The sequence below is a fragment of the Arachis hypogaea genome, chromosome 9 (genome assembly GCF_003086295.3).
Source record: "Arachis hypogaea cultivar Tifrunner chromosome 9, arahy.Tifrunner.gnm2.J5K5, whole genome shotgun sequence".
In the NCBI taxonomy this organism is placed as follows: Eukaryota; Viridiplantae; Streptophyta; class Magnoliopsida; order Fabales; family Fabaceae; genus Arachis; species Arachis hypogaea.
In genome coordinates, this window is record NC_092044.1 from 34906191 (window position 1) to 34978279 (window position 72089).

General features: G+C 36.2%; 2 protein-coding genes, 1 long non-coding RNA gene and 1 other non-coding gene across 4 annotated transcripts; 2 read left to right on the forward strand and 2 right to left on the reverse strand.

Moving 5' to 3' along the window:
- The first annotated feature begins 5576 nt into the window (after positions 1–5576).
- LOC112710857 (disease resistance protein RML1A) lies at positions 5577–12766 on the forward strand. Its single transcript, XM_072202895.1, has 5 exons — positions 5577–6188; positions 6466–7552; positions 7648–7953; positions 8038–9832; positions 12540–12766. The coding sequence occupies exons 1-4, from the start codon at positions 5596–5598 to the stop codon at positions 9697–9699; spliced, it is 3648 nt and encodes a 1215-aa protein (XP_072058996.1). The 5' UTR covers positions 5577–5595; the 3' UTR covers positions 9700–9832; positions 12540–12766.
- Positions 12767–14922: 2156 nt separating this feature from the next.
- On the forward strand, positions 14923–16109 carry LOC114924442 (disease resistance protein RPV1-like). The gene is made up of 3 exons (XM_072202032.1): positions 14923–14945; positions 15064–15976; positions 16065–16109. Exons 1-3 carry the CDS (start codon positions 14923–14925, stop codon positions 16107–16109), a joined length of 981 nt encoding a protein of 326 aa, XP_072058133.1.
- Positions 16110–19884: 3775 nt separating this feature from the next.
- On the reverse strand, positions 19885–21856 carry LOC140175314 (uncharacterized). Its single transcript, XR_011865658.1, has 4 exons — positions 20944–21856; positions 20644–20804; positions 20162–20245; positions 19885–20074 (listed from the first exon to the last, which is right to left on the reverse strand). It is a non-coding gene; the product is annotated as an uncharacterized lncRNA (long non-coding RNA).
- A 12154-nt stretch (positions 21857–34010) lies between these two features.
- Positions 34011–34114, reverse strand: LOC112714212 (small nucleolar RNA R71). The gene has a single exon (XR_003159166.1). It is a non-coding gene; the product is annotated as a small nucleolar RNA R71 (small nucleolar RNA).
- Positions 34115–72089: the final 37975 nt, after the last annotated feature.

Below are 72089 nucleotides of genomic sequence, written 5' to 3' on the forward strand. Positions count from 1 at the left end.
GTAACTCATACTGTACATGGAATAATGAAAACGTAAAAGTGGGCAAGAGTTTTTAACAAGGGTAAACTCTTGTCTATATATACTAATCTACTAACTAAAAATTACAGAAATAAGATAAACTAGTCTAGTAGTGCAAAAATCCACTTTTCGGACCCACTTGGTGAGTTCTTGGGCTGAGCTAAGGGTGTCTCCACGTCCTAGGACTCCTTAGGGGCATTGAACACTGGCTTGGGACTCCCTTTTGGGCATTGGACACCAGTTACTCCCTTTTGGGCATCCAATGCCAGGAATATGGTAGGTGGCTGGCGTTGAACGCTAGTTTCGGACCTTTATTTCCATAGCAAAGTATGAACTATTATATATTTCTGGAAATCCCTGGATGTTAGATTTTTATAGCCATTGATAGCGCGCCATTTGGACTTCTGTAGCTCCAGAAAAGCTCATTCTAGTGCACGGAGGTCAGATCCTGACAGCATCTGTAGTCCTTTTTCTGTCTTTAAATTAGACTTTTGCTCAAGCTCCTCAATTTCAGCCAGAAAATAGCTGAAATCATCATAAAACACACAAAATCAAAGTAGAATCCAAAAATATAAATTTTGCACTAAAATCTATGAAAATATAATAAAACTTAAACAAAACATAACAAAAACACAACACCACAATCCTCAACAAAAGAAAGCCCGTTCCGATTAGTCTATGGTACAGACTGCATGATACATATTGAAATTAGTCAAGGGTCTACTTGGACCGAGTATTTTGATGAATAGAGCAACACGGAGGCTAGGTCGGCCGAGCTTGATATGATAAGTGAGGAGCAAAGTCCAAACCAACTAAGGCAAAGGGCCATGCAGGTAGCAATGAGATAGTAATAAAATAAAAGGTACGACCAAGAACCTTAAAAGAAGGAGACTTAGTACTGAGGCAAATTGAAGAAGTTTGGAAGCCACCGGGACATGGGAAACTAGCTACTAATTGGGAAGGCCCCTTCCGCGTCTCTAAAGTCATCGGAAAAGGGGCATATTCTCTTGAAACACTGGAAGGAACAACTCTCCCCAACACTTGGAACATCTCATCTTTAAAGATCTATTACAGTTGAATCTCCATTGTAAAAGGGAAGTGGCCAGGTACTCTTTTTCCTGATCACGAGGTTTTATCCTTAAGGAGGGTTTTACTCGAACAAGTTTTAACGAGACCAACCACTTCGCACCTAAACGAAAAGATCATTTTTTCTTATACAAATAAATCTATCACTTTCTATCTGATTATCTCATACATTGCCGAAAACATCAAACCAACGAAACAAAAGTTGGAAATAGCACTTGTATCCTGGCAACAACTATTCAAAATACTATGAATACAAAAACCGAAACCATACTTCGGGCAAAGAGATAAAAAATAGAATCGATTCGGAAATCGGCATCCAGACGAAAAGGATTCCTTTTTCGAATACGAATAAACCTAACTCTATGCCTCTATCTAATTTTCACAAAATTATCTAATTGGAATCAACTTTCATCCATGTGCAACTCATAAAACATACGTCAAAACCGACACCAAAATGTTGGGCAAGACAAGTTCAAAATACTCCGAACAGATCGAAGAGCAAAAAACAGTTCCAAATAACTACAGTCAGAGAAAAACAAATAACCAAATATTCTTTAAGAGGGAGGAAGAATGTTTTCAGCGTGCTCTTCGCTTGCCTCGACTTCCACGAGCTCTCCGTTGACCACTATCTTTGTCACATGTAGCTTCCCCACATCAAAATTGGGAGAAAATAACATGACCTGGCTAACTGCACAGTTGAACCCCGCCACAAACATTTCAAGCACTTCATCTTCTAGCTCATGAATACATGATGTCATCTCGCCCTTAGTCTTATCACTTTCCTTGATCTCGACTTGCAAAAGGCGAATCTGATCCTGCAACTTCAGAATTTCCTCCCCTCCATTTTTCATTTTTGCAGTTACGTCAACAATGACGTCGTCCCTCTCCTTCAGTAAACTCTTAGTTGTCCTGTCCACAGCAACCTGCTGCTCCGCATCTAGCAGCTCGGTCGAGCGACCAACACAGAGAAGACGGGAAGCAACAATCTACACAAAAAGCTGATCAATAAACAGGTAAAAATCAAAGCCTAAACATACAAAAACAAAATCCACTAACCTGAATAAATCTCCCCATTCCTTCCATACCAGTTCGGCGAGTAAGCCGCATATCCCCGGGATACTGGGAAACTCGGTCGGCAAGCTTAACAATGGGAAATTCCTTGCTTCAAAGGGATTGGGGGTTAGCTCCTTCAATAAAACCATGTAGTTTTTTCTGCCTTACAAAAACTGACTTTTCACCTATCATAGATTTCTGGCCTTCTTCGGAAATGGCCTCCAGAGATTTGTTCAAGCCATCTCTTTTCCTCTTCAAAGAGACAGATTTCTGCTAAGCAAAAGACTCAGCAGCATCACCATCAGTTTCTTTCACCGCCCCTGAACCACCACCGACCTTCTTCTTCTTCCGACTTAAGAAGGATTGAAGCCGGGAAGTGGTCAAATGGGGGTACTCGGCTACCTACAAAATGCAAACCACAAAACATCAGAAGTTGAAAACCATATAAGACCTACAACAACAAATCCAACAGTTACCTATATACAATCTTAGCCCTTATTTATCATTTCCTTTATCGAAACGCAACAATTCATATATAGACAAATAATCACCAGTGGCAAAACTCTCTATAAGAAAATCTAAAACAAGGTCTTCTTCCTCACTTCTCTCATCAGTCTCGAGAATCTGCATTGGCTCCAAACACCAATACAAGGGAAATTTCTCTATTAGCTCATCATCTAGATAGAAAGGATATTCGGTTTCTAAAGAACGAACTTTCACAAACAAAGATTTAAAATTCTTAAAAGATGGTTTATACAAGAGAAAAAGGAAGCGTCCAGGGTAACTACTAAGAAAAATCCAAAGGCCTTTTTGCACTCCCTTAGACTGAAAAAGAGAAAAAAAGATATTTCAAGAAGGGGGATATTCCAAAAAACCCATCAAACATTCATAAGCATGCAAAAACGTCAAAGAGTTAGGATGCAGTTGCGAAGGTGCACAGTTGAGTTGAGTCAGGACTTGGCATTCGAAATCAGAAAAAGAGAACGTGACATGCAACTCAGTAAAACAAGAGGTATACATGTAAAAATACCCCCAATTCCCCCTCCTTTCGCAAACTCTCTCCTCACTAGAACAGGGGAGGAGTTCGACGCGAACACCTGAACCATCCTTAGCAAGCTTTAACGCTTGAAGCTCGCGAAGTGACAAATGTCACTGAACAATGATGCATGGGTTCTAATGTCATCATGAACCCAGTGGCAGGGATTCTCTTTATTAACTTCAACAGCCTTGATTTTGTCCTTTTTTCTAACCATTTCCTCTCGAAGAAAACTGAAAATAACAAAAGAGCAACATAGGGAGAAGACATACCTTGCGAAGACATATCTTTTCCACTTAAGCAGCAGAGTGGTGACCTGTGTGTAGTGTTTCTTCCCAATGAGGAAACGATAATAAATTTTTTATTGCAACCCACTAGGTTAGTGGGAAGATAAAACAAAAACTATCTACACACCCAATAAAAACGGTCCAAATTTCAATTTACCCAAACAACAAATTACAGACCAATTAACAAGATAAAACATTAAATTCCACTTTTTCGTGGCCATCGGGTATCCAAAACGACAACCCAAGCTTGACAAGTCGTTGACGCGCGTTGAGCTTGGGGGCTACCCTAAGTGCCGAGGTATAACCTCACAACATAAAGCTTAACTTGCTAAACTACGTTTCTCAAGTGTACCCCTATTATCTTGGAGAAACTGACTTATACCTCGGCACGACCCATTTTGAAAAATAACTAAATGACTCTATCCTAACAGAACACTGTCCACGATCTCGCCATGAGATCGGTCACAAAGATCTCAGCTGAAGCCGAGGACCCATTCAATACCAACTAGGCTATAAATCGAGCATAAGACCGACTATAGCCACAGGCAGAAAAAGATCATCAGTAAAACAACTCACCGATTATATACTCACTTTCCTTAAAATAAATTCTTTACTGACTTGGGCGTCAGAGTCCCTTTTGCAGGTACCACGCTCGGGTCCGAGTTCGCGAGGATATTCTCAGTTCAGTTCGAGTTTACAGATGCTTCAAGATCAACACAAAGCTGACACATAGCTCGAAAAGAGTATCCTTACCAGAACACATGCAATTTTTTATTATTAATTTTTTATAATTATATTTTTTAAAAATTTTGTGTGAAAAAAATAAGGTAAATAAAATTTTTTTATTATTTATTTTATCTTATATTCAATTTATCACCAAATAAAATATAAAGACACTATTTTTTGTGATTTTATTTTTTGTGTTTCGTTTTTAATATCTTATTTTATTTTATTTTCAATATAATAACAAAATATGCTCCAGATACCTATATTGTTAGTAACAAGTTTAATTTTTTAAAATTTAAACTATTTTATCAATGACCAACAATTAAATTATTTAATTTAAAATTAATTTTATAAATATATTTCCAATGGTATAGACATTTGTAACAAGTATATTAGATTAAATAATTGTTTTGAAATTACCAAGATATAAAAAAATCATTTTAAAAAATTCCAAACAAAAAATAATAAAATATAAAATAATAAGAACAACCAACATACAAATTTATTCAATATGCAAGTGTATCATTTTAAAATTCTTCCAATATGCTAATATTTTTTTACTTAACTTTTCAATCCATTTTTTTTTAACTTAGTTCAAGACTTTAGTTATTGTAATAAAAAATTAAAAATATATTTACAAGTTACAACGAAAGGCATATTCGCGTAATATAATTTACAATATTTTTTCTTAATTCAAGATAAATAATAAAATTTATATCAAAATAAAATAAACAAATACAATTTATACTTATTTTTTATATTTATATATAGTTACTTATGAAATTTATAAAGCCAGACAAAAAAAAAACGTTAAATAGTTTTTTGTATGTTATTCCGTTACTCAATTTTAAATTACAAATTCTTTTTTTAGATAATTCGAAACATCTATTTTCTTCTTTCAATAAAAGAGATACATAAACACTAGTTCACTAAGATTTGATTTATTAAAATTTTTACTTTTTAAAAATAGTTTATCAAATTTAATTATGTCTTTATGAAAGAAATTTTTAAAAATTGTAATATGTATGTTTAATAAATTAAACTAAAATAATTTTAAAAAATATTCTTACAATAATTTTTAATGAAATATTCTCTTATATAATATTCTTAAAATATTTTTTTAGGACAAATGTTAACAATACATAATTAAATTTGGATTTAGATTTTTTAAAGTTTGAATTTTAGTTTAGAGAGTAAAATATGATTTTTTATTATTGAATAGTTTTTTTTTTTATATTTAGTTTTAGTCTCATCTATAAAATTAATAGTAAAAGATCATACTTTATTTTTTAAAGTGAGATTCAAATTTTAAAAAATTTAAAATTCAAATCCATTAAATTTAGTTAACGAATCAATTGTCTTCGGGGTAATAAGGGAAATGTACTATTTATGCTTCTCTCAACCCAAAAAAAGAAAATGTCGAAATGTCGAAAAGAAACTGTAAATTACGGGATAAATTACGGGATCTATTCCTGTGTTCTGACCATTCAATTCATACAGCTGAACCAGACCGAAGTCATGGCTCAGTCATCTCGAATCTCTCCCAAAAGGTACGATGTATTCATTAGCTTCCGTGGGGAAGACACACGGACCGGTTTCACTAGCCACCTTCTCGATGCTCTCATCAACAAGGGAATCGAAACGTACATAGATTACCGACTTCGAAGAGGGGATGATATCTGGGATTCACTTTGTAAAGCAATCAAGGAATCGCATATATCCATCGTTGTTTTCTCTGAAGATTACGCTGCTTCAAAATGGTGCTTGCAAGAACTGGCTGAAATAATAAAATGCAGAAGAGAACAGGGGCAGGTTGTTATTCCTGTGTTCTACGAAACGGATCCTTCACAAATTCGGGATCAGAGCGAGAGTTGCAAGATTGTTAGCAAGGGGAATGATGAATTGGAAGTACAGAGATGGATTGATGCTCTCACTGAGGCCGCAGATCTATATCCATCCTACTCACAAAGCTCTGGCAATAGGTAAGTTCTCTTCTATTCATTTTTTAGGGTTTTGCCTACTTAAAGCCCTTATGCTTTTAATTATATATTTTTACTTTTTTTTAAACTTTAATGAGTAACCTTAAATTACTCTTAGCAAAATCCTTTTTTTTAATTAGCTGAATTAGGGAGTTAATTGAGGATTGCTGCATCTTCTGAGAAATTCTTGCTTCTAATGCTAACTGCACTACCAAGCATAATAACACGTTAATTAGCCTTTCCATTTTTCTTTCGCTTTATTTATTCGTTTATATGCCAGGGACGAGTCTCTACTCATCAAGGATGTTGTCAAACATGTTATGCAAAAGCTGCTGGAACTTAGATATTCCAAGATTACAAAAGGGCTTGTTGGAATTGATGAAGCTCGTAAAGACATTGAATTATCAATGAAAAATGCTCGAAGAATTGGAATTTGGGGTATGGGAGGAATAGGAAAAACGACCATTGCTAAAGTCGTGTTTGCCAACCTTTCTCCCCAATATGACGGTGTTTGCTTCCTGACAAATATTTCAGAGGAATCAAAACACAAGGAATTAGCATATTTGCGTAACAAGCTCTCAAAGCTACTAAAGGAAATTAAACATGTCCATGAGGATGTAGGAACTACCCACACAACAGTGAGAATGAACAGTAAGAAAGTTCTCATTGTGCTTGATGATGTGGATACTCTTGAGCAATTAGAGTATTTGTGTGGAGAGTCTGAAGTTCTCAATAATCTACCAGAAGCTAGCAGAGTCATTATTACAACAAGAAATAGGCGTTTGCTTATCGGTAAAGTTGATGAGATATACGAGGTCAAGCCATTGAACCCCAAAGAATCACTAAAGCTTTTCAGCCTAAAAGCCTTCAGGGAAAGCCATCCCAAAAAGGGATATGAGCAACTCTCAAAACAAGTGGTAGAATATGCAGGAGGCATTCCCCTCGCTCTAAATGAATTGGGTTTGTATCTCCACTCCAGGTCTGTAAAATTTTGGGAGAGTACTTTGAGAAAACTTAGAAAATCTCCTAAGGTAGACATTCGAAACATGTTAAGAGTGAGCTATGATGGATTAAAGCCTCTAGAGCAGAAGATATTTCTGGACATTGCATTCTTCTTCAAAGATGAAAAGAAAGACCTTGCAATAAGGATACTTGATGCTTGTGGTTCTGAAGCAAGTAGTGGGATAGACGTACTTGAAGATAAAGCTTTGATAACCATTTCATCATGTGATCATAGAATTCAAATGCATGACTTGTTGCGGGTAATGGCTTTGGAGATAGTGTACCGAGACTCTGAATCAGGACCTGGAGGATGCAGCAGATTGATGGATGTTGAAGACATTTATAATGTACTTGAAAACAACACTGTAAGGAGAATAATTAGGCTGATTTGTTTTAGACAAATGTTTTCATATTTAAGTCATAGTTAATTTGACATGATTCTCTTTTATTATTTTATCAGGGAACTAATGCAGTTGAAGGCATAATTTTGGACTTGTCTAAGATAAAAGATTTACACTTGAGTTCAGACACATTCGGAAATATGAATAATATAAGGTTTCTCAAGTTTCATATCCCGAAAGGTAAGAGTCCCAATATTACGTACCTACCAGAAGGCCTTGAACAATTTCCTAAAGAATTAAGGTACCTAGAGTGGGATAGATACCCATTGAAGTCTTTTCCACCAAGTTTTCGTCCAGAGTTGCTTGTTGAAATTCACATGCGCCAAAGTGATGTTGAAGAACTTTGGGAGGGTGTGGATGTAAAGGTAGATACATATGTATGCTTATTTCCCTTATTCAATTGAAATTTAAAGATTTTTAGTGTGATGTTTCTTTTCAAATTGTTACAGAATCTAAACAATCTGGAAGTAGTTGACCTGAGAGAATGCAGAAAGTTGGCGAACCTTCCAGATTTATCTAATGCATCAAGACTTAAATGGGTGAATCTCTCCGGTTGTGAGAAGTTGTGTTATCTTCATCCATCGGTTCTATCTTCTGATACACTTGATACCTTGATACTGGATGGGTGCAAAAAGCTCATTCAGGTTAAAAGTGAGAAGCGCTTAGAATCTCTAAAGAAGATCAGTGTTAATGGCTGCTCAAGTCTTAAGGAATTTGAAGTGTGGTCAGATTTAATCGAAAAATTAGATCTAAGCAAGACAGCAATTGAATCATTGCACACATCCATTGGGAGTATAAACAATCTTAGGTCACTCAATCTAAAAAGTTTAAGACTTGAGCATCTTCCAACCGACTTATCTGCCTTGAAATCTCTTGAGTATCTTAATCTTTCTTGCAATGGACTAGAATTTCACAAAGACCAGCTACATGTCCTGTTTAATGGCTTACAATCACTTCAAATATTGCATCTGAAAGATTGTAGTAAATTGTTTGAGCTCCCTGACAATATTAGCGCTTTATCAGAACTACTTGAACTGAGGCTTGATGGGAGCAGTATAATCACATTGCCAGCAAGCATCAAGAACCTTCAAAAGCTAGAAACTCTGTCCTTGGAGAACTGCAATCAGCTTCGGAGTCTGCTAGAGCTTCCACCATTCATCAAGGAGCTACATGCCAATAACTGCAGCTCATTGGTATCAGTGTCAAATCTAAAGAATTTGGCAACTAAGATGTTAGGAAAGAGGAAATGCATTTCTTTCCAGGATAGCTTCAAACTAGATAAATATTCACTCTATTCCATCATGGAAAGCCTCTGTTTAACAATGATGAGTGCTGCATACCATAATGTGATAGTAAAAGCGTTCGACATGAATGTCCACAGTTATAAATATAATAGCGTTTGGGCTTGTCTACCAGCTAGTAGTATCCCAAGGCACTTCACGAATCGAACAACAGGGTCATTCATTACTGTTAGACTTCCGAACCCTGCCTCTGGATTAGGACTCATTCTTTCTGTGGTTCTCTCTCCATCTTCTCGGGTGAAGAAATGTGATGCTAAAATCCGATGTCAGTGTTACACTGCAGATGGTACCCATATAGGTAATGACTCTGGATGGTATTATGAAGACATTCCAAACTTGAATTCAGAAAATGTATTTCTCTGGTACGATCCATACTTCTCTGTCAGCATTCTCAGGACTTGTGAACAGCAGGTTTCTTTCAGGTTTAAAAGTTCTGCAGTAGAAGAAGATGGGTGTGTTGTGATGAAAGGGTGCGGTGTCCGACTAATACGTTGCTCTGAATTTGAGAGTGTTTTAGGGGAAATGGAGTTGGAATATGAGAAGAAGGTGGAGTTGGGAGTGAAGTTAGGACTGGCTTTAGACATGAAACTAATTGACTCCAACCCGGGTATCCATGACCTTTTTTTCACGTTAGATTATGGATGTGTGTTAGAACCAGCAATGAAATTTGAGCTTGATTTATGGCGTAGAGCAGTGGCAGCAGTAATTGAGGAACAAAGAAAAAAATATAGTGAGTTCATTTTTCCACCCCGTTTAACGAGAATGTGGAAAATTTGCAGTCCTGGCTTACAAAATGTCTTGTTCCCATAGTTTGCATGTTATCAACACAAAATGGAAAATCTTGGGCAACGAAACATAAATGCTAAGAAACTGAAAGAGCTGCGCAACAAAAAAACGATTGAGCATGCTCAACCCATTAATTTCAGCATACCTTCACATGGCGGTGAGTTCCCTTTAAGCAATCCCTTTGTTTGTCATTCATTATGTTTGATAGCTCTGATGAACTGTACTTTTTGTTGAATCTTATTATTTGTTTTATTGTTCTAAATAATCTTTTCAATCTTAAAGTAAAATTTTGTTTTTTTTTTTTTTTAACCTTGGTTTTGGAAAATTAAGAAATGAAAAAGCTGTCTCTAAATTAATAATCTTGTTTGGTAACATTTCGGGAGTAGATTATGGTTAAAAGTTGTTAACTGTAAGCTGAAAAATTGTTATAAGCATAAGCCATATTTTTAATAAGAATGATGCAATTTTCAACGATAAAAAGGTATGTAGCATTGAAACGATAGCTCGAAGCAAACTGAATGTTCATTTATGAAGTTTTTAAAGTAGGATTGATAGAAAATAGCAGGTGGGTGTAATGCTTGAAGGAACACTGGAACTTTGTAATCGAGATTGGGACTGATATGTGGATCTGGTTTTTGGAAACAAAATATAGAGGAGGTGAAGGGATTGTAAATTCCCATATAAGATATTGATACAAGGGACCAATGCAGGTTGTCATAGAATTTGATAGTTGCTTTATTTAGTTTCTTGCTTTTGGAACTTGGCAAGTTATGTTTGTTGCTTTAAACCCGGGGGGAATATAAACGTAAAAGTTTATGAGGAATGTGGGACATCAGAATTTATTGTTTTTGACAATCAGTTGGTCATCAATGTTTAAAAGTATGTTGTTGAATTACTAGACTAAAAGGATTAGATTGATGACTAAAAATAATGGTAAAAAATAATAAATTTTGATGATTTGGGAACATTTCTCAAAGTTCATTATTTTACAATTATAATCATTTATCTAATTTTTTTTGGTGCCTTATCATTTATCTAATTGACTTCATATATTGAATTTCAAATAATTATTTATCATTATTTTAGTAACTGTCTTACAAAATTAAATTTTATTTTGTTGTCAAAAAACATTATTTTAAAAACTACTTCTAGTACATTAGTAAACCATAAAAAACAATCCAATACAAGGCATTATGAGTTAGGCAGAATTTGGAAACGGACTGTATATTAAATGTAGTTTAGAGAAAATCATATAGGAGGTAGATTAGATCTCACCAATATCTGTGGTGTGAGGCTGTGAGCTATGGTGAAGAGGAAGGAGAAAAGAGAATAAGGATTGGAGAGAAAAGAATGAATGAAGAAAATTAGAAAACTATGAAACTGAAATTTTCATTGATCCAGAGAAATGGTGAAATCCTGCTTAACAGAGAGATTCACCTTGGTTTATATACAACCTCCACTACAATTCTGAGCAACACAATTAATTAACAATCAAGAACTCAATAACGAAAAGTAACTAAAAGCCACATGGGCTCAATAATAAACAGACTAATTAAACATGCTGACTAACTTCTAATTCCTAATCGACTTGCATCAAAAGCTATCATGTAACATAGACAACTAATCTATACAAATACTAATTGCTAATTCCATGTCTCGAATTTATAACATTGAATCCTTGAAATCACACGGAGCCAAACAACCATCATTCTGATTTCTCTTATTTTAATTAAACTATCTAAACAAAATTAGTTTTCACATAATCCAATATAAATGAGAAGTGTTTTAATGAGATAAGACTTAATTTAGTATTAGAGTGGTTATTTTAATAATCAGTTTGGTATTTAAGGTTTAGACATAAACAGTTTGGTTAATGAGTCTTATAATCGTGAATCAAATTGATTCTTCTGTTATCATTCTAACTAAAAGAATTCTTATGTATGTAATAGATTGCTATTTTAATTACGCGATACTTGAGGAATCTAACTCAATTTGGTTGCTCAGTGAAATAAATTTTATTGTTTTGGTCTACTGGATGACTTAGTCAAGTATCTAACTCAATTTGGTTGCTCAGTGAAATAAATTTTATTGTTTTGGTCTACTGGATGACTTAGTGACTAGACTAAGGCTGGGTTTGGTAAAGCTTTTTCAGGAGGTGCTTGTGCTTTTAAAAAGCACAAGCACATCATTTTGCGTTTGGTAAATTAAAAAGCTCAAGTGCTTGTGCTTGCGGCTTTTAAAAGTTAGGGGTGCTTTTGAAAGCACCTAGGAGGGAGCTTTTCAAAGCTGACTTGTGCTTTTTAAAATTTAAAAGTCTAATATAACCTCATATGTTAACGAATTTTCAAATTTAATGTTTGCATTTATGTCTATTATAGTATTTTTAAATTTTAAAAGCTATTTTACCAAACACAATTGATGTTACTTATGTTTATTAAAAGTTGTTTTTGATTTGATTTACCAAACATAAATGCTACAACTTTTAAAAAGCCATCTTTTAAAAGTTAACTTTTATAAGCTACTTTTAAAAAGTAAAAGTTTTACCAAACTAAGCCTAAGGAGTAGTGCTACACATCTAAATTTTTTTATGAATTAAGTGCGACCAAGTTAAACAATAAAATTTGGAGTAATGCTATTCATAACTTATTTTTGTTATTTTTGTTAATGTTAGACTAATTTTGTTAGACTTAACAAAAGTACTTGAATGTATAACATTATTCTAAATTAAATGTCAGACCAACTAACTATTAAATTGCGACAGTTGATAAAAACTAATGGAACATATTTCAAATTGAGGCTTTTCTCGTCTTTTAATCTTAACTTTGCGAAACACATATCAACTACTTTGATTTATTTTTTTGCAGTGACTGTGGCTCCTAAGTCGACTGTGAAAGAACTCCTCCCCCACTTGAAGAAGGTAGACAAGATTGCAGAAGTTGAAGGCAACCCTGCAGGAGCAACTCAAGCTAATGGTCTATAATATTTTTACACCATAGAAAGGAATTATTGTAGAAATATGTCCAATAATTTAAATAGATATTGAAATAAAATAATAAAATAATAAGAAAACACTACAAAATGATCAAGGAAACATTGTTTGTCTGTATGCATCAAGAAGCAAAACAAAAGCAACGTATAACAATGTGAACCATGCTTGTGCACAAATAATGAACAATGGATTGGCTATTGAAATTTTAAACAAAAAAGTTACAGTAAATTTAGAAGTGGATGTTAGTCTATTTAAATTATAAAAAATTTAAAATAGTTTCAGATAGAGAAATTTTAGGAATAAACTAAAACTAAATCTGAATAGAAATTATCAATCTTCTATTAATATAGGAGTTAAAATTAAAAAAAAAAGGGTTTTGTTTGGTAGAAATGACTTTTGTAAACAATGTCAATAATGGGTTCTAGAATGAATCAAATAAACTAAAAAAAATACTCTATTTTTAAATTATCTCTTAAATCTTAACATTTGATAATGATCACATAAATTGAACATTCAGCCATTATTAACTGTGTATAAATAAATCGAATCAAAAGAAATAACATCCAATTAAAAATAATAAACATCATTATCTGCATACCTATTGTTACGGCCCGGCCCAAGAACAGTATGGGCCAACCCGACCCACGGACTACCCGACCCGAACGGTCGGGCAGGAGGCATCCATAAGCCGACCCGGACACGCGTCCTGGACAGCTCCCCATTACAGCTGTCCAAGGAAGTTTCGAGAAAGGCGAGCTCTGCCCTTAATGGGATCTATCTCTGACACGGTATATAAGGGGAGGGTCTAACCCCTCCCCCGAGGTAGTTACATATCACCCACCTACTTTTCGTCTGCTCACTCACTGACAAAAGCGTCGGAGTGGCTTTGCAGGTGACACACCCCTCCACTTCGCGACAAGAGCTCGGCAACCCGGTTGATCCACTCCCTGCACAGCTACTTGGAGCAAGGCGTCTCCCATCACCTCAATCTCTATCCGACCCGTTCGGCAACCGACCACCGTACACCTATTAAATTGAACATCTGACATATCCATTATTCACATTGTTTATTATTTTCATTGTCTACCTATACTTCTCGTTTTAAAAACTGATTTAATTAATTAATTAAATTTAAAAGCTTAACAAAAAATGAATGTTTAAAGGAAGAGTAGCGCTATCGAAATTTATCTATGAAGTATGAACCACCTAATACAAACTTAATCTTTTTTCCTTTATTATTCACTTGCTTCTTCTGACTTGAAAGAGTTGCTATAATCAATATGATTAGGTCCACCGTTCATAACGGGGTCCGTTGCCCTTCGAGGCAAAATACCTATTAGACTCGGGGCTCAACCGAATTTATAATAAAATAAAATCAAAATAAATAAAGAGATCAAGTAAACCTGTGAAATGATAGGCATAAATGTACTACTTAAAATTCTATTAATATATAATCTTTTAGATAGTTAGCTATTTGAAGCTATTTACGTGCCAAGCAATCAAATATCTAACATGTAAGTGCCTTGTTTTATCTCCAAACTATAAATGGTTGGTATAAGTGTTACGAATTGCATGCACGTTTATATGTGAAAGTGAAACAACTAAGAATATCATTGTAGAGAATAATATCAAAATATGAGTAAAAATATATTCAAGAGTGGAGCTATATAATTTTTTTAGGGAGTCATCACTTAAGTGTTAACAATGTATAGAGAGGTAGACTATTGCTAAATATAAATTTTTGTAAACCAATTAATAATCTAAAATAATGATTAATATTAAACATATACACAAAATTATTAGGATACACTTGTTTATTTTTATTGATAAAATGTAATATGCTAAAATAAAAGTAAATATTGTGTATCTTATAATTCGAAATACATATTTTAACTATAGCTAAAATGATTTAGAAAGAATAAATATACAAAAAAATAGAAGTATATACTACATACACATACAACTAAAATTTTAGAGGGGTTACTGTCCCCCTTAAAATGTACTACCTTCTACGCCTATAACAATATTTAATTTCTAATTGTATTATAGTAATTCTAATTTAGAATATCTGTATATATACATCTGTACCTTATAATTGTCCTTCACTTTTACATAAGTACCAAACACTATCTGAAGTGTTAGAGGCTTAGAGCACACGCAACACTCACTTCATAACACAGTTATAATATATTAAGAGAAATGCTTTGAAATGATAGATTTCTATTGATTAATGTATATTTCAGTCATGCAAAATTTAAATGCATATAAACTTGGATAAAAGGTAAGAAAGAAATGGTAAATGAACTCTTATTTTCTTTGTTAATTATGAATGGTAAAAAAAGCCAAATAAATTCATAGTTTCTGTACTTAGTTTTCATATTTGTGATGAATTTATTTAGTTTATACTTCCTTACATCTCTTTTCCCCATCATTTTTGCAAGGGACGATTCTCAACTGATTGCAAACGTGGTTAATGATGTACTGCAAAAGCGTTACTTGAGGCACCCTATTGAACTAAAAGGCCTTGTTGGAACTGAAGAAATCTGCAGAAATGTCGAATTGTTAATGAAAAGAGTTCGAATAATTGGAATTTGGGGCATGGGTGGAATAGGAAAGACAACCATTGCCAAAGTGTTGTTTGCCAAACTGTTTCCTCAGTATGACAATGTGTGCTTTGTGGTGAAAGAAATCTCAGTTGATAGGCTTCTGTTCGAGCTGTTAAAGGAAGAAATTTCCACATCTAACCTGGTAGGACTCGCATTCGACATGAAGAGGCTTAATAACAAAAAGGTCCTCATTGTGCTAGATGATGTGGATAGTCTTGATCAATTGGAACATTTGTGTAGAGATTTTCGAGATCTAAGTGAAGATAGTCGACTCATCATAACTACAAGAAATAGGCAATTGCTTGCTGGAAGAGTTGATTGGATATATAAGGTTGAGAAATGGAAAGCATCTGAATCTCTACAGCTTTTTAGCCTGGAAGCCTTCAAGGAAACTCATCCTCAAAGGGGTTATGAAGATCTCGCCACAATGGCAGTTAAGTATGCTGGAGGCATTCCCTTAGCTTTGAAAGTTTTGGGTTCGTATCTTCGTTCGAAAAGTATCAAATTTTGGGAAAGTACTTTGAGAAAACTCAACAAGTATCCCAATGAGACGATTGTAAATTTGTTGAAGGTAAGCTATGATGGATTGGATGATCTAGAGAAGAAGATATTCTTGGACATTGCATTTTTTTTCAATGGAGAAGAGAAAGATCATGTCATAAGCATACTAGATGCCTGTGGATTTGAAGCAAGTAGTGGAATAGATGTTCTTGAAGATAAAGCTTTGATAACCATTTCATATAACAACACAATAGAAATGCATGAACTGCTACAAAAAATGGGTTTTGACATAGTGCGTAGAGAATGTAGCGGAGACTTTGCAAGACGAAGTCGATTGAGGGATACTGAAGTTCGTGCTGTACTTAAAGATAATAAGGTAAGAAAATGTAGACAACTTCTTTTAGACATGCTTTCAGTTGGAAACTGTTGCTAATGTGATTCCATCACCTTTTTTTGCAGGGGACTGATGCAGTTGAAGGCATAACGTTAGATTTATCTCTAATCAAAGATATTCATTTGAGTGTTGACACATTCAACAAGATGAATAACATGAGATTTCTAAGATTCTATATCCCCTTGGGTCAGAGTCCTGGCCATGTGTACCTTCCAAGAGCTCTTAAGTCATTTTCCAATAAACTGAGGTACTTTGAGTGGAATGGATATCCTTTAGAGTCTCTTCCTTCAACTTTTCATGCTAAGTTGCTTGTTGAAATTCGCATGCCGCACAGTCGTGTCGAACAACTTTGGAGGGGAAAACAGGTAAGGATATATACATATACCTAAGCTCTTTTTTCTTATGTCTATTCAAATTTGAAGACTTACTTTCCACTATAATGTCTTGTTGTAGGAACTTGATAATTTAGAGGGCATTGACCTAAGTGATTGCAAACATTTGATAATGCTTCCGGATTTGTCGAAGGCGTCAAGACTTAAATGGGTGAATCTATCAGGTTGTGAGAGTTTGTGTGCTCTTCATTCTTTGTCAACTATACGGCTTCGTGTTTTATTTTGAGGAGCCTTCTCTCTCATCAGCTTTAGTTTGGGTCATTCTTAAATAATTATATTACAGTAAGTATAGTAATTAGGAAAGTTTTATTGTGTAGATAGCATTAAACATCTATACTTGTAGATATTACATGGACACTTTGTTTAGTAAACATGTTTGAGTTGTTCATGCTCACATGGTTAGTTGATAGAAGAGCATATCAAGGAGTAGCAGTAATTTTGCAGATGTACTACACAATATAAAAAAATTAATAAGTGTAATGAGATACTAATTATTTTTGGTAAGTTGGGACTAATAAATAAGTTGTATTTTTTTTGTGTATGTGGCCATGACGGGATTTTAAATTTGGGTCATTATTTTTTATGCAATTGTGCAGAAACAAATTTTGTTGTGGATAAAAACAAGTCAAAAATAATATTAAAAAAAATGGGCTAATGTGTTTTTAGATTTGTTTGGATAATCTGATTTTTTAATTTCTAGAAAATGTGGCTAAACTTCTCTAACTAACACATTAATATATTCTCTCACATCTAATCCTAACTTATTATAAAGCCATTTTATATACCATTTCTGTAAGATACATTTCCACACTCGTACGAGTTGCACCCACATCTCATGTAAGTGTCCACTTTTGTACATAATAATATAGTAATTGTAATATTAAAAATATTAATAAGAATAAGAACAATAACAAAAAAAATAATATACAAACTAATATCTTTATTCGGATGAATAAAATTATAATAAAAAAATGTTAAATATTTTTATTTATTTATTTTTTAATGTCTTTCATAAATATTATAATAAAAATTTGATTTACATTATTAATATGACATATATAATGTTTAAAAGGAATTTTTTATTTTTATAATTTATTAAAACTATAAAAATATAAGCTATATAAATAATTACTAATAACAACGTAATAAAAGGTAACATTCAAAAAATAATAAAAATATTATTTTTTTTATCTTAAATATTATTTTTCTGTCTTATTAGAACTATATATCACATATTTATTTATTTAGGTTAAATATCAAAACAATGCATAGCATCTTTTTTATTTTCTTTATCCATTTAATAATATACAATTCTTTTCATTTTGTGAGAATACCATGACAAAAAAAAGTTAGAGAAGGTTAGTCACATTTCCAGAAAATTAAAAAACCAGATTATCCAAACAAATCCAAAAACACATTAGTCCATTTTCTTTTTAATGTTATCTTTGACTTGTTTTTATTCACAACAAAATTTATTTCTGCACAGTTGCATAAAAAATAATTATCCATGTCCAAAATCCAATCGTGACCATATACACACAAAAAAAAATACAATTTGCCTATTAGTTCCAATTTGCTAAAAATAATTAGCATCTCATTACACTTATTAATTTTTCTATATTATGCAGTATATCTGCAAAATTACTGTTACTCCCTGATATGCTGTCCCATCAGAGTGTAGATGTTTAATGCCATCGACACTATAAAATTTTCCTAATAATTATAATATTTTCAAAAATATTGTTAAAATTAAAATAATATTTTTTTAAATGTTACTTTAAAAACATATTATCAAAATATAAAAAAAATATGAATTTAATTTTAGGTTACATTATGGTGCTCACATTATTATCCAACTATCGGATTCTGACTGTGTCGGCGTTGGTTGTGGTGGTGGCAATGGCGGTGAATGTGGCAGCTTTGCCCCCGTTCCCATGTGTGGAGTGTAATGGTTGCCATAACCATATGGATCTATGAGGTAATTATGATGGTTACGGTCAGCAATAGAAGAAGCCTCCCCTTGAGTTGAAGGACAAGCCATTGAAGGGAAATAGTACTACAAGCATCATCATTATTATAGTCAATAATTGTTGACTTTGGTCCATCTTGGAGAGCACTATTAGTAACACTTGTGCAACTATCTGAAATTCTGAATTGAATCTATTTGAGCAGGGACTATACCATAAATTAGTTGAGTTAGCATCTTCCTTTGATGCATTTTGGGAAGCACCAAGCACTTGTGCCATTCCTTGCATTTGACTCATTTGGGTAAGGACCATGCCCTACATAAATTGGGCTAGTCTTTGCATTTGATCCATTTTTGCAACAACATTGCCCAACATGATTTGGGTTGTTATTTTTGTTGGGCCTTTCTTGGGCTTTCTTGTTGGACCAATTTTTGAGAGGGCCATCTTTCTTTCCTCGTTGAAAGTCATTCTCACACTCCTAGTTTTGGTGAACTCCAATTTCTTCAATTTATTGGTCTTTGCCATTTCCATTAGGTCTACTAATTCATAACCTTTGAGTAGTCTTTGATCACTTGGTGTTGACCTTTTGGTTGGTTCACTTGAATGTTCATATTCATTATTTTTTCTGAGATTTGTGACTCTTCCTCTATCTGCATATATGATGTATTCACCTAGGAATCATGTGAATGTTAATTAATATAAAAATTAGCATAAGGAATTTTTTAATCTGATAAGTAAAGAAGTGGATAAATTAAATGACCACATTACCATCTGCGGTTGATAGCAAATTTTGTGCCTCCTTTTGACACATGGTGCAGTTTTTCTTAAAGGTATAATAACTCTACAAAAATAGATAAATAAATTAAAATTAGAAGCTTGGGTAATTTGTTGAGAATTGGGAGAAATTCATAATAAGGGTGAAAATGTTGTTACCTTGGGAGCAGAATTGGAGCAATGCATTATTGGAGAATATAGCTTTTATAGGAACTATGTTGCAAGAGAGATTTTTAGGGTTTGATAGAATAATATGAGGTATCTAAATATAAAAAATGATGTAAATTCATTCCGTTCTTAACTTATATGATTGATCGGAACAATTTATTCATCTCAACAAATATGACTAGATGAGCATAATCATACTAAGTTTTCTGTAAAATTTTGAATTATATACATAATCCACTGAGAGATTAGTAATTCAGAAGTTCTAAATATCATTAAAAATCATTATTCCAAAAACAATTAAAAGAGGTGTACATTTTTTTGGAACTTCATGTCAACATCCATTTTATCACCTTTATTTAAATTTTGGTGTGGTCTCTCTGCCTTTCAAGCTAACTCCACTTATTTTTTTGTCCCTTAAGATCTTTTAAGATGCAACATAAATACTACTAAGTTTCAAATTTTCAAATAACAAATCATTCTTCATACAAATACATGTGATTATGTTACACCAGAATACAGCCTTCCATCACTATAACAGCCTTCCCACGCAAAAGCACTCTTTGCTTCTCATCAACATGAATATTGAAAACACCCCCTCTGCTTGATGCCTAATCAAATAATAGTGAGTTTGAATAAAATTTAGTTTAGGCTAAAAAGATAATTAATCACACAATAAGTTAATTAAAGAATAGTACCTGATAAGCATTTAAAACACACTTGCCTAGCTTCTTGCTCCAATATGATGCTATGGCACAATGTGCAGTACCACAAACAGGATCCTAAAACAAATTGCAAGTTAAATTTACCATATGACCTCATCTCATCACTACTTCTAATTTGATCTATTTGATTTTAATTTAAGAATCTATTTCAACCTTATATACATATGATACAACGGATTTGAATTCTCTAAAGTTTGAATTTCACTTTAGAGAGTAAAGTGTAATCTCTCACTATTAATTTTATAAGTGGGACCAAGAATAAATATGAAAGATAAACAAATCAATGGTGAGAGATCACACTTTACTCTCTAAAGTAAAATTCAAAACTTTAGAAGATCCAAATTCTGATACAACACCCTTATATATATATATAAGTTTATCTTACTAAGATCTTATGTCTGCATCAACAATTCATCATCATATTAATAATGCAACTGAAGGAACAGTAGTTTAACTCATTGATTCCGAATTTTGGGCAGAAGAAACGACTGTAGCAGTCAAATCCTGATCCTGAAGGAGCAGCGGCTGTAACAATTATTTCCCTTCCTGGAAATTTTACAATTTCATCAAGTTTCGGTTCTACTTTTATCACTGCTTCTCCAGATTTCACTACAACCTATCAAGAAACCATAAACTTCAAATGTTTGCTGAAGATATAGTCTTCATAGGTATAAATTAATCACTTCTCTTTACAAATACTTATAACAGTCACTTTTTAGTAGATCTTAACAATGATAGTAAAGTTAGGAGATTACAAACAGGTCATCTGAGTTTTGTGTCCCCTTTAGATCAATGATCTCAGTACCACTCAATGCCTCAGTGATCACAAACTAACTTTTCCACTTTCATGAATCAAAGAACAGAGTATTTCAATTTTGATACAAAGGAAAACAAAAGAAAAAAGAAAAATTATGCAATGCTTTTTCATTTGAACATTCTCCCAAGTCTACTATTCCTTTTCCTAGTTACAATTAGCTTCGCCGGAGAACAAACCCTAAGCCTCTCAACCCAAAATTTGAAGTCCTCTTTCCCAAATCCGCAACTCGCCATAAAAAAAACCCCAACCGCAAACCCTAAAACCCATTCCTTAATCGCCTTCTTGCCCAAACTCATGCGAATCAGCGAAACCCCAGCAATAGAGAACAAAAACGCCCTCACAAACACGTTGGGATCCGAAACCCTAAAGGACCAGAACCCCGCAGCGCAACACACCAACGCGAACAACGCGAAGAGCGAGAGTTTCTTCTTTCTCCTCTTGTTGCCGTTCTGCTTCGGTGGCGCAACGATTCGGGTGAGGATGGAAGGCTCTGGAAGATTCGGCGGGGTGATGTGGCCGCGGGCGATTTCGGCTGCGAGGGAATTGAAGGGTTCCGGGAGGATCTTGAGGTTCATGGCGACGATGGATGCCAGCTGGAGAATCTTAAGATTGGACGGCTGAGATTTGAAGAAGGCTTGGCGGCGGTTGTTGGAGGCACAGACAATGGTGGTTGTGGGAGAGAGTAGAGAAGTTGAAGGGTGATGGAGGATGAGGCATGGGTAATAGGGTTTCAGCATTTCGAAGAAAAAGGGAATTGTCTGAGCAAGGATGAGTGTAACGGGTGACCGTTAGAAAGGTCGTTCTTGAATTTCACATTTTGATTTCATATTGCGACTTCTCTCTCCTGTCTCACTATTTCTCCATTTGAGAGCGTTTTTTAACATGAAAAATGAAGATATTTTGGCCAATTATTGTGGATTTGAAATTTGAAGCGGTCATTCATTGTGGTTAGGGCTGCCACTGAGACATGCAAGCTAATAAACTAATTTAAACTCGATTCGTTAATAATTTCATAAGCTAAGCTTTTGAGTTAGTGAGTTAGATTTGAGTTTAGAATTAAACTCATAAATTAAATAAGTCGAATTTGAATTTGAATAAATTCAATTTATTAATTCGTGAAGTGGCTTAATTATATATGTATATATTAATATACATATCTTATATGTATTTAATCTATACTTTTAATATTATATATATACATATAAAATAGTAATATATAATTATATATTAATGATCTTAATTATTTAAAATTTTATATTTATTTTTTACATATAATTTTTATGTAGAATATAAATAAAAAATTTATAATTTATTGATAAACAAACAGTATATAAAATTGATTTTTTTAAATATTTTTTAAAATATATAAGTTATAATTTATTAATATAAAATTATAGATTATGTATTTATGTTTCTATTATTTAAACTAGCTCGTGAGCTTTCGGTGAGTCGAGTTTGAGCTTAAGAAATAGGCTCGATTGTTAATGAGTCGAGTCATAAGCCAAGCTCAATTTTTGTGAGTCAAACTTGAATTTGATCTAACTCGACTCATCTCAGCTCACTTCCAATCTTAATTGTTGTTATGGATTTATTATTTAAATTAAATAAATATATAATTTATGAAAATACATAAATATAGAATAACTATTTAAATACACAATGTACCACTTCTTAGATACTGCGAGAAAAACTTAACTATAAATGTATCTCAAATATTGAGATTTTGGATTATGTCGCAACAAAAATTTGACCTATCCTGAAAACACCCCGAAGCAAAGCTAGACTAATTATTTAGAGAAACTATGTTTAATGATTTACTAAAAATATTTTATATTATTATTATTTTTAATTAATGATAAAATTAAAAAAATAAATATATAATTTCAATCAAATATTCATACGAAGATATACATATATGCATTTAATATCCAATTAAATAAAAGCATACTATTAATTTTGTCTTTGTTGACATGTATATGTAATACTCGTTTATTATACAATTTTTTTCTGTAAAATCTCAAAATAATTTTATAAGTAAATAAGAATATATATCATAAATAAAGTAAGATAATAATATATAAAAGTTACCACTTATAATTTTGTATTATGAAAAGATTATTTGACGTTTTTTTTTTCTATTTCTAAAATCATCTATTATTGAATTTGTATAAGCTAATTTTTTTCTATATATATAACTAAATTGTGTGTAAAAAATTCATCAACTATCTTATTTTAGAATATTGTCTTAACAATTTTTATTGATAAAAATTTTCTTTTTATTAGTTATTACTGTAGATAGTGATACTGGTAAAATCAAAACAAGACATTAATCTATCAACTATGTGATAAGTTTTTAATTTTTCTATTTCTTAATTTTTTATGTTTTATGTATCAATAATTTTAAACTTACTCATAATTCAAATGATCAAATAAATTTTTATAATTAAAAATATATTTAACAAAAAATATAAATTACAATATATAATCTTTATAAAATATAAAAATTATATTTTAATTTAAAATAAAATATTAACATTCAAAACAATAATATTAACATTGTAGTATAAAATATACAAAATTGTAATTAAATAGTTAATTAATAAAAAAATTAAATATATAAACTAACGTTTATAATATACAAATTTAACAAATAATAATAAATTAAATAAATAACCAAATATATAAAAATATAAAAAAATTAAACAAGACTAACAGAAAAATAAAATTAATTTAGTTAAATAAAAAAATAAAACATGATGTACTTATTCTATTATTTACCTACATATAATATTTAAAAATAATAAAAATATAAAAAATTTTTTAGATAAATACAAAGCAGGTAAGATGGCATAAAACATAAAGGGATAAGATATTTATTTTTGAATAGCGCTAATGAGATGTATACTGTACAGTTAAAGAAAAAAAAATTAGGATGGATGAACATATTTTTGAACTCGTATTTTTCTTTTTCTTTGAATGTACTATGCACACATTTTTATTCAATCCATTATTCTATTTTGACATCCTACCGGCTACACCTAGTAATAATCCACGAAAAATAATAAAAAAAAAACATTAAACAAACTCTACTTTTGTATGACTATATATCTTAGTTGTTAATTTAATAGCTCTCTTGAAATAAAAAAATTAGTAAAAATAGAATTTTTTTTTTGTGAAAGAAGAATGAAAACCGCTTGTTAAACTAAATTTTTTTAATATGTACAAAAAAAAAAAACAAGAGTAAAAGAGTAGAAGATAAAAATATTATTATGTGCATTGTCTGTGTACGTATGCCTTGAAAATCTTTAAAAAAAATTAAAACCTGCAGAATTTATATTTTTGTACCGAATTTTAAACGCACATAACTTTTTCGTTTAAAATATTTTTCATCCGTTCTTTGAACATCTTAAAGTTCTCAGATCCAATTTTCATTTAAATTAAGTTTCATCAAAATAGAGGGTTCGGAGAACAAGTTATGACTCATTAAAATTGGTTAAAAATAAAGTTTTACCAAATCTTACAATATTTCTCTAGTTTTCCAAATTTCAATTCAAACCTAATCAATAATGCCCAAAATTTATCATCAAAACTATACACTACGATTTGCTTGTCAAATATACTTTAAGCATTTTCACACCTATTTCACAAAATTTTTTATCTCTTCCACTCATAATTTAATAAAACCAATAATTTCCAAACCAAGGATACAATCTCAACAAATTTTGCACAAATTCAACTCATCATAAGCACCATTCATCACATATCATCACCAATCCTTATTGACATCCATTTTCATCAATATTCATCATCAACATTCATCATCAGTTAATAATAATCATCAACAATCAATTCAATCTTATCCTAAGGTTCATTAGCCCAAATTTCACAAAACATTGTGTATTAACTAAAGAAAACCGAAACCATACATTAGCCGATTCTCCACACGCATAAAATACCAAAAATGATTATAAATAAGCTTTCACAAAGTTTTAGCCTCTAAAGTCACTCCAATTGTCAATACCAACTCTAATAATTACCAAATTCAAGCTATACATATTCAATTTGCCATAATTAATATCCAAGGCTCACAAATACACCAAATCACAAGGGTCAAAGGATAGCTTACCTTATCCAATGGTATTAGGGATAAAATACAACAACTACCCAATGCTAGATCATCCCTAAACAACCAAAATCATAAAATCTATTCAATAATTATATCCGAAATTTCAAAACTGTTAGGGCAGAGGAAAGGAGTATGGAATTCGAGTTCTTACCAACTTTGTTTGGTTAGAAATGACAGGTTTAGCAAGAGCTACGCAAAGAAAAAGATGAATAGCGATTCTTCTTTCTCTCCTCTCAACTCAGCTGCATCTCCCTCTTGAGCTGAATGGCCATCGTTTTAGTGTATTTATATGTTGGGTTTGGATCCAATTTGGGTCCGGTCAAACCGCTTAGTATTTTAGGTTCCTTTGCCCTAACTTTGGGCCAAAACTTTTAGAATTATCGTCCGATTTTTAATTCTAAATATTTTTCTAAATTTTCTACAGTTTTTATTACTCTTACGCAGTACCGGATAGACTTAAATCAATATTGCCAATTAAATCACTAGTATGTGTTTTTACGCAATTTTTCACAGAAAATTACATTTTACTACTCGAAAAAATCTACTGAATTCAAATCTCACCTTTAAATTTTTAAATTAAGATGTCTAAATTTTTAAACCTATTATGAATAGTTAAATTATTATTTTATTTTAATTAAATGGGTTAATAACTTCTGATTCTTACAAGATGCTACCAAAATTTTTATAAAACTCTGAGACTTTGTTTGAAGTGGTAATTAAAAGAAAATTTGATTTAAGAATCATATTATTTGATTTTTATTTATTACGAAAAGATTCATATTTTTAGTTCAATTTATTGAGAAAAGAATTATGTTTTGAGTTTTATTTATTAAGAAAGGAATTATGTTTTGAGTTTGATTTATTAACAAAAGTATTATATTTTGAGTTTAAATTATTGAGAAAAGGATTTTGTTTTGATTTTGATTTATTAAGAAAAGATTTATGATTTAGGTTCGATTTATTACAAAAAATGGTTTTGTTTTGAGTTTGATTCATTAAGAAAAGGATTATGTTCAGAGCTCGATTTCATATGAAAAGAACTATGTCTTGAGTTTGATTAAAGAATCTTATTTTTAGAAGTTTTGGCGAATTTACAGTATTTGAATTTGATTGGTAAGAAAAGATGATTTCGGGTCTTTTGAAAATTATTAAACTTGAGAATGAAGTATAATTGCCTGGGTAGATGCAGTGGTGTGAGTCCACTTACTCTCGGATATGGTGAAGTATAATTGCCTGGATAGATGCAGTGGTGTGATTTCACTTGCTCCTAGATGTGGTAACTTGATAATGATATTTGATATGAGTTTCAAATACACCTGCCTGGGTAGATTTAGTAGAGTGATTCTGCTTGCTCCGGATGTGGTGGAAACTCTATTGATCCTTTGTCGCAGGATGTGGCCAGACACTTATACCTTTCCGGACGTTCCTCCTTAAAGATGTAAAATTCTTCTTGGTATATGCGCACACGTTGGGACTGTCTAGGGTTAGGTATCAGACATGTCGGGTTTGACTATATAACTGACAGATGAGCTCATTGGCCACACGGCAGGCATGCATCATTGACATTTGTGTATATTGTTTGGGTGTGCATCTTGTATTTGGCTTGCCTAATTGCAAAATTGTACATATATGCTAATTGAACTAATTGTCTTAACTGTCTTTTCTATTTGTGTATTCTTTTTATTGTTTTGTCTGTGTTTGAACTACTAGAGATCCATTATGCTGATAGTGGTGACGTTGAGGATTGTTCCTGATATGGTACTGGTTGTAATGGTTCTTTGATTGTTTTTGCCTTGTATTGTTTGATGCTGGTAATTGATTCTGTTTTGAGACTGAATTTTGATGGTAATTTGATTTGAGTTTGGGCCGAAGGTTGAATTGATTTATTTAAGGCAGAGGCTGTAACGAGATTTGATTATATGTTGGGCCGGAGGCTGAAATTGATTATGTTATGAGATATTAATTGAGTTTTGAAATTCTTTTAACTAAAGAAGTGAACTTTGAATTTTTGAGTAATTAATTATTAATGTTTTGAATATATTCATGAGACGAGCGATGATTACTGCAGTTGAAATCAATTTTTTTTCTTATATGTATCCTCTTATGACAATTCTTAAAAACCCCTTACTGAGAACCAGCGATGACGATGTTCTCACCCCCTACAGATTTCTCTTTTCAAGACGGAAGAAAGTTTAAGGAGTTCCTTCTACACATTTGATTGTGTTGTATATTATTGTACATGTTATAGTTTTTCATCGCCTTTATTATTGTATTTAAAAGTGGGATAGGAGTTGTAATGACATATATGCTTATACTATATATAAGTTACTTGTATACGAAGTTTGGTGTGTGTGTATATATATATATATATATATATATATATATATATATATATATATATATATATATATATATATATATTGTGATTGAATTTGGTTATATATGCGTGTTTGATTAAGAAAAAGTATCTTTTGGCTTTTCAAATCTATTGAATTCAAATATCACCTTTAAATTTTTAAATTAAGATGTCTAAATTTTTAAACCTATTATGAATAGTTAAATTATTATTTTATTTTAATTAAATGGGTTAATAACTTCTGATTCTTACAAGATGCTTTTCAAAGAAAAAAGTGATATGGTTTCGAGTCAAAGACTCCTATTCTATTATTAAGTATATAGAAGTCATCATAATATTCTAGCTATCAGAGTGGCGCAGCCGAAAACGTGACATTCTGATCATAAGGGTGTTATATTATGTTATCAGAGCAGTCTTTCTAGTAGAGCCTAAGGAATGGACTGACTATGCTTCAATTGCATACTTTGAGCATCTGCCATGTTGTAGGTCTTGTCTTGATAACGAGAGGTAGTATGCACATGACGGTCTATTGATTAATGTCACTAATCTGTCATTGCATACTTCATGGTATTAAGTTTAGCCAGTTTAACACTAATGATTTATGTATATGAGAACACTAATGGATTATCATAGATGATATAGGAGTAATAGGTAACGAATATCCTGGGGTTGGGAAATGTTGGAAGTTGCATCTCGAGGTTGCTTATTTACGTATCTTATTCTTCCGTAGTTTGTCTTGAAGTTTTTGTTTGAGATTTCTTTCTTAGAAAGTAAACTGGTTATTCTCCAACCTTATTTCTTTGTTCATATGCATTCTCGTTGATCTTAACTGCATATGTCCGTTTAAATTTCTTGGATATCTGTCTTATGTTGTTTAAACTCCTCTTTTTGACTCATGTATTCTTTGATGTAACTTTGGAATTGTTTGATGCATCAAGGTGAATCGTTGAAATCTTTGTGAACCTCGTCCTTATTGCTTGTCCTTTCTCTGAGGTCTTGTATCTTTTTGAGTGACTCGAGATTTTGTTGTGGTAGCACATGCGACTATTAGAGATAGCAAGCGATACGTTCTTTAGTGCATATTTTGTGGATGAGGAAGGTGAAGCTTGTAAGTGTGTAACTGATAAACCACTATTTTATGGTTTATATTGTATTTAATTGAGTGGTTTTATCAAGCTTTTCACCCACTTATTCATAGGATTTGCATGATTTTACAATTCCTTCCTAGTTTAGTTCTATGATTGAAAACATGCTTCTTTGGTCTTAATTTAGCTAATCTTAATCCTCTCTTATTACCATTTGATGCCTTGATCTGTGTGTTAAGTGTTTCAGGCTTCATAGGGCAGGAATGGCTTAGAGAATGAAGAGGAAGCGTGCAAAAATGGAAGGAACATAAGGAATTGAGGAGATGACCAGCGAGAAGTCAGCGGTCACATGGCTCACGCGACCGCGCGAAATGGAAGAAATCAGAGTGACGCGTTCGCGTGCCTGACGCGACCGCACGGATTGAAAGCTGCACGAATGATGCGAATGCGTGGACGACGTTCACGCGTGGTACGAAAAACGCTGAGTGACGCGATCGTGTGGACGACGCGGCCACGTGACATGCGCGATCTGCAGAATTACAAAAGTCGCTGGCATTTTGGGCCACATTTCAACCCAGTTTTCGGCTCAGAAACACAGATTAAAGTCAGGGAACATGCAGAGACCCAAAGACATCAATTCATATCAGATCATAATTCAATTTTAGGTTTTAGATGTAGTTTTTAGAGAGAGAGGTTCTCTCCCCTCTCTTAGGATTTAGGATTTGGATTCCTCTTAAAGGATTTAGGATTTCAACTCTTCATCAGGTTCAATATTCCTTTTACTTTATATTTCTCTTTTATTTTCAGATACTTTAATGCTTGTATTATATGTGTTGCCTATTTGGCTTATGAGCCATTCATGTTAGGATTTTCTTTATTTAATATAAATTGAGGTATTTCAGACTTATATGTTATGGATGCTTTAGCTTTATCCAATTTATTTTCATTCGAGTAGATTTTCTTCCTTTTTGGCTTTGGTTGATTAATTGGTAACTCTTGAGTTATCAAACTCATTGTTGACCGAAAATTGGAATTCTTCAAGAATTAATTCGAGTTCCAATAACTCTAGCCTTTTCCAAGGAAAGACTAGGACCTGAGGAATCAAAATTAATTCATCCACTTGACTTACCTTCACAGTTAGAAGTTGACTTAGTGGGAGAAAAATCCAATTCTCATCACAATTGATAAGGATAACCGGGATAGGACCTCCAGTTCTCATACCTTGGCAAAAGCTTTATTAGTTATTATTTTAACGACTTGTTATTTTACATTATTAGTTCAACCCTTTTCAAAACCCCAAAATATAATTTTCCATAACCAATAATAAATCATACTTCCCTGCAATTCCTTGAGAAGACGACCCGAGGTTTGAATACTTCGGTTAATTATTTTTATTGGATTTGTTACTTGTGACAACCAAAACATTTGTAAGAAAGGACTTTTGTTGGTTTAGAAGCTATACTTGCAACGAGAATTTATTCTGAATTCTAGACCACTGATGAGCGGATAATTTATACGCTTTTTGGCATTGTTTTTAGGTAGTTTTTAATAGGGTATAGTTACTTTTAGGGATGTTTTCATTAGTTTTTATGCTAAATTCAAATTTCTGGACTTTACTATGAGTTTATGTGTTTTTCTGTGATTTCAGGTAATTTCTGGCTGAAATTGAGGAACCTGAGCAAAACTCTGATAAAAGGCTGATAAAGAACTGCTGATGCTGTTAGATTCTAACCTCCCTGGACTCAAAATGGATTTTCTGGAGCTACAGAACTCCAAATGGCACGCTCTCAACGGTGTTGGAAAGTAGACATTTAGAGCTTTCCAGAAATATATAATGGTTCATACTTTATTTGAGATTAGACGACGTAAACTGGCGCTCAATGCCAGTTCCATGTTGCATTCTGGAGTCAAACGCCAGAAACACGTCACGAACCAGAGTTGAACACCAAAAACACGTTACAACTTGGCGTTCAACTCCAAAAGAAGCCTCTGCACGTGTAAAGTTCAAGCTCAGCCCAAGCACACACCAAGTGGGCCCCGAAAGTGGATTTCTGCATCAATTACTTACTTATGTAAACCTTAGTAGCTAGTCTAGTATAAATAGGACATTTTACTATTGTATTAGACATCTTTTGACCATAGGTCCTTCTCCCTATTTTCGAATTCATATCACATTTTGGGGGCTGGCCATTCGGCCATGCCTGGACCTTCACTTATGTATTTTCAACGGTGGAGTTTCTACACATCATAGATTAAGGGTGTGGAGCTCTGCTGTACCTCAAGTTTTAATGCAATTACTATTATTTTCTATTCAATTCGATTTATTCCTGTTCTAAGATACCATTCGTACTTCAACCTGATGGATGTGATGATCCGTGACACTCATCATCATCCATCCTTATGAATGTGTGCCTGACAACCACTTCCGTTCTACAAGCGAAAGCTAGAGTGTGTATCTCTTGGATTCCTGATGCACGACGCATGGTTGCCCTCGCCTGACAACCGAGCCTTCCATTCTGTGAGATCAGAGTCTTCGTGGTATAAGCTAGAATTGATGGTGGCATTCATGAGAATCTGGAAAGTCTAAACCTTGTCTGTGGTATTTCGAGTAGGATTCCGGGATTGAATGACTGTGACGAGATTCAAACTCACGATTGTTGGGCGTGATGACAAACGCAAAAGAATCAAGGGATTCTATTCTAACATGATCGAGAACCGACAGATGATTAGTCGTGCCGTGACAGAGCATTTGGACCTTTTTCACTGAGAGGATGGGATGTAGCCATTGACAACGGTGATGCCCTACATACAGCTTGCCATGGAAAGGAGTAAGAAGGATTGGATGAAGGCAGTAGAAAAGCAGAGATTCAAAAGGAGCACAGCATCTTCATACACCTATCTGAAATTCCCATCGATGATCTACATAAGTTTTTCTATCTTTATTTTCAGTTTATTTATTATTATTATTCGAAAACTCCATAACCATTTATTATCCGGCTGACTGAGATTTATAAAATGACCATAGCTTGCTTCATACCAACAATCTCCATGGGATCGACCCTTACTCACGTAAGGTATTACTTGGACGACCCAGTACACTTGCTGGTTAGTTGAGCGAAATTGTGAAATTATGTTTAGACCATGGTATTGAGCACCAAGTTTTTTTGGGCCATTACCTGGGAATCAATTTCGAACAACAATTTAAGTATGAATCACAATTTTGTCCACCAAGTTTTTGGTGCCGTTGCCGGGGATTGTTCGAGTTTGGACAACTGACGGTTCATCTTGTTGCTCAGATTAGGTAATTTTCTTTGTTGTTTTATTTTCAAAAATTTTTTCAAAAGTCTTTCAAAAAATTTATCACCAATTTTCGAAAATTTTCAGAGTTTTCAAGAATGAATTCTAGAGTTTCATATAACATGTTTTAGCTCGGCTGGCTATTAAGCCATGTCTAATTCATAGGATTTTGATTGAGGACTTTGGATTCATTACTTTCTTTTTCCTATATGTTTTTCGAAAAATATAAAATAAAATACAAAAAAATAATAAAATCATAAAAATAAAAAATATTGTGTTTCTTGTTTGAGTCTTGAGTCAATTTATAAGTTTGGTGTCAATTGCATATTCATCTTGTTCTTGCAATTTTCGAAAATTCATGCATTCATAGTGTTCTTCATGATCTTCAAGTTGTTCTTGGTAAGTCTTCTTATTTGATCTTTATGTTTTCTTGTTTTGTGTCTTTTATTGTTTTTCATGTGCATCTTTGCATTCATATTGTCTAAGCATTAAAGATTTCTAAGTTTGGTGTCATGCATGTTTTCTTTGCATCAAAAATTTTTCAAAAACATGTTCTTGATGTTCATCATGATCTTCAAAGTGTTCTTGGTGTTCATCTTGACATTCATAGTGTTCTTGCATGCATCATGTGTTTTGATTCATAATTTTAATGTTGTGAGTCATTTTTTATGTTTTTCTCTCTCATGATTAAAAATTCAAAAATAAAAAATATCTTTTCTTTTTTTCTCTCAAAATTTCGAAAATTTGGGTTGACTTAGTCAAAAATTTTTAAAATTAGTTGTTTCTTATAAGTCAAGTCAAATTTTCAAATTTTAAAAATCTTATCTTTTTAAAAATTTTTCAAAAAATTAAATCTTTTTCTTTTTTTCTTATTAATTTACGAAAACCCTTTAAAATATTTTTCAAAAATATTTTTCTTAGTTTTATCTTTATTTTCGAAAATTATGCTAACAATTAATATGATTGATTCAAAAATTTGAAGTTTGTTACTTTCTTGTTAAGAAAGGTTCAATCTTTAAATTTTAGAATCTTATCTTTTAGTTTCTTGTTAGTAAAGTAATCAATTTTAATTTTAATCATATCTTTTTATCTTATCTTTTATATCATATCTTTTTCAAAATTTTATCTTTTTCAAAAATTTGATTTTAAAATATCTTTTCTAACTTCTTATCTTCTTATCTCTTCAAAATTAATTTTCAAATCTTTTTCAACTAACTATTTGACTTTTTGTTTGTTTCTTATCTTTTTCAAAACCATCTAACTACTCTTCCCTCTCTAATTTTCGAAAATACTTCCCTCTTTTTCAAAAATTCTTTTTAATTAATTAATTGTTTTAAATTTTAATTTTAATTTTATTTCTTATCTAAATTTTCGAAAATCATTAACTCCTTTTCAAAATTGTTTTCGAAAACTTCTCTCTCATCTTATTCTATTTATTCATTCATTTACTAACACTTTTCTTCATCTCAAATCACTGCCCCTATCCTCACCCTTGTATTTGGATTCTCCTTTCTTTATTCCCTTTCTTCTCCTACTAACAATAAGGAACCTCTTTACTGTGACATAGAGGATTCTTCTTCTTTTTCTGTTCTCTTCTCCTTCATATGAGCAGGAACAAGGAAAAAGGCATTCTTGTTGAAGCTGATCCAGAACCTGAAAGGACTCTGAAGAGGAAACTAAGAGAAGCTAAATTACAATAATCCAGAGACAACCTTGCTGAAATTTTTGAACAAGAAAAGGAGATGGCAGCCGAACCCAACAACAATAATGCAAGAAGAATGCTTGGTGATTATACTGCACCTACGTCCAAGTTTGATGGAAGAAGCATCTCAATTCCTGCCATTGGAGCAAACAATTTTGACCTGAAACCTCAATTAGTTGCTCTAATGCAACAGAACTGCAAGTTTTATGGACTTCCATCAGAAGATCCCTATCAGTTTTTGACTGAGTTCTTGCAGATCTGTGAGAGTGTTAAGACTAATGGAGTAGATCCTGAAATCTACAGGCTCATGCTTTTCCCTTTTGCTATAATAGACAGAGCTAGAATATGGTTGGACTCTCAACCTAAAGATAGCCTGGACTCCTGGGATAAGCTGGTCACGGCCTTCTTGGCTAAGTTCTTTCCTCCTCAAAAGATGAGCAAGTTTAGAGTGGATGTTCAGACCTTCAAACAAAAAGATGGTGAATCCCTCTATGAAGCTTGGGAAAGATACAAGCAGATGACTAAAAGATGTCCCTCTGACATATTTTCAGAATGGACTATTATAGATATATTCTATTATGGTCTATCTGAGTTCTCTAAGATGTCACTGGACCATTCTGCAGGTGGATCTATTCACCTAAAGAAAACGCCTGTAGAAGCTCAAGAACTTATTGACATGGTTGTAAATAACCAGTTCATGTACACTTCTGAGAAGAATTCCGTGAATAATGGGACGCCTCAAAGGAAGGGAGTTCTTGAAATTGATGCTTTGAATGCCATATTGGCTCAGAACAAAATGTTAACTCAGCAAGTCAACATGCTTTCTCAAAGTCTGAATGGATGGCAAAATGCATCCAACAGTACTAAAGAGGCATCTTTCGAAGAAGAAGCTTACGATCCTGAGAACCCTGCAATAACAGAGGTAAATTATATGGGTGAACCTTATGGAAACACCTATAATTCATCATGGAGAAATCATCCAAATTTCTCATGGAAGGATCAACAAAAGCCTCAACAAGGCTTTAATAATGGTGGAAGAAATAGGCTCAGCAATATCAAGCCTTATCCATCATCTTCTCAGCAATAGACAGAGAATTCTGAACAGAGTACCTCTAACTTAGCAAATTTAGTCTCTGATCTGTCTAAGGCCACTTTAAGTTTCATGAGTGAAACAAGGTCCTCTATTAGAAATCTGGAGGCACAAGTGGGCCAGCTGAGTAAGAAAATCACTGAAACTCCTCCTAGTACTCTCCCAAGCAATACAGAAGAGAATCCAAAGAGAGAGTGCAAGGCCATTGATATAGTCAATATGGCCGAATGTAGGGAGGAAGGAGAAGACGTGAATCCCAATGAGGAAGACCTCATGGGACGTCTCTCAGGCAAGAAGGAGTCCCCTATTGAGGACCTAAAGGAAGCTGAGGCTCATATAGAGACCATAGAGATTCTATTAAACCTCCTTCTGCCATTCATGAGCTCTGGAGACTATTCTTCCTCTGAAGAGGATGAAGATGTAACTGGAGAGCAAGTTGCTCAATATCTAGGAGCTATCATGAAGCTGAATGCCAAGTTGTTTGGTAATGTGACTTGGGAAGATGAACCTCCTTTGCTTATTGGTGAACTAGATACATGGGTTCAGCAAACTTTACATCAAAAGAAACAAGATCCTGGTAAATTCGTAATACCCTGCACCATAGGCACCATGATCTTTGAAAAAGCTCTGTGTGACCTGGGGTCAGGCATAAATCTTATGCCACTCTCTGTAATAGAGAAGCTGGGGATCATTGAGGTACAACCTGCCATATTTTCATTGCAAATGGCAGACAAGTCAGTAAGACAAGCTTATGGATTGGTAGAGGACATGTTGGTAAAGGTTGAAGGCCTTTACATCCCTGCTGATTTCATAATCTTAGACACTAGGAAGGAGGAAGATGAATGCATGATCCTTAGAAGACCTTTCCTAGCCACAGCAGGAGCTGTGATAGATGTTAACAGAGGAGAATTAGTCATTCAATTAAATGGGGAATACCTTGTGTTTAAGACCCAAGGGTGTTATTCTGTAACAATGGAGAGGAAGTATGAAAAGCTTCTCTCAGTACAGAGTCAAACAGAGCCCACACAATCAAACTCTAAGTTTGGTGTTGGGAGGCCACAACCAAATTCTAATTTTGGTGTTGAATCCCCACATCCAAACTCTAAGTTTGGTGTTGGGAGTCTACAACATTGACCTGATCACCTGTGAGGCTCCATGAGAGCCCACTGTCAAGCTATTGACATTAAAGAAGCGCTTATTGGGAGGCAACCCAATTTTTATTTATCTAATTTTATTTTTCTTTTATTATTCTTTTATGTTTTATTAGGTTCATGATCATCTGGAGTCACAAAATAAATATTAAAATTAAAAACAGAATCAAAAATAGCAGAAGAAAAATCACACCTTGGAGGAAAGACTTACTGGCGTTCAAACGCTAGTAAGGAGCATCTGGCTGGCGTTCAACGCCAGAATAGAGCATGGATCTGGCGTTGAACGCCAGAAACAAGCAGCATCCTGGCATTTGAACGCAGGGAATATACCCTGAGGAGAGCTGGCGCTGAATGCCAGAAACAAGCATGGAACTGGTGTTCAACGCCAGAAACATGCTGTAGTTGGGCGTTGAACGCCCAACATAAGCATCACTTCGGCGTTTAAACGCCAGAATTATATGCAAAGGCATTTTACATTCCTAATTGGTGCAAGGATTTAAATCCTTGACACCTCAGGATCTGTGGACCCCACAGGATCCCCACCTACCTCAACTCACCCTCTCTCATCTTCTTCACATTCATCCTCTCTTCCCCATAAACACTCTTCCCCAAAAACCCTTCACCAATCACCTCAATCTCTCTTCCCAATTACCCACCTTCACCACTCACATCCATCCACCCTTCCCCATAAACCCCACCTACCTTCATAATTTAAAATCCCTTTTCCCACCCAATATGGCCGAAACTTAACCCCTCTCCCTCCACTATAAATACCCCTCTATTTTTCTTCATTTTCACACAACACAACCCTCTCTTCTCCTCCTTGGCCAAAACATAACCTTTTCTCCCTCTCCTCCATATCTTTTTTTTCTTCAACTAAGATCGGAGAAGCCTCTAAAAAAGGGAAAGGGAAGACAAAAGCTTCCACCTCCAAGTCATGGGAGATGGAGAGATTCATCTCCAAAGCCCATCAAGACCACTTCTATGATGTTGTGGCCAAGAAGAAGGTGATCCCTGAGGTCCCTTTCAAGCTCAAGAAAAATGAGTTTCCGGAGATTCAACATGAGATCCAAAGAAGAAGTTGGGAAGTTCTGACCAACCCCATTCAACAAGTCGGAATCTTAATGGTTCAAGAGTTCTATGCCAATGCATGGATCACTAGGAACCATGATCAAAGTATGAACCCGAATCCAAAGAACTATCTTACAATGGTTCGGGGGAAATACTTAGATTTTAGTCTGGAAAATGTGAGGTTGGCATTCAACTTGCCCATGATGCAAGGAAATGCACACCCCTACACAAGAAGGGTCAACTTTGATCAGAGGTTGGACCAAGTCCTTATGGACATATGTGTTTAAGGAGCTCAATGGAAAAGAGACTCCAAAGGCAAGCCAGTTCAATTAAGAAGACTGGACCTCAAGCCTGTGGCTAGAGGATGGTTAGAGTTCATCCAACGCTCCATCATCCCCACTAGCAACCGATCTAAAGTTACTGTGGATCGGGCCATCATGATTCATAGCATCATGATTGGAGAGGAAGTAGAAGGTCATGAAGTCATCTCCCTTGAATTCTACAAAATAGCTGAAAAGCCCTATACCTTGGCAAGGCTAGCTTTTCCTCATCTTATTTGCCATCTATGTTACTCAGCTAGAGTCATCATAGAAGGAGACATCCCCATTGAGGAGGACAAGCCCATCACTAAGAAAAGGATGGAGCAAACAAGAAAGCCCACTCATAGAACCTAAGAGACACATGAGGAAGCTCATCACCAAGAAATCCCGGAGATGCCTCAAGGGATGCACTTTCCTCCCAACAACTATTGGAAAAAACTCAACACTTCTCTAGAAGATTTGAGTTACAATATGGATCAATTAAGGGTGGAACATCAAGAGCACTCCATCATTCTCCATGAAATTAGAGAAGATCAAAGAGCAATGAGGGAGGAGCAACAAAGACAAGGAAGAGACATAGAAGAACTCAAGGACATCATTGGTTCTTCAAGAAGAAAGTGCCACCATCACTAAGGTGGACTCATTCCTTGTTCTTATTTTCGTTCTGTTTTTTCGAATTTATGCTATATGTTTGTTTATGTTTTGTGTCTCTACTTCATGATCATTAGTATGTAGTAACTATGTCTTAAGGCTATGAATAATTCCATAAATCCTTCACCTCTCTTAAATGAAAAATGTTTCTAATTCAAAAGAACAAGAAGTACATGAATTTCGAAATTATCCTTGAATTTAGTTTAATTATATTGATGTGGTGACAATACTTTTTGTTTTTTGAATGAATGCTTGAACAGTGCATAATTTTGATCTTGTTGTTTATGAATGTTAAAATTCTTGGCTCTTGAAAGAATGATGAACAAAGAGAATGTTATTGACAATCTGAAAAATCATGAAAATTGATTCTTGAAGCAAGAAAAAGCAGTGAAAAAGCAAAAGCTGGCTAAAAAAAATGGCGAAAAAAATTTAGAAAGAAAAAGAAAAAGCAAGCAGAAAAAGCCAATAGCCCTTAAAACCAAAAGGCAAGGGTAAAAAGGGTCTAAGGCTTTAAGCATCAATGGATAGGAGGGCCCAAGGAAATAAAATCCAGGCCTAAGCGGTTAAATCAAGCTGTCACTAACCATGTGCTTGTGGCATGCAGGTCCAAGTGAAAAGCTTGAGACTGAGTGGTTAAAGTCGTGATCCAAAGCAAAAAAAGTGTGCTTAAGAGCTCTGGACACCTCTAACTGGGGACTTTAGCAAAGCTGAGTCACAATCTGAAAAGATTCACCTAGCTATGTGTCTGTGGCATTTATGTATCCGGTGGTAATACTGGAAAACAAAATGCTTAGGGCCACGACCAAGACTCATAAAAGTAGTTGTGTTCAAGAATCAACAAACTTAACTAGGAGAATCAATAACACTATCTGAAATTCTAAGTTCCTATAGATGCCAATCATTCTAAACTTCAAAGGAAAAAGTGAGATGCCAAAACTGTTCAGAAGCAAAAAGCTACAAGTCCCGCTCATCTAATTAGAATTAATATTCATTGATATTTTGGGATTTATAGTATATTCTCTTCTTTTTATCCTATTTGATTTTCAGTTTCTTGGGGACAAGCAACAATTTAAGTTTGGTGTTGTGATGAGCGGATAATTTATACGCTTTTTGGCATTGTTTTTAGGTAGTTTTTAATAGGATATAGTTACTTTTAGGGATGTTTTCATTTGTTTTATGCTAAATTCACATTTCTGGACTTTACTATGAGTTTGTGTGTTTTTCTGTGATTTCAGGTAATTTCTGGTTGAAATTGAGGGACCTGAGCAAAACTCTGATAAAAGGCTGACAAAGGATTGCTGATGCTGTTGGATTCTAACCTCCCTGCACACGAAATGGATTTTCTAGAGCTACAGAACTCTAAATGGTGCGATCTTAATGGCGTTGGAAAGTAGACATTTAGAGCTTTCCAGCAATGTATAATAGTTCATACTTTATTCGAGATTAGATGACGTAAACTGGCGCTCAACGCCAGTTCCCTGTTGCATTCTGGAGTCAAACGCCAGAAACACGTCACGAACCAGAGTTGAACGCCAAAAACACGTTACAACTTGGCGTTCAACTCCAAAAGAAGCCTCTGCACGTGTAAAGTTCAAGCTCAGCCCAAGCACACACCAAGTGGGCCCCGGAAGTGTATTTTTGCATCAATTACTTACTTCTGTAAACCTTTGTAGCTAGTCTAGTATAAATAGGACATTTTACTATTGTATTAGACGTCTTTTGACCATCGGTCCTTCTCCCTATTTTCAAATTCATATCACATTTTGGGGGCTGGCCATTTGGCCATGCCTGGACCTTCACTTATGTATTTTCAACGGTGGAGTTTCTACACACCATAGATTAAGGGTGTGGAGCTCTGCTGTACCTCAAGTTTTAATGCAATTACTACTATTTTCTATTCAATTCGATTTATTCTTGTTCTAAGATACCATTCGTACTTCAACTTGATAGATGTGATGATCCGTGATACTCATCATCATACATCCTTATGAATGCGTGCCTGACAACCACTTCTATTCTACAAGCGAAAGCTAGAGTGTGTATCTCTTGGATTCCTGATGCACGACGCATGGTTGAGCCTTCTATTCCGTGAGATCAGAGTCTTCGTGGTATAAGCTAGAATTGATGGCGACATTCTGATAAACCCCAATTTGACGGTTTATCTTGTATTGAATTTAGAGTATTTTGATGACCTTTTCTCGCATTTAACCTATGAATTAGCATGGTTTTGTAATCTCTCCCGTATTTGCGCTTAAGTGTGAAAACATGCCTTTTAAGCCTTGTTTTGATGAATTCTAATTTCTCTTTGATTCCATAAGATGCCTTGATATGTTTGCTAGTAATCTCAGGTTGAAATAGGCTAGACATGGATCAAAAGAGCAAGGAAGGAAGCATGCAAGTGGAGAGAAGCACAAAAGACAAAGAATTGATCTAGGCCAAGCACGCGCACGCGCACAAGGCGCCTGTGCGCACATTGCAAAATCGGCCAGGGACGCGCACGCGTACCGTGCGCACACACGTCGATGACCGCACATGACTTCATTAAAGCAACACGTGCCTGGCGATTTGGAAGGGTTTCTGAACCCATTTTGGTGCCAATTGCTGATAGAAAGGAATAAAAGGATCAAGGATTGAAGGGGAGGATATCTTGGAATCATAGAGCCTAATTAGGATTAGTTTTAGAGTTAGTTTTATAGAGAGAAGCTCTCACTTCTCTCTAGAATTAGGATTAAGTTTAGGTGAATCTCTCTTCTTAGATCTAGCTTTAATTCATGCTTTGATTCACTTTTCCTTTACCAATTATTAATCTTCTCCTCCTCCTCTTTCTATTTATGTGCTTTAATAATTGTAATTCTTCATTTTGTTTTGGATAGATTGTTGTTCCTTTGTTTTCTTTCAATAATGCAATTTGAGGTAATTCATGATAATTGTGATTTCCTTGATTGTTGTTGTTAATTCTTTGCAATAATTGTTGTTAGATTTTATTCTTGTTATTAATTTACTATGCTTCTCTTATATGCCTTCCAAGTGTTTGATAAAATGCTTGGTTGGATTTTAGGGTAGGTTTTGTTCCTCTTGACCTAGGTAGAGTAATTAGTGACTCTTGAGTTATCTAATTCCTTTGTTGATTGATAATTAGAAGTTGCTAATTGATTTGAATGCCTCTAAAGCTAGTCTTTCCTTTAGGAGTTGGCTAGGACTTGTGGCTCAAGTCAATTCATCCACTTAACTTTCCTTTATTTAGTAAGAGTTAACTAAGTGGTAGCAATGAACAATTCTCATCAAATTGAGAAGGATAACTAGGATAGGACTTCTAATTTTCATACCTTGCCAAGAGCCTTTTATAGTTATTAGTTTATTTTCATTGCCATTTACTTTTCATGCTTCTTATCCAAAAAACCCCAAAACACATTTCTAACCAATAACAAGGCACTTTATTGTAATTCCTAGGGAGAACGACCCGAGGTTTAAATACTTCGGTTTATAGATTTTAGGGGTTTCTTACTTGTAACAAACAATCTTTTGTATGAAAGGATTATTGCTTGGTTTAGAGACTATACTTTACAACGAGATTTCATTAGTGAAATTCTAAACCGTCAAAAATCCAATCATCAAAATGGCGCCGTTGCCGGGGATTTACAATGGTGTTGTGTTATTGGTTATTGTACATATGTGAATATTGTGAATAGGTTTATCTTTTGTTTGTTTCTTAATTTTTGTTAGTTTTATTTTGTTCTCTCACTATGAATTCTCACTTTGGCATTGAGTTTGGTTCTAATTGTGTTGTAGGAAATGTGGACTTCAATGCTAACATGTACCAAGGATGGAACACTCCAAGATGGGAGGAGCCTCAAGGAATTGATCACTCCTATTGGCATCAACTTCCGGACACTTATAGGTATAATTCTCATCCTAATGCATGTCAATTCAATGGTTATGGTGACTCCTTTTATGACAATCAACCACCACCATATACCTATGAATCTTATCCTCAACATGATGCTCAACCATACTCACAAGCTCCTTTCTACCAAGTACCTTTATGTGACCCTTATCCATCATATAACCAATCACCCATACCACATCCTTGTGATCATTATGAGCAAGAACCTATAGAACCACCACAACCCTATCATGATTATTACCAAGAACCACCTCAATACTCACCATCTACATACCCTTACCAAGAAGAACCACCTTCCTACCATGAACCCTCTCTCCAAAATAATGAACCTTCTTACTCACCCCAAACCCCAATAGACGATCCTCTCACTTTGTTACTTCAAGGACAAGAAGCCATGAAGCGGGATACACTTGAGTTTGTGACCAATTTGACCAAGGTGGTGCACACTTTAGCCCACCAATGTTTGAATACTCAAGGTGTTTCCATAGCCACATGTGGAACCGCAAAAGAAGAGCAAAGCATGAAGGGGAAATTGGAAACTCCGGTGGGGGATGAGAGATGCCATTTTGTATTGGAGCAACTAGAGAAAGCTATAATTATTTTTAGAAAAGGAAGAAGTGGTTGAAGATTTAAGAGATGTTGAAAGTCCATGGGAATGTAGCATCATGGAGAACTCTTCCAAGAAGCTTGATATTGATGTTGAGGAGGGTGCGCAACCTCCAAAGCATATCATCGTTGGAGACTTGGAAGAGGCTTATCAAGAAATGGATTCGATCATGGATGAATTTCTCTCTACAATGAAATCCTCTCCCATTGGGCATGAAGTTGAAATTATAAAAGAGTGTGCACAACCTCCCAAGGAAAACGAAAACGGCATGGTGTATATTGAAATTGAAGAATATGAAGAGGTTGATCAAGAGATGGATTCATTCATCAATGAATTCCTATCGAAAATTGAATCACCTCCCATTAGGCAAGAAATCAAAGTTCTTGAAGACAACACCAAGCCAAGTGAAAAAGGGGAAAAGGTTGAAATTGAAGAAGCTTGTGAAGAGGTGGAAACAACCAAAGAAGAGCCTAACGAAGTAGACCTTACATTGTCTAAGTGTGGGGAGGTCTCCCTTCCCAAGTCACCATCCAACACAACATTCAAGTGGGTGAAACTTTCATCTTCAAGCCTCACTTTCTCACTTGAATATGGTTTGATTGAAACGGATGGACAACTTAGAGCTCTTTATGGACTTAAAGGGAAAAGAGAATTGTGTAGTGGTTGGAAATTTGGTATAAAGCTCACTAAAGTCAAAGATTTAAGGTATAGGGATTATGATGGGACAAGAACTACTTTGTCTAGAAGGAGAAATTGGTGGACTAAAGAGAATTCTATGTGTCAACCGCCTTTATGTCAACCACCCGTACGAAAAAATCATGAAACTCAACTAACGGATGGGTGTGAAGATAAGATATGGGATCCCGGTTCGCTATGTGAAGACCAACTATGGGGACTCATATCTTGGGTAGAACTTTGCCCAAGCTTGATGAAAATGGTTGGAAATTCTGTCAACCAATTGAGATGCAAAGATTCTTGGAGATTCAAGGATGAGTACAAACATAAGCCACCATGACAATAAGCGCCTCAACATGTCCAACTTAAGGACTTAAAAATAAAAGTGCTAGGTGGGAGACACCCCAGCATGGTAAACTCTTTCCATTCCCTTTTATTTTTGCTTAATAAGTGATTTGAGTTGCCATTGTAGGTAGATGTGTCATATAAACTTGTTGGTACAACTTAATTGTTAGCTTAGTCACATGTATGTTGTGTTTAGTAGTAGATGAATAATATCAAATTGCATTTTTGTGAATTGTATGATGGTTGATTGAATAAAGAGTTGTGAGCAGTATGGGGAGCATCTGAGCATAATTTTTCTGAAAAAAAAAGGGGTGGATGCGCGCGCGCAATGTACGCGCACGCGTCCCTGAGTGGATGCATCATCACCCGCATCCCCGAGAGTTGGGCCTCTCTTGGGCAAACACTATGCCCTGATCCCAACACAATCTACGCTGACGCGCACTACGTGCGTGCGCGCCGATCATGAGAACAGGGAAGTGCACGCGGACGCACACCTGCCGCGTCCGCGTCGATCTGCTGCTGCAACTTTTGAGCCAAGCCCCCAGAGAGTTATGCTGGATCTGGGCCAACTTTAAGCCCCTAACCCAACTCAATCTGCGCGGATGCGCACTCGCTGCGTGCGCGCCCATATGCCTAAAGGAGGAATAGATGCGAGCGCACACATCGCGCTAGCGCGCCTTCCGACAAATTCTCAATATACGTGGACGCGCGCTCGCCGCGCGCGCGTCCCTTATATGATGCCACTCCAGGCCTTTGCCCAGCGAGTTGGGCGTGCGTCAAGCCCACTCTAAGCCTCAAGCCCAACTCCATGTACGCGTGCACGCACTGTACGCACACGCACCCTTGTATAGTTGCCAATCCACGCTTGCGCGCACTGCACGCTCACGCGTGGGTCCCTAGTTTCATCAATGTACGCGGACGCGCATGGTGCGCGCTCGCGTCGATTCAAAAATAGGATAACCCTAGTGCGCGAAGGACATTGCGCAGTCGCGCACTCTCTCTTCTCCCTCATCATCTTCTTCTTCTTCTCACCCTCAACCGCCGCTAACAGCAGCGCCGTCGCCACCGCCGCACGGCCAACCCCAACCTCCCTCTCTCACCATCAACTAACTCCCATTCGTCCTCTCTCTCTCTCTCACCCACTCACTCTGCCCTCTGCTCTCTCGCACGACCCACACGCTACCGCAGCCGCCGTCATCTTCACCGCCACCGTCCACGGCGGCGCAACTCGTTGCTTCTGTTGCTTCCTTTCCAGCCCCAATTCCCCTTTCCATTCTCAGTTCTTCCCAACTCTCAGGTTCTTGCTCAAAATCTATTTGTTCTCATTTTTTTGATTCTGTTAGCTACTGTAATTTTCTGATAGTTAGTTAGAGTTTGAACTTTGCATGTTAGGTTAGTTAGAAATAATTGCGGTTAGGTAGCTAGGACTGGATAGAGGATTCTAGGCCTGATAAGTGCTCCGTTTGTGTTCATATTCTGTTTGCTGACTTGTCTGATAAGTGCCAATTTTGAGTTGCTCTGTGTGCCATCTGTGTTGCCTGGTTGCTATATTATCGCTGCTGTGATTAGTTGATATTGTAATCATGCTAGTTGTGCTACATTGCCATCCGGGAATGTCCAATTTTAAGCCGAGATGCTGCCCAATTTTCAAGAAATTTAATTTCATTTTGGTCTTTATTATAATTTTGGGCTAATTCTCGTTACTTTTGACTTCCGGGATTGGCCTTGTACATTGTGAACATGAGCCACGACTCCTATTTTCTTTGAGCCTAAATGTCATCATGCCACTAATCCTCATTTTTCTTTTTAACTCACTAATTTCGTTAACCATTTAACTTCTACTCACGTTTAACTCTCTTTAACCATTCTTTCAAAGGTACGATGCTTTCATTGCTTAATGAATATGAGTTGTTGACTTTAGTGACCATCACATTGTATGCATTTTGTGAATCCTTTTGTTGGCAAGCTTTCTTTCATCATAACACTAACTATCAATCTCACCTCTTACTCACTAACTTGTTTAATCTACTCATTTCATTTCTCTTTACTCGATTCATTACCCATTTCTTTGAGTTGTGATGATGAACATGCCTATTCTTTAAAATTGTATACTTTGTGGTTGTGTTGATTTCTTGGTTTATGTTTCCGTCTATGCTTATTTGCACACCAAGTTTTCAATACCTCATCTTAAATCTTGAAGTTGCTCTTAATTGCTATATGCTACATGTTTAATTGTTATCATATTTGTTTTTTTTCAGGATGTCGGATAAAGGAAAAGCCATAGCCACTTCCTCTAAGAAAAGAAAACACTCTACACCCTCTATTCCCTCCATCTACAAGAATTATGCTAAGAATCCTCTGAATGACGAAGAAAAAGAGAATCAATTGTTACCTTCTACTGATCCAACCAAGTTCCCCAATCTTTACTGTGAGCTCCGCCTGTCCAAGTATCGGACGACGAAACTAAACACCGAGAAGAAACTTGTCCTTCCCAATGATGTGAGACGGTCAATTACTAGTCGGATCCTAGAGTTGGGTATGGATTTTGTTGACAGAGATTTGGGGGATATCAACATCTCTTGGGTGAAGGAATTTTATTGCAATTTCTTCCGTCCCACTTTGGATTCAGTTCAGTTGAGGGGTAGAGAGATCATGATTACTGAGACTACCATAGAGGAGGCTTTGCAGTGCCGACATATTCCTGATAGCACTTGCGCTCATCAGCAGGCTGAGTTGGCTATTCACAGCATGACCTTTGACTATGAGGCGCTTAGGCACGTGATCGGTCTACCAGATGCTACTTGGGTCATGGATGCGAACAACACTAAGTCTAAAGAGATGCTCTTTGCTCATCTGACTCGAGAGCCTAAGACTTGGCAAATGATATTTGCCAATTATGTCTTGCCCACCACTCACTTCTCTGAGATCCCTATGGAGATGCTACTTCTGATTGGGTGTGTTATGGAGGGGAAGGAGGTCTATTTTCCTCGATTGATCCGACGGTGTATGTGGCAAGCACACATTCGTGGCCTCCTCCCGTTCCCTACCTTGGTTATCAGCATGGCCGCCCTAGCTGAGGTCCCCTGGTCAGATGATGATGTGACACCACCACCCCCAGATGACGATGACAAGGAAGTTACTATTCATTGGGGTGGTTGGGTGCATGAGAAGCCCCCAGCTAGACGCTGATCTAGGGCTAGGGCGGTGGTAGGGACAGTCGGACCTCCAGCAGCCCCATCCTCTTCTACAGCAGCAGCTCCGTCTTCTTCGACAGCCCCTCCTTCAGCACCTGAGCCTACTTACTTACTGGTCCAGTGTCTATTTCGGTTTTTAGAGCGTGAGAGGCTCCATGTCAGACGCCGACTGGACCGGATGGACCAGGCGCTCATCTCTCTTGGCGCTGAGTTACCTCCGCTTCCCGACTCTCTGGCCTCCAATGAGCAGGATCATCAGGAGGAGGATGCGGAGGCACCGACTCAGCAGGATGCCCCTCCAGCTGCCCCAGACACCACCGAGACACCACAGACCCATGCGGAGCCGGTCCCACAGCCTCAGACAGATTCAGCACCTACCATTGTACCTTCCACTGATCCTTCAGTTTAGCATCGAGGACGATGCTCGATCTTAAAGTGTGGGGAGGTCACCGGCAGCATCCTTAGAGGACCGGTGAACATTTTGGCCACTTTCTTAGCTACCTTGCGTTGCATACCTTTTGTATATATTTGATGCATTTTGAGCTTATTTTGGATACTCTTGCTATTTTGAGTTTATCTTGGATACCTTTACTGCTTATTTTGGATTTTAGATATTTTGATGCTTTTGGATATCTTTAGATGTTTTAGATGATAGATTTCACACTTTTAGTTGGATTTTTGCATATCTTTCTTTTTAGTTTGTGGTTGTGATTAGAAATCATACTTTGAATTGAAAAAAAAAACTTAGTCACCCTTATTGCATAAGAAATTGGTTTTAAGTGGAAAAGGAAAGGGTGAACTAAGGAAATTTTTTTGAATTTTTCAATCACAACAATGCTTAGTCAAATATTGAGATTTTTTTTCGAGAAATTTAATTATAGGGCACCAACCCAATTGATTGAAGAAAATTTTTGGTGAAACTTGCTTGAATTCATACTTTGTGAAGCATGTATTGAGCCTAGAACACAAGCTTGTGAGACTTGAACCTATTGATGTGGTTAAATTTTATAACCACTTATTTTCCATTCTTGTGTGAAATTGTTCTCTATCTATGATTGTGATCCTTGATTTGTTTGATTCTATATGTCCATTTATTTCTTGTATTCATGCATTTGTATGATTGAGGCCATTATTTCATTAGCCCAATTACCCAAATAGCCTACCTTTTACTCTCCATTGTTAGCCAATTTTGAGCCTATGCTTAACCAACTTATTCTCATTCTAGCACATTACAAGCCCAAGGCGGAAAACCAATGAAAGTCCTTGTTTGGATCTTTGACTAGCCTAGGCTAGTGAGAGTGTTTATTATTCAAAGTTGGTGAGGTTTGGGAACATTGGATGGGATAAAAAGGGTAGTACACTTTCATATTTTAGAATTGGGAACATATTCATGTATTGATTGAATGTGTAAGACCTTATGCATTGATGCTTTTGTATATAGGAAAAAAATAATGAAAAAAACAAAAGAAAAAAATTATAGAAAAATAAAAGAAAAAAAGAAAAAGCAATAACAAGGGGGCAAAATGCCCCAAAGCAAAGTGAAGCTCAATAAAGATCAATGCATAAGTGTTGTGAAATGAAAAGGAAATGCATGAGTATGTGGAAAAGTGAGGAATGGGTAGTTAGGTTAGAACTTAATTGTATAGGATGTCATAGGTTAGGTGGGAGGTTTAAGCTTATCAAAGATTCAAATCTCGAGCTCACTTAACCATATATGCATCATACCTTGACCCTAACCCCATTACAACCTAAATGAAAGATCTAATGATGAATGTATGCATGCATTGAATAAGTGTTGATTGTTAGAAGAAAATCAAATTTTGGGAAGCTTGATTAGAAGAGAATTAAGTGAATTAACCCTTAAACACTTGAGTGAATAGAGCGAATACACATCTGGTGAGGGTTCAAAAGTTCAATCACATGTGTTCACTCATATTATCTATATTCTTGCAAGCATGAATTTCTTTCAATAATTCAATACAATTGTGGTTTGGACTTAATTCCTATTGTCCTAGCTATTATGCTTGTACATACCTCTTGAGAATTGATATGTTTGGACTAAGCATTCACACTTGCTTTAGATAATTGCATTTAGATAGGACTCATATAGTTTAGTTGTATTCAATGAATGTCTTACCCCTTAGTTCCTTCTTATTTTAGCATGAGGACATGCTAAGGTTTAAGCGTGGGGAGGTTGATAAACCCCAATTTGACGGTTTATCTTGTATTGAATTTAGAGTATTTTGATGACCTTTTCTCGCATTTAACCTATGAATTAGCATGGTTTTGTAATCTCTCCCGTATTTGCGCTCAAGTGTGAAAACATGCCTTTTAAGCCTTGTTTTGATGAATTCTAATTCCTCTTTGATTCCATAAGATGCCTTAATATGTTTGCTAGTAATCTCAGGTTGAAATAGGCTAGACATGGATCAAAGGAGCAAGGAAGGAAGCATGCAAGTGGAGAGAAGCACAAAAGACAAAGAATTGATCTCGGCCAAGCACGGGCACGCGCACAAGGCGCCCGCGCGCACAAGGCGCCCGCGCGCACAAGGCGCCCACGCGCACATTGCAAAATCGGCCAGGGACGCGCACGCGTACCGTGCGCGCACGCGTACCGTGCGCGCACGCGTCGATGACCGCACATGACTTCATTAAAGCAACACGTGCCTGGTGATTTGGAAGGATTTCTGAACCCATTTTGGCGCCAATTACTGATAGAAAGGAATAAAAGGATCAAGGATTGAATGGGAGGATATCTTGGAATCATAGAGCCTAATTAGGATTAGTTTTAGAGTTAGTTTTAGAGAGAGAAGCTCTCACTTCTCTCTAGAATTAGGATTAAGTTTAGGTTAATCTCTCTTCTTAGATCTAGCTTTAATTCATGCTTTGATTCACTTTTCCTTTACCAATTCTTAATCTTCTCCTCCTCCTCTTTCTAGTTATGTGCTTTAATAATTGTAATTCTTCATTTTGTTTTGGATAGATTGTTGTTCCTTTGTTTTCTTTCAATAATGCAATTTGAGGTAATTCATGATAATTGTGATTTCCTTGATTGTTGTTGTTAATTCTTTGCAATAATTGTTGTTAGATTTTATTCTTGTTATCAATTTACTATGCTTCTCTTATATTCCTTCCAAGTGTTTGATAAAATGCTTGGTTGGATTTTAGGGTAGGTTTTGTTCCTCTTGACCTAGGTAGAGTAATTAGTGACTCTTGAGTTATCTAATTCCTTTGTTGATTGATAATTAGAAGTTGCTAATTAATTTGAATGCCTCTAAAGCTAGTCTTTCCTTTAGGAGTTGGCTAGGACTTGTGGCTCAAGTCAATTCATCCACTTAACTTTCCTTTATTTTGTAAGGGTTAACTAAGTGGTAGCAATGAACAATTCTCATCACAATTGAGAAGGATAACTAGGATAGGACTTCTAATTTTCATACCTTGCCAAGAGCCTTTTATAGTTGTTAGTTTATTTTCATTGCCATTTACTTTTCATGCTTCTTATCCAAAAAAACCCCAAAACACATTTCTAACCAATAACAAGGCACTTTATTGTAATTTCTAGGGAGAACGACCCGAGGTTAAATACTTCGGTTTATAGATTTTAGGGGTTTGTTACTTGTGACAAACAATCTTTTGTATGAAAGGATTATTGCTTGGTTTAGAGACTATACTTTACAACGAGATTTCATTAGTGAAATTCTAAACCGTCAAAAATCCAATCATCACATTCATGAGAATCTGGAAAGTCTAAACCTTGTCTGTGGTATTCCGGGTAGGATTCCGGGATTGAATGACTGTGACGAGCTTCAAACTCACGATTGTTGGGTGTGATGACAAACGCAAAAGACTCAAGGGATTCTATTCTAACATGATCGAGAAGCGACAGATGATTAGCCGTGCCGTGACAGAGCATTTGGACCTTTTTCACTGAGAGGATGGGATGTAGCCATTGACAACGGTGATGCCCTACATACAGCTTGCCATGGAAAGGAGTAAGAAGGATTGGATGAAGGCAGTAGGAAAGCAGAGATTCAGAAGGAGCACAGCATCTTCATACACCTATCTGAAATTCCCATCGATGATCTACATAAGTTTTTCAATCTTTATTTTTAGTTTATTTATTATTATTATTCGAAATTCCATAACCATTTATTATCTGCCTGACTGAGATTTACAAGATGACCATAGCTTGCTTCATACCAACAATCTCCGTGGGATCGACCTTACTCACGTAAGGTATTACTTGGATGACCCAGTACACTTGCTGGTTAGTTGAGCGAAGTTGTGAAATTATGTTTAGACCATGGTATTGAGCACCAAGTTTTTTTGGGTCATTACCTGGGAATCAATTTCGAACAACAATTTAAGTATGAATCACAATTTCGTCCACCAACCACGCAAAAGTTCTCTCTTTAAAATGGCGCCGTTGCCGGGGAATTGCAAACGTGTGCCTTATTATTGGTTATTGTAAATATTTTTCAAAAAAAATATCTTATCTTATTTTTTTCAAAAAATTAAATCTTTTTCAAAATATTTTCTTTTTGTTAGTTTTTGTTTTTATTTTCTCCTACTACTATGAACTCTCACCCCTTTGGCTATGAGTCTAGTTACAACTATGTTGCAGGAAGAGAAAGCTATAGCAGGACTATGCATCAAGGTCAAAGCAATCAAAGATGGATGGAGCCAAGAGGATTTGATCAACCCTTTAGGCGACAACACCTTCCAAGATATCATGGACGAAGACCATTCTATAATGCATACCAAGATGATAGGCATGGTGGACTCCCTTGTAGTTACCCCCATCATATGCCAATGAACCACCTCCTCAACATAGCTTTGAACCACTACACTCACAAGCCCCTTTCCACCATTCATCTCCATATGACCCCAACCCTTGTCCACCACACCAACAACCATATGAACCATACCCAGAACCACTACCTCAATATACACCATCTCCATATCCTTATCAAGAGGAACCACCTCCGTGTTATGAACCTTTTTTCCCAACAAATGAACCCTTCTATCCACCCCAAACCTCCATGGAGAAAGCATTTGCCGATATAAACTCTGCTATACAAGCTCTCGCCACCCAAATCGGACCACCAAATACCCCCAATATTCAACCGTCAAGCTCCAATTCACTTCCATCTCAACCACATAATGATCCACCCATCCCATCACCACCATCCATGGAAGAGCACCAACATCCATCAATCCAAGAGCAACATGATCCCACTGATACTATTGACATGGAACAACAGAGAGAGGATCATCTTCGCGAATCCATACTTCAGAAGGAGCTAGAGGAGGCACTACATGTGAAGGTAATAGAGACCCTTGAAGTTGACAGCGCGATTGAAGAACTAGTGAAAGAAGACAACAAGGAGGATTTTGTACTTGAAGGTGAAGAAATAGTTGAACAGGAAATCATCAAGAATGAATACGATTTCATACTTAAACACCAGGATCAAGCAATAAATCGATTACCTTTCCGATGTTCGGACATTCAAGGAACCCCCATGGCTTCATGTGGAAAATCTACTGAAGAACGTAGCAAGAAGGAGAAGTTAGGCACTCCGGTGGATAGTGAGCAGCACGATTTGGTATTGGAACAAGTGGAGGAAGCCAGAATTATTGAAGAAAAAGAAGAGATAGTGATTAAAGACTTAGGAGATGCTGAACCTCTATGGGAAAGTCAAGTTATAGAGCCTCCTTCAAAGACATTTGAAACTGATGTTGAGGAGGGTGTACAACCTCCAAGGCATCTCATGGTTGAAGACTTTGAAGGGGATGATCAAGAGATGGATTCGATCATTGATGAATTCTTATCTACATTTGAATCCTCTTCCATTGGACTTGATATGGAGTTTGAAGAAGAAGAAGCACCACCTCCCATGCCTTTGGTAAACAATGAAGAAGAGATTGAATTGGAAGAAAGCCACCAAGAGAAAGAGGTTAAAATTGAAGAAGCTTACAAAGAGGTGGAAGTTGTCAGAGAAGAGCACAAGGGAGTGGAGCTTGCAAATTCATTAGAAATATCTCTCCCAAAACCATTACCGTCCAACACAAAGTTCAAGTGGGTAAAATTCCTATCCTTATCCTTTACTTTCCCACTTGAATATGGGCTACTAGAGACGGATGGTCAGCTTAGAGCTCTTTGTGGCATTAAGAGTAAAAGGAAGATGGTCAGTGGTAAGAATTGTCCTGCAAAGTTCATTAGGGTTAGAAGCTCAAAGTTTAAACGCAAAGGTTGGTATAGAGCTCAACTGAATGGGTCTAGGAAGTTGTTTGACCGCTTTAGTGAGAATTCAGATTGCCTGCCACCCGGTTGGAACACTGATGATCAACTTGAGGACGGGTGTAGAAACAAGATTTGGAATCCCGGAGGCTATTGGAAGTACAAACATTGGTGGGGATTCCTGGATCAATACAAGCATAAGCCACCATAACAGGGAGCTCACCAAATGTCCAACTTAAGGACTTTAACTAAAAGTGCTAGGTGGGAGACAACCCACCATGGTATGGTCGTTCTTTTTCAATTTTATTCTATTTTGTTTTATTTGTTTTTAAGTTTTACTTTTTTCTATTGAACCTGGAATTGTTCATAACATCCGCATTTGCATTGCATTCTGCATTTTTCCATGTTAAAAAAAAAGAGAAAGGGAGAGCACGCGACGCGACAGCGTCACCGACGCGACCGCGTCGCAGGTGGCTCAGAGAGAATAATATATCGAACAGAGAGTCACGTAAGAGTATGGCTGGAGGCGTGCCTTTGGCACAAATCATCCCAGGCGACCGTGTCACTGACGCGTCCGCGTCCCATGGAAAACATGCCTCCCACGTGTCTGCATCACCTACGCGAACGCGTGACCTGAAATTCGACGTAAAAAGGATGCACGACTGATGAGAGAACTTTTGCGTGGTCTAGAAATTTGCGGATAAATCCTCGTTGCAAGTATAGTTTCTAGACCTTCAAAAGTACTTTCATACAAACGTTTTGGTTGTCACAAGTAACAAACCCCTAAATAAATTGATAACCGAAGTATTTAAACCTCGGGTCGTCTTCTCAAGGAATTGCAGGGAGGTATGTTCTTATTATTGGCTATGAAAAAGGTAAAATTGGGGTTTTGGAAGTAAGGTGGGAATATATTATATGACAAGTAAAATAATATAATAATAGCTGTAAAATAAACCTTTGGCAAGGTATAAGAACTGGAGGTCCTTTCCTAGTTATCCTTATCAATTGTAATGAGAATTGGATTTTTCTCCCACTTTGTTAACCTCTAACTATGAAGGTAAGTTAAGTGGATGAATTAATTCCAATTCTCAACTAACAATGAGTTTGATAACTCAAGAGTCACCAATTATTTAACCAAGACCAAAAGGAAAGAAAATTGTATCTACTGGAATAACAATGCCCTCAGATTGGAAATAATAAAAAGGAACAATCATAAACTGAAATGCTTCAAATATCATTAAATAAAATATTCAAATCTTAACATGAAAAAGTTCATAAACTAAATTGGGATAAATAAAAATAAAGAACCTGGGATTGAGAGTCACTCCTAAAACTAAGAGAAGTCCTAAATCCTAATCCTAAGAGAGAGAGGAGAGAACCTCTCTCAAAACTAAATCTAAATCATGGAAAAGTGAATTATGAGAGCATAATTATGAATGGACGCATTCCCCCAATTTATAGCCTCTAATCTGTGTTCTCTGGGCCGAAAACTGGGTCAGAAACAGCCCAGAAGTAACTTCCAGCGCTTTCTGGTCCGTACAGGTCGCGGAAAAGTGACGCGGCCGCATGGCTCACGCGGCCGCGTGGGTTGCGTTCCTGCCAGGTCACGCGTTCGCGTGACTCACGCGTTCGCGTCACCTGGCGTCGGGGCACCTATGGAAAATTATATATCAAATCGAAGCCCAGAATGTTAGCTTTCCAACTCAATTGGAACCGCATCGTTTGGACCTCTGTAGCTAAAGTTATAGCCGTTTGAGTGTGAAGAGGTCAGGCTGGACAGCTTAGCAATTTCTCCAACTTATTGTATTCCTTCCACTTTTGCATGCTTCCTTTCCATCCTCTGAGCCATTACTGCCTTGTAATCTTTGAAAACACTTAACACACATATCAAGGCATCTAATGATAATAAGAGAGGATTAATAATAAGCAAATATAAGTCCAAAGAAGCATGTTTTCAATCAAAGCACAAAATCAGGAAGGAAAATATAAAACATGCAAATAGTATGAATAAGTGGGTAAAGAGTTGATAAAAACCACTCAATTGAGCACAAGATAAACCATAAAATAGTGGTTTATCAACCTCCCCACACTTAAACACTAGCATGTCCTCATGCTAAGCTCAAGAGAAACTATAAAGATGAAGAGGAATGGTAGATTAATATGAAATGCAATCCTATCTATATGAATGCAACTACATGCAGAATGTTTCTACCTACTTGGTTAAAAATAAATAAATCTTTCAAGAACATATATGAACTGGATTTTACTGATTCAAATCATAAAAATGAAGTAAAAGTAAACTTGCAGAAGAAAATAGCTCATGAAAGCCGGGAACAAAGAATCGAGCTTCGAACCCTCATTGGAAGTGTATACACTCTAATCATTCAAGTGGTTAAGGTTCGACTCTCTCAATTCTCTACTAACCTTGCTTTCTAAGGCTTGCTCTTCATCTAACAATCAACAAAAATTTAATGCATAAATACACATATCAAGAGGTCTTTTAAGGGTTGTAATGGGGTTAGGGTCAAGGTAGGATTGTATTTGGCCAAGTGGACTAAAAATCTTAATCCTTAATTAACTTAAACTTTTCCACCTAACTTAGACAATCCATGTAATCATAATACAACATCTAACCATCCATTAACTATGTTTTCCACATATTCATACATTCTAATTTCAAGTACAACTCATATGCATTGCTTTCACCACTCCCTTTGGGGCATTTTGTCCCCTTTTTATTTGTTCTTTTTCTTTTCTTTTCTTTTCTTTTTCTTTTATTTTTCTCTCTTTTTTTATATTATTTTTCTTTTGTTTTTCTCAATGCATATGATTAAATTATTGAGTGCATAAACATGTCCTAAACATTTCTTTCACATTTTCAGAAATTTCTAACATACTCAATTCTCAAACCAAATGTTTCCAAACACAATTTTCCCACACTTAAATCATAAGCACTTTCACTAGTCTAAGCTAACCAAGGATTCAAATTAAGGACATTATTGTTTTTTGCTTAGAGTTAATGATGTGCTAAAATAAAGAACAAATGGGTATAATAGGCTCAAAATTGGTTTGCAAGGGATAATGAAAGGTAAGGCCATATGGGTTTGTGAGCTCAGTGAAACAAAGGCCTCAATCATGTAAGTGCATGTATACATCAAATAATGGAAATATAGAATTAAGCAAGACAATGATCATAATTTTAGAGAGAAAAACACACATCAAAAATGAATTATTGGTTGATAAAATGCAACCAATCAATTAGGCTCAAAAATCTTACAGGTTTTGTGTGTTCGAGCTCTAAACCATGTTCCAATATAATATTTCTTCAAACAAGTGTAACAAAAAATTTTATTCAAATTAGTGAAATACTTTAAAAGGTTTCTTGGAAAAGCAAATATTACTTCAACCAAGTGGTAAAATATGCAAAAAATCAAACAAATATGCAATCAATTATGCAAATGCAACAATGAACAATCAAATAAAATAAAAAATTTTTGGTGTTGAGTCAAGAAATAACTAACCCATGGAGATCGGTATCGACCTCCCCACACTTAAAGATTGCACCGTCCTCGGTGCATGCTGAGATGTGCAGGTGGACGGGTTGTTCCAACTGATGCTTTTCTTTAAGGATTGTGCTGATGGACTTGTTTGTCTTCCCATGTAAATGTCTTCCGGTTCTCTTCCTGGTGGCCATCCTGAAAGAAAAAGGGAAGGAAAGAAACCCAAAGTAAAGATAAAAAACAAATAAAACATGGGTTGGTTAATGCCAGATAATAAGGGTCCCAATTACATGGTAGCTATAACATGCAAGTGAGAAAATAATAGAAGCCATGGCATACCAGTGGTGCAAAAATTTGCAACAATAGGGAAGAGACTGTTGGGAAGGAGAGGTAATATAAATTCATGTCAATGAAAAAAGTAATACAGGTATAAAAGATTGTCATTGATATAAATAATATAACCTATCCAGAATAAAACAAGTCACTAAGCATCAAGAAAATACCAGAAAAGATGTAACATTTGAATAAGAATATTTGAACACCAATAATAACTTTAGAAAAATAAAAACATGCAATGAATGAAAGTATGCAAATAAATTAAATAAAATAAAATGAAAGTGAAAAAGAATGAGAAGTAGAAAAAAAGGTGAGAAAGGAGAGAGAAGGAAGAAATTAGGATTAGAAAAGAGAAGATAAGAAAATTGGCACTAATTTGGATAGGTTGTGCGACGCTGGTGACGCGGTCGCGTGGGTGACGCGGTCGTGTGGTGCACGATAAGGTTGGGTGACGCGGACGCGTGGGGCACGCGATCGCGTGACTCGATTTGTGATGGTGGCGCAAGTGCAGCCTCGCAGTCGCACAACTCTCTGTTCAAAACTTAGTATTGCCAAAAACCAGGGTGACGCGGTCGCGTGGTTGACGCGATCGCGCGGGTGGCCTTATTTGCAATATGACGCGGACGCGTTGGACACGCGTTCGCGTGGGAGGGCTTGGGCTTCCAGCACGAGTCCAGCCCAACTCTAGCACAACTTTCGGCCATGCACCCTTTTGACGTCGATTTTCAGGTCACGCGGCCGCGTGGGTAACGCGGTCGCGTGGGAGGCCAAAGTTCCCATGGAACGCGGATGCGTCGACGACGCGGTCGCGTGGGTTGATTTGTGCCATTGGCACGCCTCCAGCCACGCTGCAGCGTGACTCTCTGTTCGTTTTTATTTTTCTCCCCTCTCCTTGCGACGCGGACGCATCACTGATGCGGTCGCGTCGCGTGGCTTTTTTTTTTGTAATCTGAAAAGAAAATGCAGAATGCAGTGTTAATATGAATGTGATGCATAAACTCCAGGTTCAATACAACAAAATAAAATAAAATTCAAAAACAAACAAAACTAAATAAAATTAAAATTGAGAAAGGAATGATTATACCATGGTGGGTTGTCTCCCACCTAGCACTTTTAGTTAGAGTCCTTAAGTTGGACATTTGGTGAGTTTCCTATTATGGTGGCTTGTGCTTGAACTCATCCAGGAATCTCCACCAATGTTTGTATCTCCAATGGCCTTCGGGATCCCAAACTAGGCGCAGAAAGCCTTCGAGTAAGTTAAAGCAAGTGACAAGGCCCCAGGAGTGTTGATTTCTAGATTGAATTCCAGGGTCCCAAATCTTACTTTTGCACCCGTCTTTAAGTTGATTATCATGATTCCATCCGGGTGGTTCAGCTTTAGAATTCTCACTGAAGCGTCCAAACAACTTCCTAGACCCATTCAATTGAGCTTTACACCAACCTTTGCATTTAAACTTAAAGCTTCCAACCATGATGAACCTTGCAGGACAATTCTTACCACTGGCCATCTTCCTCTTACTCTTAATGCCACAAAGAGCTCTAAGTTGACCATCCGTCTCCAGTAGCCCATATTCAAGTGGGATTAGAAAGCTATGGGATATGAATTTTACCCACTTGAATGTTGTGAAGGATGATGGCAACTTAGGGGGAGGTATTTTTAATGAAATTGCAAGCTCCACTCCCTTGTGCGCTTCTCTGATAATTACCACCTCTTTGCAAGCTTCTTCAATTTCAACCTCTTCCTCTTGGTAGCTTTCTTCCAATTCAATCTCCTCTTCATTGCTTTCCAAGGGCATGGGAGGTTGTGCTTCTTCTTCTTGAATCTCCATCTCTTGATCAACCTCTTCCAAGTCTTTAACTGTGATATGCTTTGGAGGTTGTACACCCTCCTTAGCATCAATTTCAAACGTCTTGGAAGGGGGTTCTATGACTGGACTTTCCCATGGAGGTTCTGCGTCTCCTAAGTCATCAACCACTTCTTCTTCTTTTTGAACAATGACAGCTTCTTCTAATTGTTCTAGTACAAATTCATTCTCTGTCTTGTCCACTGGAGTCTCTAGTATTTCTTTCATGCTACACTCTTCACTAGACTTTCCACATGGAGCTGTGGCTGAGCCTTGTATATTTAAGCGCCTAGAAGCCCATTGGATTAATGCTTGCTCCAGTTGTTGAATGGTTGCCTGAAATCGATCCACTGTTTCCTTGAAATGATCCTTTGTCTCTTGATGTACTCGGCTTTCATAAGTAGGATCATAGTGCTCTTGGATTGATGGATATGGAGATGATGAATATTGAAGTGGTGGTTCTTGGGAGTAATTGGGTTGGAATTGGGTTGGAATTGGGGTGGTTCTATATATGGTTCATATGGCTCATAAGGTGGTTGGTATGGTGGTTGAGGGTTAGGGTCATATGGAGGTAAATGGTGGAAAGGGGCTTGTGAGTGTGGTGGGTTGAGGTTGTGTTGAAAGGATGATCTCTGAGCATAGGGTGGGGCTTGTTGGTAGCTATAAGGTGGTCCACCATATCTATCAGCTTGGGATGCATTGTAGCCTGGTCTTTGTCCATGATATCTAGGATGGTGTTGTTGCCTAAAGGGTTGATTAGGTCCTCTTGCCTCCATCCATCCTTGATTGGTCTGACCTTGATGCATATTCCTGTTGTGGTTTCTATTTCCTTCAACAAAGTTAGAACCAAACTCAAAGCGAGAGGGGTGAGAATTCATAGTAGTTATCAGAAATAAGGGGGAAAAAGAAGAAACAAATAAACAAATAAAAGAAAAATATTTTTTTTTAGAAAAATATTTACAATAACCAATAATAAGGCACACGTTTGCAATTCCCCGGCAACGGCGCCATTTTGATGAGAGAACTTTTGCGTGGTCTAGAAATTTGCGGATAAATCCTCGTTGCAAGTATAGTTTCTAGACTTTCAAAAGTCCTTTCATACAAACGTTTTGGTTGTCACAAGTAACAAACCCCTAAATAAATTGATAACCGAAGTATTTAAACCTCGGGTCGTCATCTCAAGAAATTGCAGGGAGGTATGTTCTTATTATTGGCTATGAAAAAGGTAAAATTGGGGTTTTGGAAGTAAGGTGGGAATATATTATATGACAAGTAAAATAATATAATAATAGCTGTAAAATAAACCTTTGGCAAGGTATAAGAACTGGAGGTCCTTTCCTAGTTATCCTTATCAATTGTAATGAGAATTAGATTTTTCTCCCACTTTGTTAACCTCTAACTATGAAGGTAAGTTAAGTGGATGAATTAATTCCAATTCTCAACTAACAATGAGTTTGATAACTCAAGAGTCACCAATTATTTAACCAAGACCAAAAGGAAAGAAAATTGTATCTACTGGAATAACAATGCCCTCAGATTGGGAATAATAAAAAGGAACAATCATAAACTGAAATGCTTCAAATATCATTAAATAAAATATTCAAATCTTAACATGGAAAAGTTCATAAACTAAATTGGGATAAATAAAAATAAAGAACCTGGGATTGAGAGTCACTCCTAAAACTAAGAGAAGTCCTAAATCCTAATCCTAAGAGAGAGAGGAGAGAACCTTTCTCAAAACTAAATCTAAATCATGGAAAAGTGAATTATAAGAGCATAATTATGAATGGATGCATTCCCCCACTTTATAGCCTCTAATCTGTGTTCTCTGGGCCGAAAATTGGGTCAGAAACAGCCCAGAAGTCACTTCCAGCGCTTTCTGGTCCGTACAGGTCGCAGAAAAGTGACGCGGCCGCATGGCTCACGCGGCCGCGCGGGTTGCGTTCCTGCCAGGTCACGCGTTCGCGTCGCCTGGTGTTGGGGCAACTATGGCAAATTATATATTAAATCGAAGCCCCGGACGTTAGCTTTCTAACGCAACTAGAACCGCATCGTTTGGACCTCTATAGCTAAAGTTATAGCCGTTTGAGTGCGAAGAGGTCAGGCTGGACATCTTAGCAATTTCTCCAACTTATTGTATTCCTTCCACTTTTGCATGCTTCCTTTCCATCCTCTAAGCCATTCCTCCCTTGTAATCTTTGAAAACACTTAACACACATATCAATGCATCTAATGGTGATAAGAGAGGATTAATAATAAGCAAATATAAGTCCAAAGAAGCATGTTTTCAATCAAAGCACAAAATTAGGAAGGAAAATATAAAACATGCAAATAGTATGAATAAGTGGGTAAAGAGTTGATAAAAACCACTCAATTGAGCACAAGATAAACCATAAAATAGTGGTTTATCAACGACCGAAAGTTGTGCTGGAGTGGTGCTGGATTGGTGCTGAACGCGCAAGCCCTACCATGCGGATGCATGGCTGACGCGTCTGCGTCACGTCCCTATAATGGCCACTCACGCGATCGCGTCGACCACGCGACCGCGTCACCCTGGAATTTGGCAATAATAAATTTTTGAACAGAGAGTTGTGCGAGCGCGAGGCTGCCTGACGTCGGGATTTTTGCTAGTAAAGAATTTTATAAAGTCGCGTTGTAAGTATAGATTCTGAACCAACAGAAATCCCTTCGTACAAATGATTTGGTTGTCACAAGTAACAAACCCCTTTAAAATTGATAACCGAGTATTTAAACCTCGGGTCGTCTTCTCAAGGAATTGCAAGGAGGTGTGTTCTTATTCTTGGTTATAAGTTTTGTAAATTGGGGGTTTTGAGAATGAGGAACAAATATGATAAATGACAAATAAAATAAATAAATGACTGTAAAATAAACTCTTGGCAAGGTATGAGAAATTGGAAGTCCTATCCTAGTTATCCTTATCAATGATGATGAAAATTGAATCTTAATTCCACTTAGTTAACCTCTGCTGGTGCGAAGGAAGGTCAAGTGGCTAATTAGTTTGATCTTCAAATCCTAGTTAATTCCTAGAAAAATATTGGGATTATAGAAGTTCAAGCTAATTAGCAAAGATAGTGATTATCGATCACGTTAAGTTTGATAACTCAAGAGTTACTGATTTCTTAACCAAAGCCAGGAATGTAGAAAGCTAAATTAAAATCATATATCTGAAAACATCTCAATAATGTGTATGAAATAAGAAAATCAATCCTAACATGAAAAGTTCATAAGTCAATTGGGCAACACAAATTAGATACAAATAAAAGCTTTAGAGTAAACGAAAATGGAAGAGAAAAATAAATTATTGAACCTGGTATGAAGAAACAATCCTAATCCTAAATCCTAAGAGAGAGGAGAGAACCCATCTCTCTAAAAACTACATCTAAAATTAAAAATTATGAATTATGAAAAGCATGTTGAGTCTCTGCATGTTTCCTGACTTTAATCTGTGTTTCTAGGCCGAAAACTGGGTTGAAATGCGGCCCAGAATCTCTGCCAGTAACTTTTGTAATTCTGCAGATCGCACACGTCACGCGTCCGCGTCGTCCGCGCGATCGCGTCACTCAGCTTTTTCGTATGACGCGTGCGCGTCGTCCACGCATTCGCGTCGTTCGTGCAGCTTCCAATCCACGCGGTCGCGTCAGGCACGTGAACGCATCACTCTGACTTCTTCCATTTCGCGCGGTCGCGTGAGCCATGCGACCGCGTGACTTCTCGCTGGTCATCTCCTCAATTCCTTGTGTTCCTTCCATTTTTGCACGCTTCCTCTTTATTCTCTAAGCCCATTCCTGCCCTATGAAGCCTGAAACACTTAACACACAAATCAAGACATCGAATGGTAATAGTAGAGGGTTAAGTTTTGCTAAATTAAAACCAAAGAAGCATATTTTCAATCATAAAACTAAACTAGGAAGGAATTGTAAAATCATGCAAATCCTATGAATAAGTGGGGAAAAGCTTGATAAAAGCACTCAATTAAATACAATATAAACCATAAAATAGTGGTTTATCAACCTCCCCACACTTAAGCATTAGCATGTCCTCATGCTAAGCTCAAGGAGACAAAATAAATGAATAGGGAAAAGCAAGACTCATGCAATGCAACCTATGAATGTGAATGCAACTACATGCTAATATGATTCTACCTACTTGGTGAAAAAGTAAATAAGTTCTCCAAGACAAATATGAATCAAATTCCACTAATTCAAATCGTACAATAAAAAGCAAGTAAACTTGTAAGAAGATAGCTGATGAAAGCAGGGAACATAGAATCAAGCACTGAACCCTCACTGGTAGTGTATACCACTCTAGTCTCTCAAATGTATAGGGCACTTCACTCTAATCTTCTCTAATCATGATTTCTATAGCTTGCTCTTCATCTAACAATCAACAAAAATTTAATGCACCAATACACAAATCAAGAGGTCTTTTAAGGGTTGTAATGGTGTTAGGGTCAAGGTAGGATTGTATTTGGCCAAGTGGACTAAAATCTGAATCCTTAATTAACATAAACTTTCCACCTAACTTAAGACAATTCATTTAATTAAAATACAAAATCTAACTTCCCATTAACTGTGTTTTCCATATATTCATGCATCCTAAATTTGAGTTCAGTACATATGCATTGATACCAACACTTACTTTGGGGAATTTTGTCCCCTTTTATTATTTGCTTTTTTTTTTCACTTTTTTTTTCTTTTTTTTTCAATGCATATGATTAAGGTTTTGAATGCATAAACATGTTCTTAACATTTTTCATATTTTCAGACAAAGTCTAACATACTCAATTCCCAAACCAAACATTTTCAAACCCACTTTTCCCCACACTTAATTCATGAGGATTCTTACTAGTCTAAGCTACTCAAGGATTCAAATTAAGGACATTATTGTTTTTTGCTTAGAGTTAGTGATGAGCTAAAGTAAAGAACAATGGATAAAATAGGCTCAACATAGGTTTGCAAAGGATAATAAAAGGTAAGGCCATATGAGTATGTAAGCTCAGTGAAACAAGGCCTCAATCATATAAGTGCATGCATACATCAAACAGTGGAAATATAGAATTAAGCAAGACAAAGATTACAATTTTAGAGAGAATAACACACAAAAATAAAATATATTGGTTGATAAAATGCAATCAATCAAATAGGCTTAAAATATCACTGGTTTTGTGTGTTCGAGCTCTAAATCATGTTCCAAAATAATATTTCTTCAAACAAGTTTTTCAAAAAGTTTTTAATTTAAATTAGTGAAATACTATAAAAAGTTTCTTGAAAAAGAAAATATTACTTCAACCAAGTAATGGTAATATATGCACAAAATCAAACAAACATGCAAATGCAACAATGAAAAATAAAAATTGGTGTTCAGAAGGGACTAACTAACCCGTGGAGATCGGTATCGACCTCCCCACACTTAAAGATTGCACCGTCCTCGGTGCATGCAAAGATGTGCAGGTGGCGGGGGATGTGGTTCCTCAGCTGTTGCTCGTTGTAGAGGCGTTCTGTTTACCCGTTCTAGTGGCCAGCCTGAAAAAGGGGGAAGAGAAAAGGGCATGAAGTCAAAGGGATAGAGCAAAGAGGAGGATGGTATGAGTGATAATCATGCCAAGTAAGGAAAATAGTAAATGAAAGACATGGTTACGATTCCATGTGATCAGTTCATCAATGGAAATATAGCAAGGCATGGGGAGTATTGGATGCAAGATGTTTATTAGCATGCCGGCAAGGGCATGAGTAGCATAGATCAAGCATCAAAGATTAAAAATGTATTATTACTCGTAACAAACCGACAATCACATTTGTATTGACAATTATAATTAAAAATAAAATGTGGAAAGGGTTTTGTGAAAAACAGGCATTAGAGTAGTAGGATAACATAAAAGTAGTGCATGATGCCATACGGGCTTTTTCACAAACACATAGCATGCATGGTAAATAAGTTATTGAAAGTATTTAGTTGAACATGCAAGCAACCTTTTAAAAAAATTATATAATTGTCAAACAATTCTTTGAATAATCCATAAGTAAAATAAATAAATTTCCAACACCAATGAAAATAATGCAATGAATGAAACTATGCAAATAAATTAAATGGAAGTGAAGAGGGATGAGAAGAAGAAAGTAACAAAAGGAAGAAGAAAGAAGAAAAGAAATAAGAAGGGAGGAAAAGAATTAGATATAGGGAAGAAAAGATAAGATATTTGGCTGCTCTGGATAAGTTGTGCGGCGCAAGCGACGCGGACGCGTGGGGGACGCGGTCGCGCGACTTGTGCTTAAATTAATCAACGCGGTTGTGTCAGTCACGCGGACGCGTGACGCATTTTGTGCTACTGGCGCGAGGGCAGCCTCGCATTCGCACAACTCTCTGTTCAAAATTCATTATTGCCAAATTCCAGGGTGACGCGATCGCGTGGTCGATGCGATCGCGTGGGTGGCCATTGTAGGGATCTGACGCGGACACGTCAGCCATGCGTCCGCGTGGTAAGGCTTGTGCTTCTAGCACGAGTCCAGCCACGATCCAGCTTAACTTTCGGCCATACACCCTTTTTACGTCGATTTACAGGACACGCGTTCGCGTGGGTGACGCGAACGCGTGGGTGGCATTTTCCCCACATGACGCGGACGCGTCTTCGATGTGGTCACGTGGATCAATTTGTGCCAAAGGCATGCCTCCACCCGCGCTCTCGCGTGACTCTCTGTTCACTTTTCTTTTCTTTCCAATGCACTGGTGACGCGGACGCGTCAGTGACGCTGCCGCGTCGCGTGCGTGCTTTTTTTTTATGCAGTATGCATAATGCAATGCTTAATGTGAATGCTATGCATGATTCCAGGTTCAATAAAATAAAATAAAACTCAAAAACAAACAAAACTAAATAAAATTAAAATTGAAAAAGAAACAATTATATCATGGTGGGTTGTCTCCCACCTAGCACGTTTAGTTAAAGTCCTTAAGTTGGACATTTGAGGAGTTTCCTGTTATGGCGGCTTGTGCTTGAACTCATCCAGAAATCTCCACCAATGTTTGGAGTTCCAGTAACCTCCGGGGTCCCAAACTAGGCGCAAAAAGCCTTTAAGTAAGTTAAAGCAAGTGACAAGACCCCAAGAGTGTTGATTGCCACAATAAATTCCGGGGTCCCAAACCTTGCTTTTGCACCCGTCTTCTTATTGATCCTTAGTGTTCCAACCGGGTGGCAGGCAATCGAAATTCTCACTAAAGCGGCCAAACAACTTCCTAGAGTGAGAATTCAGATTTAGTGAGAATTCAGATTGCCTGCCACCCGGTTGGAACACTGATGATCAACTTGAAGACGGGTGTATAAACAAGATTTGGGATCCCGGAGGCTATTGGAAGTACAAACATTGGTGGGGATTCCTGGATCAATACAAGCATAAGCCACCATAACAGGAAGCTCACCAAATGTCCAACTTAAGGACTTTAACTAAAAGTGCTAGGTGGAAGACAACCCACCATGGTATGGTCGTTTTTTTTCAATTTTATTCTATTTTGTTTTATTTGTTTTTAAGTTTTACTTTTTTCTATTGAACCTAGAATTGTTCATAACATCCACATTTGTATTGCATTCTGCATTTTTCTATGTTAAAAAAAAGAAGAGAAAGGGAGAGCACGCGACGCGACAGCGTCGCAGGTGGCTCAAAGAGAATAATATATCGAACAGAGAGTCACACAGGAGTGTGGCTAGAGGCGTGCCTTTAGCACAAATCATCCCACGCGACCGCGTCGCTGACGCGTCCGTGTCCCATGGGAAACATGCCTCCCACGCATCCGCATCACCTACGCGGACGCGTGACCTGAAATTCGACGTAAAAAGGATGCCGACCGAAAGTTGTGCTGGAGTGGTGCTGGATTGGTGCTGAACGCGCAAGCCCTACCATGCAGACGCATGGTTGACGCATCTGCGTCACATCCCTATAATGGCCACTCACGCGATCGCGTCGACCACGCGACAGCGTCACCCTGGAATTTGGCAATAATAAATTTTTGAATAGAGAGTTGTGCGAGCGCGAGGCTGCCTGACGTCGGGATTTTCACTAGTAAAGAATTTTATAAAGTCGCGTTGTAAGTATACATTCTGAACCAACAGAAATCCCTTCGTACAAATGTTTTGGTTGTCACAAGTAACAAACCCTTTTAAAATTGATAACCGAGTATTTAAGCATCGGGTCGTCTTCTCAAGGAATTGCAGGGAGGTGTGTTCTTATTCTTGGTTATGAGTTTTGTAAATTGGGGATTTTGAGAATGAGGAACAAATATGATAAATGACAAATAAAATAAATAAATGGCTGTAAAATAAACTCTTGGCAAGGTATGAGAAATTGGAAGTCCTATCCTAGTTATCCTTATCAATGATGATGAAAATTGAATCTTAATTCCACTTAGTTAACCTCTGATGGTGTGAAGGAAGGTCAAGTGGCTAATTAGTTTGATCTTCAAATCCTAGTTAATTCCTAGAAAAAGATTGGGATTATAGAAGTTCAAGCTAATTAGCAAAGATAGCGATTATCGATCACGTTGAGTTTGATAACTCGAGAGTTACTGATTTCTTAACCAAAGCCAGGAATGTAGAAAGCTAAATTAAAATCATATATCTGAAAACATCTCAATAATGTGTATTAAATAAGAAAATCAATCCTAACATGAAAAGTTCATAAGTTAATTGGACAACACAAATCAGATACAAATAAAAGCTTTAGAGTAAACGAAAATAGAAGAGAAACATAAATTATTGAACCTGGTATGAAGAAACAATCATAATCCTAATAGAAATCCTAATCCTAAATCCTAAGAGAGAGGAGAGAACCTCTCTCTCTCTAAAAACTACATCTAAAATTAAAAATTATGAATTATGAAAAGCATGTTGAGTCTCTGCATGTTCCCTGACTTTAATCTGTGTTTCTGGGCCGAAAATTGGGTTGAAATGCGGCCCAGAATCTTTGCCAGCGACTTTTGTAATTCTGCAGATCGCACATGTCACGCGTCCGCGTCGTCCATGCGATCGTGTTACTTAGCTTTTTCGTATCACGCGTGCGCGTCGTCCACGCATTCGCGTCATTCGTGCAGCTTCCAATCCGCGCGGTCGCATCTGGCACGCGAACGCGTCACTCTGACTTCTTCCATTTCGCGCGGTCGCGTGAGCCATGCGACCGCGTGACTCCTCGCTGGTCATCTCCTCAATTCCTTGTGTTCCTTCCATTTTTGCACGCTTCCTCTTTATTCTCTAAGCCATTCCTGCCCTATGAAGCCTGAAACACTTAACACACAAATCAAGGCATCGAATGGTAATATGAGAAGATTAAGATTAGCTAAATTAAGACCAAAGAAGCATGTTTTCAATCATAGAACTAAACTAGGAAGGAATTGTAAAATCATGCAAATCCTATGAATAAGTGGGTGAAAAGCTTGATAAAACCACTCAATTAAATACAGTATAAACCATAAAATAGTGGTTTATCATTGCCCTCATGCCAGTAGCACAAAATGCGATTAATCTAAGCGCAAGTCGCGCGACCGCATCCCCCACGCGTCCGCGTCGCTTGCGCCGCACAGCTTATCTAAATCAGCCAAATATCTTATCTTTTCTTTCCCAAAACTAAATCTTTTCTTTCCCTTCGTATTTCTTTCTTCCTTCCTTTCTTTTTCTTTCTTTTTTCCTTTCAATTGGTGTTAGAAATTTATTTGGGTCATTATTTTTCTTGTGGATTGTTACGAAATTGCTTGACAATTATATATTATTTTTTTAAGGGTGCTTGCATGTTCAATTTAATACTTTCCATACCTTATTTAATATGCATGCTTTGTGTTTGTGAAAAAGCCCGTATGGCATTGTGCATTCTTAATTTTTCTATCATTTTACTCTAATGCCTATTTTTTACAAAACCCTTTCCAATATTTTATTAATTGAATATAATTGTCAATACAAACGTTATTGTTAGTTTCTCATGACTAATAATACATTATGGCTTTTAATGCTTGATTTATGCTACTCATGCCTTTGCCAGCATGCCAATAAACATCTTGCATCTAACTGCCTCAATTTATCATGCCCTGTTTCTGTTGATGTCCTAATTTCATGGAATCGCGACCATGTGTTAACGACATTCTTCTTTATTTTGGCATGATTCTTACTAGTACTGCCCTCTCCCTTGCTTTATCCCTTTGACTTCATGTCCCTTTCCTTTCTCCCTTTTTCAGGATGGCCACTAGAAAGAGTAAAGAGAAAGACTCTACAATGAGCACCGGCTGAGGAACCACAACCTCCGCCACCTGCGCATCTTTGCATGCACCGAGGATGGTGCAATCTTTAAGTGTGGGGAGGTCGATACCGATCTCCATGGGTTAGTTAGTCCCTTCTCAACACCAATTTTTGTTTTTCATTGTTGCATTTGCATGTTTGATTGCATGTTTGTTTGATTTTGTGCATATTTTACCACTTGGTTGAAGTAATATTTACTTTTTCAAGAAACTTTTTATAGTATTTCACTAATTTAAATTAAAAACTTTTTGAAAAACTTGTTTGAAGAAATATTATTTTGGAACATGATTTAGAGCTCGAACACACAAAACCAGTGAGATTTTGAGCCTATTTGATTGGTTGCATTCTATCAACCAATATTTTATTTTTGGTGTGTGTTTTTCTCTCTAAAATTGTGATCTTTGTCTTGCTTAATTCTATATTTCCATTATTTGATGTATGCATGCACTTATATGATTGAGGCCTTGTTCCACTGAGCTTACATACCCATATGGCCTTACCTTTCATTATCCTTAGCAAACCAATGTTGAGCCATTTTACCCCCTTTGTTCTTTACTTTAGCACAACATTAACTCTAAGCGAAAAACAATAATGTCCTTAATTTGAATCCTTGATTAGCTTAGACTAATGAAAGTGCTCATGAATTAAGTGTGGGGAAAAGTGGGTTTGGAAACGTTTGGTTTGGGAATTGAGTATGTTACACTTTGTGTGAAAATATGAAAAATGTTAAGAACATGTTTATGCATTCAAAACCTTAATCATATGCATTGAGAAGAATAAAAAAAAGTGAAAAAAAGCAAATAATAAAAGGGAACAAAATGCCCCAAAGTAAGTATTGGTATCAATGCATATGTACTGAACTCAAATTTAGGATGCATGAATATATGGAAAACACAGTTAATGGGAAGTTAGATTTTATATTTTAATTAAATGGATTGTCTTAAGTTAGGTGGAAAGTTTATGTTAATTAAGGATTCAGATTTTAGTCCACTTGGCCAAATACAATCCTACCTTGACCCTAACCCCATTACAACCCTTAAAAGACCTCTTGATTTGTGTATTGGTGCATTAAATTTTTGTTGATTGTTAGATGAAGAGCAAGCTATAGAAAGAAAGATTAGTAAAGAATTGAGAGAATTAACCCTAGACACTTGAGAGTTAGAATGATATACACTACCAAGTAAGGGTTCAACGCTTAATTCTATGTTCCCTGCTTTCATGAGCTATCTTCTTCTTGCAAGTTATTTGTATTGTATTTTGTGATTTGAATTAGTGAAATCCAATTCATATTTATTCTTGAAGGATTTATTTACTTTTTCACCAAGTAGGTAGAATCATTTTTAGGTTGCATTGCATGAGTCTTGCTTTTCCCTATTCATTTATTTTGTCTCCTTGAGCTTAGCATGAGGACATGCTAAAGATTAAGTGTGGAGAGGTTGATAAACCACTATTTTATGGTTTATATTGTATTTAATTGAGTGGTTTTATCAAGCTTTTTACCCACTTATTCATAGGATTTGCATGATTTTACAATTCCTTCCTAGTTTAGTTCTATGATTGAAAACATACTTCTTTGGTCTTAATTTAGCTAATCTTAATCCTCTCTTATTACAATTCGATGTCTTGATCTGTGTGTTAAGTGTTTCAGGATTCATAGGGCAAGAATGGCTTAGAGAATGAAGAGGAAGCGTGCAAAAATAGAAGGAACACAAGGAACTGAGGAGATGACCAGCGAGAAGTCACGCGGTCGCATGGCTCATGCGACCGCGCAAAATGGAAGAAATTAGAGTGACACGTTCGCGTGCCTGACGCGACCGTGCAGATTGGAAGCTGCACGAACGACACGAAAGCGTGGACAACGCGCACGCGTGGTACGAAAAACGCTGAGTGACGCGATCGCGTGGACGACGCGACCGCGTGACGTGCGTGATCTGCAGAATTACAAAAGTCACTGGCAGAGATTCTGGGCCGCATTTCAACCTAGTTTTTGGCTCAGAAACACAGATTAAAGTCAGGGAACATGCAGAGACTCAAAGACATCAATTCATATTAGATCATAATTCAATTTTAGGTTTTAGATGTAGTTTTTAGAGAGAGAGGTTCTCTCCTCTCTCTCTTAGGATTTAGGATTAGGATTCCTCTTAAAGGATTTAGGATTTCAACTCTTCATCAGGTTCAATATTCCTTTTACTTTATATTTCTCTTTTATTTTCAGATACTTTAATGCATGTATTACATATGTTGCCTATTTGGCTTATGAGCCATTCATGTTAGGATTTTCTTTATTTAATATAAATTGAGGTATTTCAGACTTATATGTTATGGATGCTTTAGCTTTATCCAATTTATTTTTATTCGAGTATATTTTCTTCCCTTTTGGCTTTGGTTGATTAATTGGTAACTCTTGAGTTATCAAACTCATTGTTGACCGAAAATTGGAATTCTTCAAGAATTAATTCGAGTTCCAATAACTCTAGCCTTTCCCAAGGAAAGACTTGGACCTGAGGAATCAAAATTAATTCGTCCACTTGACTTACCTTTACAGTTAGAAGTTGACTTAGTGGGAGAAAAATCCAATTCTCATCACAATTGATAAGGATAATCAGGATAGGACCTCCAGTTCTCATACCTTGCCAAAAGCTTTATTAGTTATTATTTTAACGACTTGTTATTTTACATTATTAGTTCAACCCTTTTCAAAACCCCAAAATATACTTTTCCTTAACCAATAATAAATCATACTTCCCTGCAATTCCTGAGAAGATGACCCGAGGTTTGAATACTTCGGTTAATTATTTTTATTGGGTTTGTTACTTGTGATAACCAAAATATTTGTAAGAAAGGACTTTTGTTGGTTTAGAAGCTATACTTGCAACGGAAATTTATTCTAAATTCTAGACCACGCAAAAGTTCTCTCTTCAGTAACATCACAGGATGTTGTAGAGTTTTATTTCATGCGAAAGAGTTCTGTTGATGTCAAGCTTGTGACCAGTAATGTGTTGTGAAGTATTTGATGGTGTTGAGAATTCCTGGAGGATATGTTTGATAAAGTATGGTTGGGAATGGTGAAGTTATATTATGTTGAAGTTTAGGAAATTGAAGTTCTGAAAGTTGGTACGAGACTAGTGTGTGAATGTTTAACACGTCGTTTTCATCCTAACCTGTTTCGTAACCTTTCGCCACACTGCATTATCATCGTATGTTTGAACCATTTAGTCTTTTGCATCGAGCCTATCTTGTAGCTTCTGTTTCGCATCACACTTGTACCTTTAGCCATAGTAAGTCGTTCTTGTCTTGAAAA

Excerpts from the sequence above, each read along its gene's own strand:
- LOC114924442 (XM_072202032.1), top strand. The coding sequence starts at position 14,923 with ATGCATATAAACTTGGATAAAAG. Across the intron at positions 14,946-15,063 it reads CATATAAACTTGGATAAAAG|TTTATACTTCCTTACATCTC; the intron begins GTAAGAAAGAAA and ends GAATTTATTTAG. Across the intron at positions 15,977-16,064 it reads AAGCAAGTAGTGGAATAGAT|TGCGTAGAGAATGTAGCGGA; the intron begins GTTCTTGAAGAT and ends GTTTTGACATAG.
- LOC112710857 (XM_072202895.1), top strand. The coding sequence starts at position 5,596 with ATGCTTCTCTCAACCCAAAAAAAGAAAATGTCGAAATGTCGAAAAGAA. Across the intron at positions 6,189-6,465 it reads TCACAAAGCTCTGGCAATAG|GGACGAGTCTCTACTCATCA; the intron begins GTAAGTTCTCTT and ends TTTATATGCCAG. Across the intron at positions 7,954-8,037 it reads GGGAGGGTGTGGATGTAAAG|AATCTAAACAATCTGGAAGT; the intron begins GTAGATACATAT and ends AAATTGTTACAG.